This window comes from Rosa chinensis, chromosome 7 (assembly GCF_002994745.2).
Source record: "Rosa chinensis cultivar Old Blush chromosome 7, RchiOBHm-V2, whole genome shotgun sequence".
NCBI lineage: Eukaryota > Viridiplantae > Streptophyta > Magnoliopsida > Rosales > Rosaceae > Rosa > Rosa chinensis.
In genome coordinates this window covers 27,011,051-27,071,998 of record NC_037094.1, presented here as the reverse complement: position 1 = coordinate 27,071,998, position 60,948 = coordinate 27,011,051, and the positions used below count along the sequence as shown (strand labels likewise).

The 60,948-nt window shown below is 39.9% G+C and overlaps 6 protein-coding genes and 1 long non-coding RNA gene across 7 annotated transcripts; 2 read left to right on the top strand and 5 right to left on the bottom strand.

Moving 5' to 3' along the window:
• The first annotated feature begins 8,109 nt into the window (after window positions 1-8,109).
• On the top strand, window positions 8,110-9,634 carry LOC112180100. Its single transcript, XR_002928070.2, has 2 exons — window positions 8,110-8,265; window positions 9,495-9,634. It is a non-coding gene; the product is annotated as an uncharacterized LOC112180100 (long non-coding RNA).
• Window positions 9,635-13,785: 4,151 nt separating this feature from the next.
• LOC112179622 (glyceraldehyde-3-phosphate dehydrogenase, cytosolic) lies at window positions 13,786-16,499 on the top strand. Its single transcript, XM_024318078.2, has 12 exons — window positions 13,786-13,922; window positions 14,017-14,040; window positions 14,132-14,232; window positions 14,317-14,432; window positions 14,547-14,646; window positions 14,961-15,107; window positions 15,206-15,266; window positions 15,356-15,453; window positions 15,573-15,715; window positions 15,817-15,900; window positions 16,019-16,108; window positions 16,191-16,499. Exons 1-12 carry the CDS (start codon window positions 13,919-13,921, stop codon window positions 16,231-16,233), a joined length of 1,011 nt encoding a protein of 336 aa, XP_024173846.1. The 5' UTR covers window positions 13,786-13,918; the 3' UTR covers window positions 16,234-16,499.
• Window positions 16,500-17,030: 531 nt separating this feature from the next.
• On the bottom strand, window positions 17,031-17,666 carry LOC112177709. Its single transcript, XM_024315967.1, has one exon. It carries the CDS (start codon window positions 17,664-17,666, stop codon window positions 17,031-17,033), a length of 636 nt encoding a protein of 211 aa, XP_024171735.1.
• Window positions 17,667-20,654: 2,988 nt separating this feature from the next.
• On the bottom strand, window positions 20,655-21,290 carry LOC112177708. Its single transcript, XM_024315966.1, has one exon. The coding sequence runs from the start codon at window positions 21,288-21,290 to the stop codon at window positions 20,655-20,657; it is 636 nt and encodes a 211-aa protein (XP_024171734.1).
• A 3,593-nt stretch (window positions 21,291-24,883) lies between these two features.
• On the bottom strand, window positions 24,884-25,519 carry LOC112177707. Its single transcript, XM_024315965.1, has one exon. It carries the CDS (start codon window positions 25,517-25,519, stop codon window positions 24,884-24,886), a length of 636 nt encoding a protein of 211 aa, XP_024171733.1.
• Window positions 25,520-40,918: 15,399 nt separating this feature from the next.
• LOC112177705 lies at window positions 40,919-41,554 on the bottom strand. Its single transcript, XM_024315964.1, has one exon. The coding sequence runs from the start codon at window positions 41,552-41,554 to the stop codon at window positions 40,919-40,921; it is 636 nt and encodes a 211-aa protein (XP_024171732.1).
• Window positions 41,555-45,603: 4,049 nt separating this feature from the next.
• Window positions 45,604-55,151, bottom strand: LOC112178801. Its single transcript, XM_040510089.1, has 2 exons — window positions 54,434-55,151; window positions 45,604-45,835 (listed from the first exon to the last, which is right to left on the bottom strand). Exons 1-2 carry the CDS (start codon window positions 55,043-55,045, stop codon window positions 45,812-45,814), a joined length of 636 nt encoding a protein of 211 aa, XP_040366023.1. The 5' UTR covers window positions 55,046-55,151; the 3' UTR covers window positions 45,604-45,811.
• Window positions 55,152-60,948: the final 5,797 nt, after the last annotated feature.

The following is a 60,948-nucleotide window of genomic DNA, read 5'->3' as shown; positions in this document are numbered from 1 at the left end:
TGGGTTTCCAGTTTTGGAAGCCTACCACAGTAAAAATATCCCATTTATACCCAAATTCTACCATGAACAGTAACTTTTGTATTTTCCTCATAACTTTCACATACGAACTCCCATTTTTACGTACCACATACCCACGGACTCGGTTTAACGTCCCCTACCACTTTCATGAAGGAAAATTTCTCAAATTCAGACTCGAACAAAAATCAACTTCTAGTTTCCCCCCCTAAAAGGTAAAACCATAACCGCGAACGGTAAAACATACAGGAATTCTTGTAACATGGTAAAAAGGGTAAATCGGATATGGGGTGTAACAGCTAATGCCTCACCACTCACATCTCACTCCCGCTGGCCAGACCGTGGAGTCGGTGGAGGGTGGTGACTAGCAAGGGGCTGGTGGAAGGAGAAAGGTCCCTGCCGCTCTAGTGCAGCCGAAAGAGAGAGCGCTCGCCAATCGGCGTGGGCCCCCAGAAAGAGAGGGTGGTGTCCACAAAGGAACCAGTTTCTATTGTGGGGTTGGGGCCGCATGCAAAATCCAGGCCTGTCGCTGCTGGTACTACACAGGCGGTTCTTCAAAGGAAGCGACGGAAGAATAACGCCGATGAGGAAGATGAGGCCGTTGATGTGGAGACCATCGGGGCCGGCCAACAGAAGAAGGCCAGCAAGCCTCGCAGCCGGTGACTGTGGCTGTCGCTGAGGAGGTGCCACAGGGCGGCCTCGACTCATTCTTTGCCTATGCGGAGTTTCTGATAAATCTCGAGCAGGAATTCCTGTTTCATCTCTGTGAGCGGCTCAGGTTCGGCGGGCTGGACGAGACTGTTCTTCCGACAACAGTTCAATAGTCGCTGTTCAGCTCGGCGTTCGGACATCTCTCCGTTGGGCTGCACGAGTTGTTCCTAGCGGCATCGAGCCAGCCACGGATTGAGCGGCAACTAAGGGAGGAAATCAAAGGTCTCCAGAGGGAGTTGAAGGAGCAAGACAAGCTGGCGGAGACTAAGCGGCACCTCACTAAGGCAAAGTGCGACGCCCTGGATGTCGGCAGCAAGCTAAGTGTTGCCGTTGAGCGGGACCTAGAGCGGAACGATCATGTATCCCGCCTGTAGCAGGACATAGCTCTGTTGAAGGAGCAAGTGGCGGCCAAGGGTAAGAAGGTCGATATCCTGCAGCGGGAGTCTGTTGCCAAGACTGCGGAGCTGAAGAAGTTGGAGGGTGAGGTTGCCCAGTTGGGAAATGAGAAGGGCAGTGTAGAAGCTGCCGTAGTGGAATCCTTCAAGCAGTCTACGGCATACAAGCAAGCTCTGACTGAGGCAGCGAAAGCTGGTGTCGCCGATAACCTGGAGTTGTTGAACAAGAAAGGCGCCATTAACTGGGTCAAAGCGTCTCAGTTTGCCAGTTTGTCGAGTCAGCCGCCCGTGTCGGCGAGTGGGCCTGTTGCTGATTTGACGGAGGGTGTATGCTCTGGCAACGGCGAGAATGACCATGGTCCGGCGGATAATGGTCAGTGGACTCCCCTGCCTTCCTATTCTGAAGTCTCCCAGCCCACTTTATGGAGGCGCACACTCGGCCGGATGGCACCATTGTGACGTCGAGTCCTACCGCTCCTAGATCTGACCAGACAAGCCGCATGGGAGCCCAACAGCCGCCGGTGATCAATGAAGAAGTCACCACCGCTCCCAACAATCCCTAGCCTGAAGATTATTTGAGCCTTATGGTCCTGCTCATGTTGCTCTTTTTTTTTTGTAATGCCGCTAAGGCTTCTTGTTTTTGTAACTTGACAATATTTTTGGGCGGGGAGTCCCGACCCTGAATATATGAAGTATTTGCTATTTGCCTATGAAATGTTTCCAAGTGTGGAATTGTGTAATGATTGCATTGTTTGAATGTTGCTATACCACCAGAGCTTTGACTTGTGCTTTTGCCGATCAACGAAACATTAAAGGAATTAAAATTGTTCCAAGTGCACGATGTAGCGGACGTGGTCAGTCGAATATTGTTGGCGTTGCCAGTTAACTCTTGTGCTTGGACTTGGTGACAATGGTTTGAATAATTCCTCGTTTCATTGATAGCTGACAGATCAGCGTTTACAAAAGCGGGGTTGTACCTGTTGGGTAGCTTCCCTTAGCTAAATATTGAACAAAAATTTAGCTAAGTCAAGATGCTCTTGGGTAGCGAAATGAATATTTGTAATAGTACCGAAGGTGTTCTGTATTCCAAGGGTGGGTCATTGTGACGTCATCCTTGTCCATTAAGTAGAAGGTGCTGGGGCTAACGATTTCCACTATTTTGTATGGGCCTTCCCAAGTTGGGCGGAGTGTCGTTGGTGGTGGAATGACTTCCTTCATTACCTAGTCCCCTAGTTGGAGGTTTCGGGTTTTGACTCTGGTGTTGTAGAAACGTGATACCCGTTGCTTGTTTTGCAAGTTGTGCAAAAGGGCCTTGTGGCGTTTCTCCTCGAGGAGGTCTTTGTCGAGGTTGATGCCTTCGTCGTTGGTCTCAGAGCTGTAGCCCTGTACCCTAGTGGTAGGTTGGGTGACTTCAATGGGTAAGACGGCCTCAGTTTCAAACATCATGCAGAATGGTGTTTCATCGGTGGTGGAAGTTGGGGTAGTCCTGATGACCCACAGAACTTTCGGGAGCCTCTCCGCCCAAAAACCCTTGGCGTCGTCGAGCTTCTTTTTTAGTAGCTTCTTGATTATCTTGTTTGCTGCTTCGACTTGGCCGTTGGTTTGGGGGTGAGTGACAGATGCAAAACTCATCTTGATGCCCAAGTTACCGGTGAAAGATATAAGCTATTTATTGTTGAACTGCGTGCCATTGTCAGTGATGATGGTATGGGGGATGCCGTAGCGGCAGTAGATATTCTTCCAGAGGAAGTGAGTGACCTTGGCGGTAGTTATAGCCGTCAGCAGTTCTGCCTCTATCCACTTATTGTTGTAGTCGATGGCAACAATGATATATTTGAACTAGCCCTTGGCGGTTGGGAATTTGCCAAGCAAGTCCAGGCCCTAGGTGGAGTGGATCCATGGGTCAATGATGATGGACAGGGGTTCCGCCGAGGCATGGGGGAGGTCAGCGTATTGTTGGCATTTGTGGCAAGACCTTGACACCTTTCTGGCGTCGTCGCTGAGCGTGGGCCAGAAGTAGCCCTGTCGCATCATACGATTGGCCAGAGACCTGGCGCCGGAGTGGTTGCCGCATTCTCCAATGGGTGAATCCCTGGCGGTAGAGTTTGCCATTCTGGATATTATAGCGGGTTGCTTTCCGCTTGAGTTTCCTTGCTTCGACCTTGTCGGTTGGCAAGGCCATTACGCTTGTACTCAATTATTTCATCCATCCAGCTTCGGCTTACCTCAATGTTGAAGATTTCCGCTAGGGTTTTTGTGATGCTTGGCTTGTCAAGGCACTCCACTCTTGTGTCCGCTGGGCTTTGGTGTGGTTGAGCGGTTGCTAGTCTTGCCAGTGAATCAGCCTTGCTGTTCTTTTCCCTAGGGATCTGTGTGATGGTGTGAAATTTGATTTTTTTTATAAGCATTTTGATATATCCCAAGTATGCCGCCAACTATTGGTCTTTGGCCTGGAATGTGTCATTGACCTGATTGACGACTAACTTGGAACGCTGAATATGTTGACGCTGTCAGCACCGGAGTAGATGGCGAGGAGCAAGCCGGCAATGAGTGCTTCATACTCCGCCATGTTATTGACTTATTAGAGGCTGTGAAATTGAACTTTTACTCGTATTCCACGTTCAGTCCCCCTAGTCCCTTCAAGATAACTTCGGCGCCGCAGGCCTTGGCGTAGGCGGAGCCGTCGACATGGAGGTTCTAGTCTGACTGCTACTGGGGGGCTGGTTCCTTAGCGTTTACCGTTTCTATGTTGGACTATGTCCTCAGGTTGGGTTCATCCTGACGCTCGGTGAGCTTAGCGATCAAATCTGCCACCGCTTGGCCCTTCATGGCTATCCTTGGCTTGTAATTGATGTCAAACTCGCTGAGCTCGATGGCCCACTTGTTGAGGTGCCCGGAGTGTTCAGGGTTCTGCATCACCTGCCTTAGCGGCTGATTTGTTAAGACATGAATTGTGTGGGCCTGAAAGTATTGGCAGAGGAGTCTAGGGGCGACAATGAGTGCGAGAGCGAGCTGCTTCAGGGGGGTATACCTTGTCTCCGCCCAGTTCATGCCTCTGCAGGCGTAGAATACTGGGAGCTCTTCCTGGCCCTCTCGTAGTACCATGGCGCAGCTTACCGCTGATAGGGATATTGCCAAGTAGATGTACAATACCTTACCCTGTACAAGAATGGACAGAAGTGGGACTGACGCTAAGTATTCCTTCAAGCTCTGGAATGCCGCCTCACAATCTGGGGTCTAGTCAACTATTTTCTTGTGGGTCCTTTTAAACACCTTGAAAAATGGGAGACATATGTCGGTGAGTCTGGAGATGAATAGAGAAAGGGCGTTTAGTTTGCCTTGGAGGCTCTGCACGTGTACCTTCCATTCCAAGGACTTCATATTGAGGATGGCCTGTACCTTATCAGTGTTCGCCTCTATGCCTCGTTCACTGACGAGGTAGCCCAGAAATTTGCTAGTGGTGACGCCAAAGAAACATTTTTCTGGGTTGAGGCACATACCATAGGCCAAAAGAATGGCGAATATGATGCGTAGGTTTGCCACGTGTCCACTGGCCTTAATACTCTTGACCAGCATGTCGTCTACGTAGACCTCTATTATTTTTCCAAGGTGTTTTGCGAACATGGCATTCATCAACCTCTGGTAAGTTGCACCGGTGTTCTTCAAACCGAAAGGCATGACATTGTAACAGTATAGGCCCTTGTCGATGGTGAAGGTGGTGCATTCTTGGTCGCCGGTGTGCATCTTGATCTAATTATAGCCGGAGAAGGCGTCCATCATGCTGAGCAGCTCGTGTCTAGCGGTTGCATCGACCAGTTGATCAATGCAGGGTAGCGGGAAGCTATCCTTGGGACATACCTTGTTAAGACCTTTGAAGTTGACACACATCCTCCACTTTCCGCTAGGTTTCTTAACCACAACCAGGTTGGAAATCCACTGGGGATAATTGACCTGGCGGATGAACCCAATGCCCTGAAGCTTGGCAACCTCTTCCCCTATTGCACTATATCTCTCTTCATCGAAGGCCCTTCGCCGCTGCTTGACAAGATAGAAGGATGGTTTGATGCTCAACTTGTGTGTGATGATCTCAGGGGAGATGCCCGACATATTAGTGTAGGACCATGCAAAGATGGCGGAGTTGTCATGTAGAACCTGAGTGAGTTTAGCTGCTATCTCTAGGGCTAGCTGAGCGTCGATGCTAACTGTCCGCTCAGGGTGCTCGTCCGAGATGCTAATGACCTTCAAGGATGTCTCTGGATTGACAGGCTCCTTTTTCACATATTTCTCCTCGTCATCCCGAGGATCCTAAAAAATATTGGCCGTTGGTACATGGTTTCCTACCGTTAGGATCTCATGACGGCGCGTCGACCATGCCACCGTTGTTGAATAACATTCTCATGCTAGTTGTTGACTACCTTTCACACAGCCTGTCTCATTAGGTGTAGGGAACTTTATGAGAAGCATGTATCCGGCTATGATGCATTTTAGTTTGTTGAGCGCTGGTCGACTGATGATGGCATTATATAAACTGAAGCAGTCGACAACGAAGAACTCTGTATGTATCTCTGCCGTGTATGGGCTAGCGCCGATGACCAGGCGCATGTAATCAGAGCCTAGCGTTGTGTGACGTCACCAAAGAAACTGAGCAAGGGCTCGTGATCTTGGAGTAATTTCCTATTCCGCTGGAGTTGGTTGTAGCGGCCACTGAATATGACATTGATAGCGGATCCGCTGTCAACAAGGATCCTTCCCACTGACCATTTATTGAACATGGCGTCAATCAAGAATGGATCATCATGGGGTAGATGTACTCCGCGCTCCTCCTCCTCTGAGAAGGTAATGGGTTCCCAACCAGACTTTGGGAATTTAGTGGATCTCTAATAGCGGATGTTGCAAACTTCTTTGGGGTGGTTAGCGCGTGATTAGCGCTTTCTTGCTCTATGAGACATGTTGGTGATCGAGCACCGCCGTCGATGGTGTTGATGCAGTGCATGGGCTCGATGTTGGCGACCACATGTGGTTGCTGATGCACCTTGAATTGTTCCAGCTTACCATCACGATACAAAGTCTCAATTTTCGTTTTGAGAGCGTTGCAGTTGTTGGTATTGTGATCGCTGTCCTTGTGGTATTTACACCACTTGCCGGTGTTTCTTGGTTTTCCCACTCTGGGGTACTTTCTTGGGGGTAGAGGTGGGATCTAGTCTTTACACTGGTCATATATCTCTTCATACGAGGCGGTGAGGACTGTAAACACTGCTTACTGCTAGGAAAACTCCGTCTGTTTGCTGCGGTTATTCCCCTAGGATGAGCGGTTGCCCTTGTTGTAATACTGGTCCTTCTGCCGCTTGCTCTGGTAATTGCCATGTTGCCACTCTCTCTTCTTATCGGTTGGCGGTGTAGCAAAGGTTTTGTTAACGGTTTCTTGATGGCTGGAGGAGGGCTGAGTGGAGTTTGCCGATGTTGGCGGTGATGGTGGGGTTTCTCCATATGTGATGAATTCTGCCTGTGCATAGATGATGACCTCGCTCATGACATGGTCATACGTAGCTTTTGGATGGTTGTAGTTGAGATGATAGAGAAATGGTCCCTTTAGGAGTCCCTGCTTGAAGGCTGCTAATGCCATTGTTTTATCAAGATCGCGGCACTGAGATGTTGCCGCTCTCCACTGGGTGATGAATGCCTTTAATGTTTCCTCTGTGCCCTACTTGACGTTAAATAGTTGAGTTGTGTCGTGATGTCCGGTGGCCAACAGGATGAACCGAGAAAAGAAAGCGTTTGATAGTGCATGGAATGAGTCGATGGATCCTGGTGGGCATTCAAAGAACCAGTTCATTGCCTCACTATCTAACGTTTCGCTGAAGAAGTGGCATAGGGTGGCGTCATCAAATCCCTTGTTGTTAGTGACTTTTTTGAAGGTGTCCATGTGGACGAAGGGATCAATCATGCAGCCATAATGTGGCATTTTTGGTGTCTTTGCATGTGCTGGTCTGACGGCTTGCAGGATCCGGGCGGTGAATGGTCCTTGCTTGGACGCAAAGAGCTGATTTGGTATTGGCGCTGGGGCGCTCGCCTTAGCCCGGATTAGCCTTTGCTCTAATTATTGCATCCTTTCCAGGATTAGGGCGGTTGCGTGGCCAGAAGGCCCCTCCTGGAGATTCCGCTGGACTAGTTCCCACCTGGGGATAGGTGGATTACCTTCAGTTCTAGCCCTAGCTGCCGAGCGGTTGGTGTGCGGCTGTGACTCCACTTCCTGCTCCAACATTAGTCAAGGCAGGGGGTGGGCCCATTCCTAATAGTTCTGGTGGGTTCAGCGGTACCTGCATCTGTATGATTGGTACGGGTACCAATCTGCCAGTATTGGGTCGATTGCGTCTGGTGCTCCGCGATTGTTCACTCTGTGCTGGTTTAGCGTGTGATACCCTGAACCCAAAACAGTGGGGTTTTATTTTTTATTGTTGTTATTGTTTTGTTTTAGTATCACTTATCTAGTGCTACTTTAGTCTTTTCTTCTTTTATTATTACTTTGACATAAATGTTTCAGATATGTATACATATATATATATATATATATATATATTTGTGTGTGTGTGTTTTTCTATATTATATTTATATCTATATTTAGATATTGATTGGAGGAATTGGGATAAGTGTTTGGCTGGCTGACTAAGGAAAAAAAAAAGAATAGAGGGAACACGGGGGAGAGAAAAGAAAAGAAAGAAGGGAAGGGGAAACAGCGAACAGAGGAGGAGAAAGGGGGAGAGAAAAGAAGAAGGGATTTGAGAAAGGGGGAGAGAGAGATAAAAGAAGAGGGAATTTAGAAAAAAGAACGAAGACGGGGGAGAAGGAAGATTAAATGTTTAGGAAACAAGGGTGAGGGAAAGAGAGAGATTCGTAGCTGTGAGAAACCGAATAAGGATAAGAGCAAGTATTACCAGGAAGTTTGGGAAACGAATTTCGAGTTGGGGTGTTGTTGATGTCTTGCATTTTTGAGAGAGAGAGTAGGAGAGTCTAAGGGCTTTTGTCATAGACTGCAACCTGGGTACTTCCGGTTTTGAGGGAAGTAAAGCTAGAGGGTTTCGATTATTATTCAGAAGTGAAGGGCTTCCTTTTGGGTTGTCTACTGTCTTGATTGTTTTGCCTTACAGTGAGTGACTCTTTTGATTACAATTTTTCTGCAAATTTCTATTTCTCTATTGGTCTTGTTTGGATTGCTTGGATTTTTAATCATGGTCTTGTGAAATGGTTTCCGTTGTGTATTACTTTTCATAGTGAAGTAAATTATTTCCAGAAACTTGATGCTTTTGTTAAATTGTATAGTGGTCATGTGACTTCCTTATTTGATCTTATTTTTCTCTTGTTATCGATCGCTATCGAAATTAGGGAAGTTCCTATTGCGAAATTGTTCATATTGTTATCTTTGGTTGTTCTTGCCTTTTCTTTTACTTTGGCAAATGTTTTAGACCTATTGTCAAGTCCTCTGATTCCTAACATGGGATAAAGTTGGTTAGACTTTCATTTTGTTTAAATGTCAGTTTACCAAATGTGTGTGCTGTTTTATGGAGGGAAATTTATGTTCTGTTATAACTTGGTTGGTCATACTATTGATTTGATTATTTTGTCAATTGGTTTTGGGTAGTTCAATCGTGTTAGTTTTCCATCTTAGTCTTTGATTTCCTGTTATTGTGACTTCTATAGGTTTCTTTTTGAAATTGGTATCCTTGTTGTTATTATGTCTCTTGTTTCCACAATTCCTGACCTTTGGCCTTGGCTTTCCTACTTGATGGACTACCTACATTAGGTTGAGTTTTATCATTGGTGAAATTCGAGTTCTTAAGTGTGGTTTGATTCTAGTGTGCTTGTACGATACGAACTCTACCTTTTGATTTCCCTATTTGTGTGGTGGGAGCACGAAAACTATATATTATTTTAGAATCCTCCAGCCAGTAGGAGAGTGGTACTGGCAATGTGCACATTACTATTATGACGTGACCATGTTTGGCACGATCATTTGGGTTGTGGTAACCCATTTTAGCTAACGGGTTTGCAGTGGCATTCTCAATATTATTTTAGTTAACGGGTTTGCAGTGGCATTCCCATATGATAATGTAGTGGCATCTTGAATTGATTTATGAACTTGCAGTGGCAGCTTGGTTCCTTTCGGTGAATTGTTTTGATCATGCTTCAAGTGGGAGTGTTTGGTTACTAACCGATTATAGTTTGGTGTTAAGTTGTGGGATGGTTTTTCTTATAAAAGTGCGTACTTGGAAAGTGTGTGAATTTTGTTGCTGCATTTGACACTGAGATTATTTCTTTATCATTCGAGTCATTCACTGAGCGTGTTTTTGGTCACTACTCGTTTATTTGTGTTTGCAGGTCATATTAGATTTCTATTGAGAAGAGTTTGGGCTGAGTATAGTCGAGAGCAGGATTTCTTTATCATTTTCTTTTGTAAAAACAAAACCATATTGATTTGGATTGTAAGTACTATTTGGAGTACTTTTTTTTTGTGGTTTGATCAGAAATCTTGTTATAGTAAATCTCTTACTTTCTTTGGTTTAAATTTTGGGCCGGGTAGTTACATAGCGTTTGCCTCCAGCGCCTTTTTTAGTTCGTCGAATTTTGACATCAACGTTGCCACCTGCTTTTGGGCCTCGGCCTTCTCTCTGCGTTCCTGTTCACGCTCCCTGTTTTCCTTGTGGAGGTCCGTCAATGCCACCTCATACATATCGGCGAGATCCTGGCCTGGTGGGCGACTACTGCCTGGTCGGGCCTCTGCTGCAGTTTGGGTAAACAGGACTTGGGATGAGCCCTGGGGTTCCACGCTAGGGTTGACCGGAGTGTTAAATAGTGCTCGGTTAACGTTAACCGCTGGGTTAATGTTAGCCGTGAGGTTGGTGGCCGGGATGGGGGTTGGCAGATTGATCCGCTTGCTCCTCAGTGTTTCTCTCGCTACTGTTGGTCATGGTGATTGTTGTGGTGGGATGACCTTTTGTTCATTAGACGGCACTAATGTTAATGTCTAAGATTGAGTGGTGCCCAAGTCTTGGTTAACGTTGGTCTGGTGGGCAGATCGCTACTTGTGATATTCTCAGAGCTTTCGCTATCTGTCAAATAAAATACGAAGGGCGTTAGAGGGAGACTGCGCGGGGCGGTATTCTCTTCTCCGATGCCTAAGTTAGTCAATGTATTTATGTTGACAGAATAACAATAGGTAAGTAGTAAATGCGTAACTAATGAGGAGAGATGAGAGAACTTTTTATAGGTGGGGGAATGGGCTGAGCTCTTCCATGTTTTCAATGTGGGACTGATATGCTTCAGTTCCTAGCTTCTGGAGCCTCTGATGCTATCCTGGCGCGGCACGTCAGCGGTGATCTGGGGGTGAGCCGGGGCTCAAGCGGTAGCCTGCTTGGCTGTGTTTCCATAGGTCACTCCATTGGTGGGAGTTGGTACCGCTGGTGGTAACATGAGCGTGACTCATTATAACTAATTATGCTTGGCAAATGTTCATGTAAGTACAGTAAGGCTTTGAAATTGTTTGTTTTTCGATGTCATAGACACCAAAATCAGAAACAGGTTCGGAACCGTTGTCTACCCAATCATAATCTTGGTTGAAGTATATGCAATTTGATTTGCATCCCAAAAAATTTGAAGCCAACACTGATATTGACGAATTATCACCCACAAAGAGAGCAACATTATCTAGTGTTTCTTTCTCAATCCACTCACACTTGTCGGAACTCAATTTGAAAACTTTGAATTTCAATGGTTCATGTGAAAATCCTTTTCTCGAGCGGTCCTCATGCCTATGAACCATCAACAATTCTTTATCGATTGAATAAACCAAATACTTCTTGAATCTGAACTCCAATCTTGATAACGTTGTGTGTTCAACCAATTTTGGAGTTGATGAGTTCGCGGACCGAGAATCTATACCAAAAGAAAAAAGTACTCCTTACCTGCATGAATAGCATAGAAATTTTCCTGATCAACCTGAACAACTTCTTCAAAGCTGGTCCATTCTACATTGTCAGATTTAACATAATTCCATGTCGTGTCTTTCCCAAGCCTTAAAAAAGCCAAATTGCCACTCTCCCCGTATATGACTACAATGGCGCAATTTTTTGCATTTAATATTGGGTCCGATGTAATGGTGGCCTTGTAGACATAATAGTTACAATATTCCGCAAATTTGATCATGAACATAAAGAGGTGGAAGGCGAATAATTGAACTTTTTTCGTCTGACCCTTTAACCCTACGAAATGGGTTTATTAGCGTCACTCTGAAATCTCTTTCCACGGTTATTAGCCATCCCTTTGTAGATCCACAAAATCTCTTATTTGGGAGACTTACTTGATGAAGAAACGTATTATCCAATACGTTGTATAAATTCCAAGTGTACTTTTCTTCGCTGGGAATCAGTAGCAATGGATGTTGATGAACAGAACCACACATTTTGGGGGGTGTATTCAATTCAGATTTTAAAGATTTTGTTTGAGTTTCTATAATCCATGGATTTACTTAATCCACGGATTGTTTAAATTCTATATGGACTCTGATTGATTATAATGGATTGATTTACTAGTATTTGTTTAGATTTTACAAGTTCTTATGATGTTTTTGGTAGGTTAATTTTTTCTTTCTTTCTTCTTCTTTAAAAGCAATGGATGTATGGATCCAACTATAATGCTATATCAGTGACAAAAACGTATATATATGTGGCAATCTATCATTCTTTATGTTGTGTACTATATGAATAATAAGAGAAAACTAATCAACCAAAATGTTACACAAAAAATAATCTACAAAAGAAACATGTGTGTATGTAACAGCATATTCTGGCTTTAGATGAATATATGTATATATATCGGCACCTGGCTTCGGGTTTAATTCGAAAAAAGAAAAAAAAAAAACATGTATGTATGTATCATCTTAACAATACTATTGAAAGTGAGCTTAATTAACTAGAAGGATTAAGGTTTCCAAAGCTATAGTGATAAAATATATATATATATATATATATATATATATATATATATATTAGATAAGAGCATAGGCAGAGGCAGAGGAGGATAGTGGGAAGATGGGTCACCTATTGAGAGCTGCTTCATCTTGTTTTTTTTTTTTTTTGGTGAAGAGTTTCTTCATTTTTTGAGAATCCATCAAAATCTCTTGGGAAGTGGTTGAATTGTTTTTTAGTTTTGATATGTATAAAAAGCACTATAAAATCCTCCAAAATCCAGCATTTAATAAAATCCTTAAAAATCCATATACTTTTGAATATCTGCATATTTGAATAGATAATTTTAAATCTTAATTGAATACATCAAGATTTTAAATAATTGTTTAAAATCTCAATTGAATACCTATAGACTTTCAAAATACAAAAAAATCTTATAGACTCTTAAATGAATACACCCTCCTTTAGCACATGGGGAGCTCTTATTCTCCTTTGGTACACGATGCAATAGCCGCGACATACAAGAGTCTAATAGTGACACTAATCTCCTCAAACTCGAACATATAAAATACTTGAGCGGTTGTGCCAGATTTGAGAAAGCATGCACACCTGAATCCATTGTTTGCAAGTGAAACTTGAGAAGAAGAGAGATTGAAAGGTGGGCCTTGTTGAACTAATTGTTGTAGTTGACCCTTTTTATAACGTTACTACTATTCCATTAAGGACTAGGTTTCTACTATTCCTTTAGGGATTGGGTTTATACTATTCATTAATAGGTTATTAAGGCGATTGGGAAACATGCGTTAATGCTTCCAAAAATATATGTTATGTCGTATATATTGAGCAAGAAATAAGCTCCAATTAAGGTAAATAATGAAGATTAGTTATATTGTTTAGGAAACTAAGGGGGTCTGGGCCCTCCGAGGCTTGATTTTAAGTTTGCCCGACTAGAGGCGACGTCGTATTGTAGTATAAGAGACCATTTGACCATAGGATACGACAAAATCAGAGACTTAATTATTAGAATGCAGTTAAATACAAGTACATGAGAAAGAAACGAAACCTCATAGAAATGTGCAGGACGCAAGAACCAGCTCCCGCTAGAGATCAAGAAACAAGGCCAATAATGTAGGTTTATGTTTATAGTCTTTCATAGGGTGCTGCTTCTGTAATCATGATGGGGAAAAAATCCAACACTATTTTCAGTATTTTGTACAGAGAATTCGAGCTCAGTGTTAGTGATAGATACCAAGCCACCCCACACTTCACCGATTATAAAGACGTGGTTTTTTCATCTTTCATGAACTTGTTGATGCAAAATGCACATCACAAAAATGGTTTGTGGTGTCTCGTTTGAGTCCCAACTTCCACATGGTGTGGTAAGGTTGTTCGAGCAATTTAGCATGTTTGAGAGATTTTCGGCTTCGGTGCGCCTGCAGTAGGGGATTAGTATGGATTTGTTGAGATACTTTCATGGACCTCATTCCAAATATTAATTGAGTTGGTGCGTAACTAATATACTAACACAACCGAAGTGGCTTGATAGCTCACCTTTCATAAAAAATAAAATAAAATAAAAAATTCCGTTATTTTCGTTTAGTTGAACCATACATAAGCGAGCGACTTTCTTTTCGCTGAAGGAAAACTACCGGCACGTGATCTACACATAATTATGAAACCCTTTTGTCTTCTGTTCTATATAAACCCCCTCATCATCACTCGCTCTTTTGTATTTTTTGGTTACAATCATCACTCGCTCTTTCACAACAACAAACTCAAAACCGTCCCCTGCTCCTCCATTTCATCAAAAATCTCTGCTCTCTATCATTTAGATTCATAATGGGTAATCATAATAACTGTTTGCATTTTGTCTTCTCCATTTTCTGTTTTCGTTTTGTGTTACTGATCGTCCTCTTGTTCTTGTTGTTATCGAGCAGCCAAGATCAAGATCGGAATCAACGGTAATAATCAGAATCTTCTTCTTGAGTTGTTGTTTTGGTTGATCTAGGTTTCAGATTTGGCTTGTGGTAAATGATCTCTGAAATGGTTCAGGTTTCGGAAGGATTGGGCGTTTGGTCGCTAGGGTCGCTCTTCAGAGGGACGATGTTGAGCTCGTCGCTGTTAACGATCCATTCATCACCACCGACTACATGGTCAGTGTTATTAATCTGTGTTTTGCGTCATTGTTTTTGGAGTATTGCATTTTTTAATTACTGATTGGTTTCGTTTGTGTTTAGACGTACATGTTCAAGTATGACACTGTCCATGGACCATGGAAGCACCATGAGCTTAAGGTCAAGGACGAAAGGACCCTTCTCTTCGGTGAGAAGGCCGTCACTGTTTTCGGGATCAGGTAACTAGGTGATCACTGACTTGTTCAGTAGTACGTTTAAGTTGATCTGTAAGTTGGCGGCCAATAGGCTCTTATAAATGAAAGATTAAGCAATTAATGTTTGGTTTCGTACAGGAACCCAGAAGAGATCCCATGGGGTGAGGCTGGTGCCGATATTGTTGTTGAGTCTACTGGAGTGTTCACTGACAAGGACAAAGCCGCGACTCACTTGAAGGTTAACTCTCTTACAAGTTTCCTTTAAAAATATATCGGTTTGATTAGTCCCACTATTTTGGTGTATATATAAAACTGACAGTTTTGAGGAATTAGTATTTGGTTGTTGTTGCAACGGTTTTGATGTTTGATGGAGTTTTTTCATTTGAGTAATGGTTAAGCACCTGCTTCGTTGTTAAGTTTCCCTAGTACTGTTATTTGCTTACATGACAGTGAAGACGTGCATCCATCTTACGTCTTTGATAGTCATTTGGATAGTTCTATATCTACTTTGATGGTCATTCTGGATTTAACTTGTACTGTTTGTGCGACCAGGGTGGTGCCAAAAAGGTTGTCATTTCTGCCCCAAGTAAGGATGCCCCCATGTTTGTTGTGGGTGTCAATGAGAAGGAATATAAGTCAGACCTTACCATTGTGTCTAATGCCAGCTGCACGACCAACTGTCTTGCTCCCCTTGCCAAGGTGTGTGTCAATGTGCTACTGTTTGTGTTGATTTTGAATCGCAACCTCATGCAATGGTTGTTGCTTATTATGTATCGTATTGTTTGCTTGGTCTATAGGTTATCAATGATAGATTCGGAATTGTTGAGGGCCTTATGACCACTGTTCACTCCATCACAGGTGAGTTTTAGCTTCAGGCTTTTTTCGTTGTATGAATGTTGAGATTTATAATTTGAAACTAAGCAAAGAATTTTCTGTCTTTGATTCAGCCACACAGAAAACTGTTGATGGCCCATCAAGTAAGGACTGGAGAGGCGGACGTGCTGCTTCATTCAACATCATTCCTAGCAGCACTGGAGCTGCCAAGGTATTTCATAACTTATGTGACAATGCCCCTTTTAAATATCATTGTCTTTCTTTGTATTTGAATGACGCTTTTTTTTGGTAGCTTGATCAATTTGTCTGCCTGTTTTGTGTTTTGTTTAGGCTGTTGGAAAAGTTCTACCAGCTCTCAATGGCAAATTGACTGGAATGGCCTTCCGTGTTCCCACTGTTGATGTTTCAGTCGTTGACCTCACTGTCAGGCTTGAGAAGAAGGCCACATATGACCAGATTAAGGCTGCTATCAAGTAAGTTGCATCAAGTTTTCTCGTTTATCCCATTACAATATGGGACAGTCATCAACATTACCATGCATTTTTTTGGTTAACCTCTAACTCCATTATGACAGGGAGGAGTCCGAGGGAAAGCTCAAGGGTATCTTGGGTTACACCGAAGACGATGTTGTGTCAACTGACTTCATCGGTGACAACAGGTAAACGAATTGTTCTGCTTCCTTATTTGTTTTGACATGTGAATGATGTGATGACATTGTTGTTGCACTGGTTTGAATATGTTCTGTTTGTCTAAATCAATGTCCGGTTCTCTTGCAGATCAAGCATCTTCGATGCCAAGGCTGGAATTGCATTGAATGACAACTTTGTCAAACTTGTGTCCTGGTATGACAACGAGTGGGGTTACAGGTACTTGGTCTTTCTTTTCTTATTTGCATTTGATGAGCTTCAGCTGTATATAGTTCTTACTTATACCTACTCTATTTTGTAGTTCCCGAGTGATTGACTTGATTGTGCACATTGCAACTGCTTAAGCTTTGAAGCTGGACCCTTGAAGATATGGCTTTGCTTTTTATGCTTTGGTTAGAGTCTAGGAGTTTTAGTTATGGGTTCTGAATAAGAGTTATTGTGTTCTTCCTCTGCGAGTTGATTTCTCAAGGTTGTCTATTCTTGGTGTTGAACTTGGATTTGCAAATCCATCTCCCTTTTTGCTGATTCTGAAGGAAGAAATAGGGCATTGTACTTTTGCTTACTAGTTCTTGATATAAAGCAAAGTTTGGTTTATGAGTTGTTCTCTTCATTTAATTTTGTTTCTATTTCACTTTATACTCATTTTGTATATCATATCTGCCTACAGAAATCTGACCAGGTGCAAAAAATGGCCATTACCGAAGTCTATATAATGAAAAGTCATGTGAGAACATCTTGTATGGCTATCATTTCACTATATAAACAATATATCATTAGATGGGCAAGTGCTTAATCCTCAATGTTCAATTCTGAATTTCAATATACAAACTGTGAGAGTCCAAATTAATCTTCAGAGAATAGTGATAAAGACGATAGTAAACTCAGTGCAACCAATTAGGTGATTATTCTGGCATGATGATAGATAAAAAAGCTATTTAGTAGACAAAAAGATAAACAGTGGCCGCAGTGGTAAAGGAAATTCTTTATGCAACTCTTCAACCAATGAAAGCTTCCCACAAAGAACAAAGAAATATAGTGACTGTACAATCAAGAATTGGTCTTTGATCATCTCCCAATTCAAATGCTAGTTAAAGATGCAGCCTAACTCCACCTTCCTGCACTCACTTTTCGGATATTGTGATCATTTGCACAGTAAAGCTTTGACGGTCTTTGATGACAAATCAAATGTTATGGTGCATTCCATAGAAGCCTTCTTGGTTTTCTTCATGATGAGCATCAATTCGACTTTTCCTTTCAATTGAACCTGGCTGGTCAGTGTCAGCACCCCACTGTTCAATTCACTGCCGAGTGTAGAACTGCTCGGCGATGCATTAGTATTCACACTGACCTCTACATTAATCTTCTTGGTGGAACGCATTCCTGCCTTGCTCTTAGGAATCACAACCTGCCCAATAGTCACTCCTTGGTACAGAAATGTGGCACTACCTGCATCAAACTTGTATGGACCCCAATTTGTGTTCTTGATCCTAATCTGGGTTGTGAACATTGCATCGAATGAAGGTGTTGCAGGGACGGAGTTGAGAGTTTGGACACTGATTTCGCCCAATCTAGCCTTGGGAGTCTTGACTTTCATCACAGTGAGACCAAAAACGGTCATCACTATGATCTGAAACACAATGAAAATACCAATGTAGGTATACAACTTGATTCTCTTCTTGCGTTTCAGCTCATCTTCAGATACCAAAGATTCTCCATCACTTCTTGTGTAACCATTTGCTGGGGCTATAGGATAAGCCTGGTGAGTCTTCTCAGCCATCTTTCTCTGGTTTTTCTTTGCTTCGTGAGTCTGCTTTTCTATAATGAAACTTGGAAATGAGATAGTTATGATGGAAATGAAGTGCGATTGTATATGTATATAAGCCATTGGAGTTTGGCCAATTTCAATAAGTTATTGAGGGGAATAAGCTTCCGACTTGGGAGGAAGAATATTATTTGAGACACCCTACGCGTCCACAACCAAAGCTGGAAACCTTTGACTTCTGGAAGCTCAATGACTTTGTTGAGGACCTTTTGGGCATTTACTGAGAATTGATATGGACATTATACAAATATCAATAGAAGGTTCGATTCTGTGCACGTAGGAATGAGCAAACGGGGAATTCCCCCGCCCACGCGCCCCCCGCTCCCGCCTCCGAGCCCAAATTCCCCCGCGCCCCCGTTCCCTGTCTGGGGATATTATCATATGGGGGATTCCCTGTCTGGGGATATTATCATATGGGGGATTCCCCGCCCCGCCCCCGTGGGTAATGGGTTCCCCACCCCCGCCCCCGCCCCCCCCCCCCCCCCCCCCCCCCCCCGCATTGGTCTTTTTTTTTCTCTCTATTTTCTATCTCTTCAGTTTTTTTTCCTTTTCTTTTTGACAAAAAATAATTTTTTTTATTCTTTTTATTTTCATCATTGTTTTGGTCGATTGAATATTTCAAATGCTTGAGACAGTGTTTAAGAAAGAAACTGTTTGTTTAGTCACGAGGAAGCAATACATATAAAACAAATATTTATTTCTATAAAACAATTTTCACAACCTGGCGATTAAATGTAAAGTAATAAAATCCCGGCGTCTTCTCTCTTATTTCTATAAATCCCGCTGCGTCTTCTCTTTTTTTTTTGGCAAAAATCCTACTGCGTCTTCTCTAACAGCCAAAATCACAAATCACAATTATACGACAATCCAACGGTCTGATCCTCAAGGATCTCCTAGAGGATCATCTTTACCAATTTATACGATGATCTAACGGTCAGATCCTCATGGATCGCCCTTAGGATCATCCTCTCAAAACTATATGAAGATCCAACGGTTCGATCGTCCCGGATCACCCTTAGAATCATCCTCACAAAATTATACGACGATCCAACGGTTGGATCCTCAAGGATCACCTAGAGGATCGTCTTTTCACAATTATACTATGATCCAACGGTCAGATCCTCACGGATGGCCCTTAGGATCATCCTCTCAAAATTATACAAAGATCCAACGGTTGGATATTCCCGGATCACCCTTAGAATCATCCTCACAAAATTATACGACCATCCAACGGTTGGATCCTCAAGGATCACCTAGAGGATCGTCTTTTCACAATTATACTATGATCCAACAGTCAGATCCTCACGGATCGCCCTTAGGATCATCCTCACAAAATTATACAAAGATCCAATGGTTGGATCGTCCCAGATCGCCTTTAGAATCATCCTCACAAAATTATACGACAATCCAACAGTCGGATCCTCCCGAATCGCTTTGAAGGTGTATTCTGGATGGGAAAGATAAATACCCCGTATAAGTTTTCTGTTTTTTTTTTAGAATAAGAAAATTATAAAAATGCCCCATATGTTGGTTGAAAAATAATAGTTCTCAATTAAAAAAAAAAAAAAAAGATAAACGGAGACCCCGCATGGGTAATGGGAAACCCCGCCCCCACGCCCGCACCCCCGCAGGGGAAATAAGTGCCCCCGCCCCCTCCCCCGCACATGTGATGGGGAACCCCGCCCCCACTTGACAAATGCGGGGAAAACCCGCGGGTACCCTGCCCCCACCCCCGTTTGCTCATTCCTATGTACACGTCTACATATACACCATATAACGTGTAAATGTGAATCTATTTACATATTCTGATTTTTGATTCTACTGTAGTACTCTAAAAAAAGCAGCAAGAAATGTTTACTATTACAACTTGCAATGACAAAGAACCTATGCATTAGAAGACTGACCTTAGTTTTACCAAAATATAGAGTAAAAGAATATATGACGGCATACACGGTTACAATACAAACAAGGTAACTATAGTGAAGTATTTTATCCTCTTTCATTTAGTTTGGTTATGTGATTCATTCAACCATTTTCATTGTGTTTCAAATTATATTCATGACTCTATTTGATCTCAGTTTCATGAAAGTTCCATGGTCAGGTTGGGCGCCATCAAACTCCGAAACCTCAACTCTGCCCCTGCAACACTTTCATTTGACACTAGCTTCACAATTTAGGGTCCCTGTAAATTTGATGCAAGCATTGCATTGTTCATGCACCAAGGTGTGGCTGTGGAGCAAGTTGCTATCCGAAAGAGCAAGGCTGGAATAGGTTCCACCAAGATTGTCAATGTTGAGGTGAGTTTGACAAGCATTCTACTCTCGGAAATGAATTGAGTAGCGGGGTGTTGACACTGACCATCCAAGCTAATTGCCTGGTAAGGTTGAATTGATGCTCATATTGAAGAAAATGAATATACCAATATGGACGGCACCATTAAGTTCGATCTGTCCACAAAAATTGTTCGATTCAGTTCACATTAAGTTACTTCAGTATTGATGTAAACGGCAGTCGAGTTAGCTAGGCAGTCTCTAGGAAGTCGATTTGCTAGTAATCAAGAGTTCAATACTAGTTCTTGGAATTGTTAACTCGGAGAGACCGGTCAACTGTTGTCTTTCTCCTTATAGAATGCAAACGCATGCTCCATTAGTAACGATGTTCTGATTAAATTTAAGAGAATGATGATTGAAACCAGCTAGTATTTGTTATTACTCTGGCAAGGACTCATGGTATTATAGAACTGCTACTTAGCTTCCATATCTATATTCAATCCAATAAAATTGAAAAGAAGAACACCATGGCAAATAAATGGTAAAGAAAACAAATAAATCCCAATATAATTATGTAAGTCTTCAACAAATCCAATCTTCACACAAAGAACAAAGAATAACTAGCTGTACAATAACATATCAAGAACTAATCTATGATCATCTCCCAACGTGATCATTTGCAATGTAAAGTTTTGACAGTCTTTGAGGACAAATCAAATGCTATGGTGCAGTCCATTGCAGCATTCTTGTTCTTCTTCATTATGAGCATCAATTCGACTTTTCCTTTCAATTGAACCTGGCTGGTCAGTGTCAGCACCCCACTGTTCAATTCACTTCCAAGTGTAGAACTGCTTGGCAAAGCATTAGTATCCACACTGACTTCAACATTGATCTTCTTGGTGGAAAGCATTCCAGCCTTGCTCTTAGGTATAACAACCTGCCCGATAGTCACACCTTGGTACAGGAATGTGGCACTACCTGCATCAAACTTGTATGGACCCCAATTTGTGTTCTTGATCCTAATCTGGGTTGTGAACTTTGCATCAAATGAAGGTGTTGCAGGGACAGAGTTGATAGTTTGGACATTGATCTCACGCAATCTGGCCTTGGGAGTCTTGACTTTCATCACAGTAAGACCAAGAACTGTCATCACTATAATCTGAAACACAATGAAAATACCAATGTAGGTAAACAACTTGATTCTCTTCTTGCGTTTCAGCTCATCTTCAGATACCAAAGACTCTCCATCGCTTCTTGTGTAACCATTTGCAGGGGCAATGGGATAAGCCTGGTCGGTCTTCTCTGCCATCTCTCAATAAAACTGAAAAGAAAATCTCTCTGCTGTTCTGGGTTAGTTTGCTATGTATGATGTATCAAACTAAGAAGTGAAGGGAGCTTGTTTGCTGTTGATGAAATGGAAGGGTACAAATGTGTGTATATATAGTGTTTGGAGTTTGGACAATTTCAGTATGTTACCGAGTAGAATAAGCTTCCTGGAACATGGAAGTTGGACCTGCAGAAAGAATTGTATAACCACACCACACGCGTCCAAAGCCAGAGATGGGAATTATTGGACTTCTAGATGATCTATGACTTTGGTGACTGGGTTTCAGGATTTTTATATGTCGGATTTAGGCGTCAATATCATGTGTGCATCAAGTGGAGAATAAACAAGGATATCTGTATTGTCTACAACTATGACATTGTCCTACTCAAACACCCACATCTAGAAGACTTTGACCACAACGTTTCAGCATTGCCTGGTAGGCTGGAACCTTTTGTGCTCCTGTGAACTCAATAACCATTCATAGCTAATGATTTATTGAGTAATGAGCACCAATATTTGGGCGTCTTACTCTTAATTGATAATTACAGCTTCTTGCTAGCATTTTATAGTTTTGAAGAGACTTATGTATATTTCTATATATTTTTGTGCTGCAATGTTAAACATGTGAAACTGCGTAAGTGATGACTCTTTTTGTCGTGCCCCTGAAAGTTGGGTCATTATGCATATTTTTTTAGGCTAGCTTTTTGGGCCAAATGAGCCGAACCAACCGACTTTTGAACCGATCGGTACTGAGCTTAATATGGTCTACTAAAAAAAGTTCATTTTAAATATCCAAAAAATGTTTTATATTACTTGACCAAACCCACAAAGTAAAAATAATGTAGTGTACCAATCACATGATAGTTGCAGTTGTTGTGGTGGCAACATATTGGATGATGTTAATGTATGAAATAAAGTAAAGTACTTATCTGTTATATCAAATATAATATCATGTAAAAAGCTTCATAATGATAAAAATCCTAGGAGAGATTTTCTCTCTCACCCTAGCTCTCTACGGTGCCCTCGCCTCCTCATCCCCTAGTTTTCTTCTCTACATCTCTTACCCTCAACCCTCACTCAACCACATGGCCTCCATTGATGCTATCACCGCTAGTTGTGCTGACTCCCTTGCACTTGCAGAGGGAGGTAGGGCTCCTGATCTGGGGAGAATTAGTGGCGGCCCTGTTCGTCAGTCTTCCAAATCTTTTCTGATTAGGAAGCCTCTGGCCCGCCGACTGGTCAACCCTACGGCCTTCAAGGCTCACTTCCTTCATGTCTGGATGGATGTCACTCTGGTGATGTTGAAGAAGAAGTCGGGCAAGCTACTTGGGAGTAGGAACAAGAATCATCGCCATGGCAAGAAGCCGAATGTCGCTACTTTGCGACTCTCTTATCCTGCAGTTACTAGTACTGATCCCAGCCCTAGCAACAAGGGCAAGGGAAAGCTTTAGGCTTTTCCAGGTTTTCCTTGCCTAATACTAGAAGTTGAGTCTTCTACTACTTTCATCTTAGTTTCTCTAGTTGTACACCAATTGAGGTCTCTAAGTGGCTAGGTTACTACTTCATGGAAAGTTGGTAGGGAGGATTTTGTTTCTTGTTGTCAAGCCCAATAAGTGAGCGAATATGTTAGCAGTGAGAGTCACCTGTCCTTTGGTTGATTGCTTATACCATTTATGACCCTGGTGTAAAATAGCATTTGATGTATGTGCCTTCTAGCTATAGATAAATGAATGAAATTATCTATTTTCTTCAAAATAATAATAATAATAATAATAATATCATGTAGTTTAAAAGTAGAATATTAAAATGTGGGTTCTCCGAGCATTGTTCCAAGAGATGGTTCATCCAACTCAAACGCACATATTTACTAAATCGGTTACCCAATCGACCCAACCCATACAACTGAATTAACTGATTTAATTTAGACATCGTGCTATGATGAAATTCTATTGACCCATTAAGGTTAATTATATATATATATATATATATATATATATTTAGTTGAAGGAAGTTAGACATTTTATTCAATATGGAAGAAGCAATATTACATAGTGACCCGCCCCTGTGGGGCCGTCAGAAAGAGACACCGCTAAACGCAATATCACTCCACCTATTGAATGATGCTCAGGGGTGAGTAAACTAATAAGAAACTAATAATAAAAATTTTCTACAGAATCCATCAGTAGACTCACTGACAACCTCAGACCAATAATCCCGTCAGTTCCTCACGAGTACTGATCCCAATAAAAAGCTAGGTACCTAGACAAAAACCGTCCTGGAATGCACATATGTGGTTCTCCGAGCATTGTTCCTAGAGATGGTTAATCCAACTCAAACACACACATTTACTAAACAGGTTACCCGATCGACCCAACCCGTACAACTAAATTAACTTATTTAATTTAGACATCGTGCTATGATGAAATTCTATTGACCCATTAAGATTAATTATATGAATGTACAACGTATGACTTCACAGGAACATTATAATTTTTTTTTTCGCATGACTTGTACTAAAAGAAAAAAATAAGCACTTGAAATTTCTTAAATGTTTACGTGTTTGAAAAAAATTAATGAGTTAGGTGCATCATTCATGAGTAGGGTGGTGAATTTAAGACCAACATAAACTTTTAGCGTGTTGACCCATTAAGTACCTTTTATATTATTATTCATACAGGTTTAACCCATCTTATTGTGTTTGTTTTGAGTTCTGCTATCTCTGGTCTTGTCAAAATTCATAGCCCTAAATATAACATATGTATGCTGTACTATTAAAATTTAGATCAAAGAGTGGAAAACTATAAGACAATTAGGACGAGTTTATTTACCAGTATATTAGAACCAAAGACAGCTTGTTGGAGACTCAACTGTAAAAATGAAGCTGGTACTTATATGCTCTCACTTAACTTAGCATTCTTCTCCAATATGAACTGCCAATCATACTGGGCATATGAATGAACGCAAAAGAACAGAATTCAATTATTCTCAGACTGTTTCTAAGTTCGGTGACAAGTCATTTTTGTTGGGATAATTGAGAATCCATAAGGTTTCATCCAAAGTTGTTAGCCCGCCAACTTCGAGACGTACGTCTCGCTCGAGTGCTAGTGTTGGCCTGCTGTGGATTGGCTTGATACAACGGAAACAGACACTTTCCGTAAAAATCAACCCAACTTCGAAGCTTTCAGCTATTGAATCCATTATTGTCCAACTTGAAGAGCTATAGAAGAGTGTTTTCAACTAATACACCAATCATTTCAATCGTCTCCGGCCCTCCATTTTTACGTTTTTGTTGTATTAGTCGGTATTGACTGATATTAAAAACTGATTCAATCCATTTATCAGTCTTCATGTTAAACTATAGCAGATTTCTTCGAAGTTAATGTGCTAGTGGCCTCTCAGTGGTAAGAAAATTAATAAATAGCGATATATTCATATAACTCTTCAACAAATCCATGCTTCACAAAGAATAAAGAATGTACAATAACAAATCAGCTACTAGTCTTTTATCTTCTCCTAATCCAATTATATGATCTGAAGATGCAGCCTAGCTCCACATTCCTTCCCTACGTATGTGATCATTTGCATTGTAAAGTTTTGACAGTCTTTGAGGACAAATCAAATGCTATGGTGCAGTCCATTGCTGCATTCTTGTTTTTCTTCATGATGAGCATCAATTCAACTTTTCCTTTCAATTGAACTTTGCTGGTCAGCGTCAACACCCCACTGTTCAATTCGCTCCCAAGGGTAGAACTGCTTGGCAAAGCATTAGTATTCACACTGACTTCGACATTCATCTTCTTGGTTGAACGCATTCCAGCCTTGCTCTTAGGAATCACAACCTGCCCAATAGACACTCCTTGGTACAGGAATGTGGCACTACCTGCATCAAACTTGTATGGACCCCAATTTGTGTTCTTGATCCTAATCTGAGTTGTGAACATTGCATCGAATGAAGGTGTTGCAGGGACAGAGTTGAGAGTTTGGACATTGATTTCACCTAATCTGGCCTTGGGGGTCTTCACTTTCATCACAGTAAGACCAAAAACTGTCATCACTATGATCTGAAAGACAACGAAAATACCAATGTAGGTAAACAACTTGATTCTCTTCTTGCGTTTCAGCTCATCTTCAGATACCAAAGACTCTCCGTCGCTTCTTGTGTAACCATTTGCATGGGCAATAGGATAAGCCTGGTGGGTCTTCTCTGCCATCCTTCAATAAAACTGAAAAGAAAATCTCTCTGCTGTTCTGGGTTAGTTTGCTATGTATGATGTATCAAACTATGAAGTGAAGAGGGCTTGTTTGTTTATGCAGTTGGAGTAGAAATGTGTGTATATATAGTGTTTGAGTCTGGACAATTTCAATATGTGACCGAGTAGAATAAGCTTCCAGGAACATGTAAGTTGGACTTGAAGAAAGAAATTAATTGTATTCCAAGACCAAACGCGTCCAAAGCAAGAGACGTGAATTATTGACTTCTAGATGATCTATGACTCTGGTGACTGGGTTTCAGGATTTTTATATGTCGCGTATTTAGGCGTCAATATCAAGTTTGCATCAAGTGGAGGATAAACAACGATCTCTATATTGTCTATAAGACTATAACAATGACTTCGTCCTTCCCAAACACCCACATCTAGAAGACTTTGACTACAACGTTTCAGCCTTGCCCGGTGAGCTGGAGCCTTTTCAGCTTCTGTGAACTTAATAATCATTCATAGCTAATGATTTATTGAGTAATGAGCACCAATATTTGGGGGTCTCAAGTGATAATTACAGCTTCTTGCTAGCATTATCTAGGGTTAAAGAAACTTATGTATAATTCTATATATTTGGGGGTCTTAAGTAATAATTACAGGTTCTTGCTAGCATTATCTAGGGTTGAAGAAACTTATGTATAATTCTATATATTTTTGTGTTGCAATGTAGAATATGTGTAACTACTTAAGTGATGACTCTTTTTGTCATATCCTTGAGAGGTGGTTCATTATGTATAATTTTTTGTCTCATTAATACGGTCTACCAAAAAAATGTTCATTTAAAAAAAATATTAATTCAAACCTACTTATTTAGTGTCAAGTTATGGGTCATTTAAAAAGATTGTTCACAGATCCTATTGAGCAATACAAAAATTTAAAAGAAAAACAAATGTCTCATATTCATGTTCATATCGAGAAAAGAAATAATGTAGAGTACCACCTTTTGGTAAATCACATGATAGTTGCAATTGATGTGGTGGCAACATATTGGACGATGTTAGTATACCAAATAAATTAAACCAATGGTTAACTGTTACATCTAATTCCAATTTAATATCATGTAGTTTAGAGGTGGAATACTAATAACTAAAAATGTGGTTCGCTGAAAATTATTTCAAGAGAAGGTTAATCCAACTTAAACTCACTCATTAATTTATTAATTAAATGGTTTGCACAACCCAACTGGGACAACTGATTTAGTTTAGAATCGTGCCACAATGAACTATTATGGTTATATGAATGTACAACGTATCACTTCACAAGAACACTATAATTTTTTTTTTTTTGTGTGACTTGTGCTAAAAGTAGAAATTAAACACTTGAATGTTTACCCGTTTGATAAAATAAATGGATTCAGCGCATCATTTATGTATTGACTGGTTGATTGAAAAACTATCCATTTATTAATTGTGTTGACCTACTACTTGTCTTTTTTTTCTTTTCTTTTTTTTCCCCATTCATGCAATTTTTTTTTTCTGGTAGCCAATTATTCATGCATTTTAATCTAGGGTGGGTTCTAGTTTAACCTCAAAATTTGATATTTGATCTCCAATTTTTCTCAATTATTAATCCACTTTGTCTAGTCATATGAAAAGACAAATAAGGACAAAGAGAGAGAGAGACAAAAAATACTCTTCTTACCTCCCCAAATATAACATTCAATTAATTTTTCTTTTCAAAATTTCCTTATATTGCCCATGTAGTTTTATAATTTACCTAAAATAATTAAACAAAAATAATAATAATTATTATTTACTACAAAAGTAAATCCAAAATAATTTGATTTTGAATTTTTTTAAACTAAATTAATTGAATATTATGATATAGTTATTACACGATATTCCAACCCAAAACCCTTTAAATCTTTCTTTTAGCAAATTTAAAGGGATTCCAACAACATATCAAGATCGAGAACCAGCCCTCTGATTAATTTTGATGGAGGAGAGACCTACTCATAAGAGAGCAATATCATGTGTTTTTGATTCATTATTATTCGAGTTAAATATTATTTACTCCCTATACTTAGGGTTTCATCATTTCAGTCTCTGATCTTCGAATTTCACCAAAAAAGTCCCTGAACTCTCAATTTTCTTCCAATTAGTCCCTACCGTCAAGCATCCGTCAAAAACTCTGTTATCTTGCTGACGTGGCGGTCGTTTCCCCCCTAAAATGTCTATTATACCCTCACTCACTCTTTTTTTTTAAAATTAATTTTATTCTTTTTTTTTCTGTTCTTTTTTTTTTTTGCTTTTCACCTCTTCTTCTTCCACATCTCTCCTCTCCTTTGTTTATCTCCGTCTGGTTAAAGACCCTCTATTATCTGGAAGCTCTCATCCTCCAGCATCTTCTCGCTGGATCGAGAATATGCATAGTTGCATGCCCATGACCAGCATCTTCTCATCTAATTCAATTCAATTTTTTCGATTCATTCACAACATAGTGAGCTCAATTGAGTACAGTCCCATCACTTTCTTCATTCCAAACCACACCGGACCCAATTCCAATTAAAATGTGTGCCCCAAAACTAACATAAACCCAAAAATTCGATCTTGATAGAAAACCTCACAAAAACTCAAATACCCAAATGAGATTTTGAATCAAAACACTTCACCCAGCAAAACCTTACCAAAAACTCAAATACCCAGAACAGATACGCGGGTTTCGGCGGGCGCTGGGCAGCTTGGGCGGCGTTGGTGTTGGGCTGGGCGAGGTACCCAGATTGCATATGTTCTCCTTTTGCCTCTCTCTCCTTGATGGCTTCAACGTGCTCAAGATTGAAATGAGTACTTCATGAATTGAATTCAATCTCAAGAGAAGAACTCGACCCATTTCGAAGAGGGACTGGATTTGAAAGGAAATAGGACATGTAAATACGAATTGGAGTCGATTCATCATTTCATCTCAAAACAGAATTTTGTATGAACAGTCATTGGTTTTACCTTGATTTTGGAAGATTCAACCGTTGGATTTTCATGAAATTTGAATACAGTTTAGAAGACTCGATTTTGAACAACTTTTATGAAGAAGTCGTAACTATCTGAGCAACAGAAGATGGAGAATTTAGCCGCCGAAGTTAGCTGACGAGCAGAGTTTCGTAAGAATGAAAGAGTTGTTCATTCTCCACTATGTATTTCCAGATCAGGCCTAGTAAATCTAAAGAGATGAAGTGGGTTTCCTGAGAATGTAAAGGGTAATTTCATGAAGATATGAAGGCATTTAGGCTTGGTGTTGATTGCAATGGGATTGGTAGTTGGGTATGGAGAGAGAGCTCAGTGGTGGTTATGGTGATTAATTTGGGTGTGAAGAAGAAGAAGGTAGAGAGAAAAGGGGCATCTTCGTCGTTTTGGGGCTCTTCTTCTTCTTCTTGTAGTTGTTCAAGGTTGGAGTTTGGGGTTTTTGTTCAATTTCAATTGTTCAGCGTCGTCGAAGGTCTAGAGGGTTTATTTTGGGTTTATTTTTGGAAGAAGAAGAAGACGCTCTATGTGGAAAAAGAAGAGGTACAAAAAAAAAAAAAAAAAGAGATAGAGAGGGAATAAAATTAATAATAAAAAAATTAAAAAATATGTGAGGGTATAATAGACTTTTTAGGGGAAAAACGACCGCCATGTCAGCAAAATAACGGAGTCTTTGACGGCAGGGACTAATTGGGAGGAAATTGAGAGTTCATGGACTTTTTAGGTGAAATTTGAAGGTCAGGGACTGAAACGATGAAATCCTATAAGTATAGGGAGTAAACAGTATTTAACTTTTATTATTCTCATGGTTGAAGATACAGATAAACATTAAGTAGAATAACATATTATTGTATCTCATGTTCAAGGGTGTTTTGGTAAACATAAGGAGGTCTACTTAGCTTTTCAAGTATTCTAAAAAGTAAATTAGAGGTGTACAAAGTATGAGATGTCTAGATAACAAATTTAGAGGTCCAACTAGAACCACCCTGTACAATTGATGGCCCTAAATGAAACATATGTGTCATGTACTCAATTATGCTCAACTATCTTAAAATTTAGATCAAAGAGTGCAAAACAATGAAACAGTTAATGAATTTAATTGCCTCATTATTCTCTACCATTATATTTAGAAGTCAGAACCAAAGATAATTGTGCAATCTGTTTCAAAAAATAAAATAAAAAGATAGTTGTGTTTAAGGACACCTAGTTGTGTGTGTCTGGCCCAAACTCTAGTTATTTGTCTGAGTTGTAATAGGTTTAGTCTTACAGATATTCTCGGAGATATCTTCGTAGATATCCAAATCATTGTACAATTATATTTCCTTGTAAAACTCTGATTCTATGCATGTAATCTTCTATATAAAGATGTCTCTATTATCAATGAAAAATAGAGCTTATTCTCCCCCAATTCGCTCTACAATTCTCTCTGCATCTCTTTTCCTAAAGCACATTATCAGTATAAAGCTCTAACCCTAAAATAAATAACCAAACCCTAAAACAAAAGGCCAAAACCTAAATCCGAATACAAAACCTTGAAACCCTTTCTGCCTCCACCACACACCTTAAAGCCTTAGACCCCAAGAGTCCAGAACAGGCGACAGACCCGCTAGAACAGGCCTTCGGAAGCTCCAAACCCTCTGCCGTAAATCCTCCCCCGGTTCGACGCCTTCCAGGCTGTCTACGGCCTCCAAACTCAGTCACCAGCAGTGCCTCAATGCAAGGATTCAGGAACCGGAAGCAGAGCCTCAAGAACCGGTCTAAAATGATTGAACTGGCAGCCTAAGTCACTGAACTGCAGGCAGAAAAACAGGACATAAGCTATTTAGGGTAGTTCTGGCCACCACCCGCCAACCGCCGACCAGAAGCATCTTTTTTCCCCAAAAGTTCCCACAACCCCGGTTTGTCCTTTTCAAGGAAATTTTTTATTTAAGTTCCTGCTTTTGTGTACTTTTCTTTAAGATTTCAATTCTTTTCTTTTCTTTTCTTTGGGGACTTGCAACCCCCCTTTCTTCTTTCATGGGGAGACTTAAGCCAAATTGTGAGAGTTTGTGTTATCTCCAAGCTTGGAGCTTGTTGAGACCACCAAACTTAGAGTTTGTTGAGAATATACGATCGACCACACACATCATTGTTTCGATCTAATCCAATACCTCTTGGAATCGAATTTCTTGGGAGCGACTACACTAAAAAATTCCTTATTTCTTGGGAGCGATTACGTTTAGAAATTTATTTTGTTTCGTGGTAGCCTTTTTGCTCCGAAACTACCCCTTTTTCTTATTCTTTTTCAGGATGAGTAACCTGAACAAACTGAACTTTACTCCATAATTGGGAACAACTGGCTATGGATATTACAAGTGGGTTCGTGATGTCTGCCAGCATCTCAAGGCCCAAGGAATCCTAGATACGATTCTTAAGCCTAGCCAGGACATGCTAACTCTTAAGCAAGCTCAAGCTTTAGAAGCAAATAGAGCAACCTTGGAGGCAAATAAGGCGAAAGCCATCATCCTAATGTATTTGAAACGCTTTGGCAATGTTCGTGACTCCTTGCTCTTGACCTAGAAGTGAGATGGCATAATCTCCGCTTCTGTGATTTCAAGTCAGTTCTTGACTATAACTCGGAAGCACTTCACATTAAATCCTTCATGGAATTCTGTGGAAAAAGTATCATAGATGCGATGTTGATTGAGAGGACTCTCTCTACCTTCCTTGTCTATGCTTTGATGGTTGCTAAGAACTATCGAATCGATGTTACTACAGGACGGATCACAAGGTTTCATGAGCTCATTGGAGCCATGAATGTCACTGAAAAGCATGACAACATCCTTGTGAAGAACTATAATTCAAGACCTGTGGGAACATAGCATATTCCGGAATCCAATTATAGTCGCGCCCCTAAGAGAGGGTGCCAAGAGCGAAACCCTAAATCTATGGATAATTCTGGACGTTCTGGTCCATATTTTTGCTCTATTGAGGAAGGTAATCACCAAAATAGGTAGACACGGAACCAAAAAGGTGTACGTGGAAAGAGAAATTGAGGCAACGCCTCTGGCCATGTTGTTGGCGCCACCAACACTAAGAGTCATCCTAATAACACTTTTAAAGGGCCTCAATCAAAGGGAGTGTGAACACAGATGACAGGACCCGCCCCGACTTTCACCCTGAAATCCGAGGTGGCCCTGTGGGGCCCACGTTAGGGATAACTCTACCAAAAATTTGGCAGAGTCACCTCTAAAATGGACTACCCAAAAACCTGTAAAACACACTAAACACTTCAAGCAAATCAACCTTATACTCCTGGAGCCACCCTGCTCCCAATTACCAACAACTCCACTTTCACAAAACACAAACTCAAAAATACTAATCCCAAGGTTATGCAGAGCAATACTACTATACACAGGGATATAAAAGAAGAGTAAAGGATCAAGCGATCCTACACTGCGGAAGTAGTGACAACTATGCCTCAAATGTCATGTACGCCCGACCTCCACTAATTTGCCTGCAAACTGGGCATTAGAAACCGAAAGGCCCAGGGGAAAGTAGACAAAAAAAACGTTAGCGTGAGTGGACAAAAATAAACAATTTAAAGGAAAAAGGATTTCATACTTTCCCACATTTATTCTCTTTAACAACCGATGCACGCAACAATTAGAAAAAAATACATTTAGCTTTAAATCCAAGAATTCCAAAACGATAAATCGACCAGCCTCGCTAGTCACCACATTCGAAAACTATATCGTAAAACCGAAATCTCATTTCTCAAGAAAATACGACCAGCCCCGCTGGCTACAGTGAAAATCGGACTAGCCCCGCTAGTCAAGCAACGATAATATATGGGGAAGAAGTTTCACCATACAAAAGAAGGGAGCCTTATTGGCTCGGGTCGGAGTGTCCCACACTCTAGAGCATCCCATGCTCTCCTCTACTCGCCTACGAACACATAGTAAGTAGGGAGGAGTACTAATAGGCTAGCCAGTAATATAATATATATATAACGACCCTGGGTATGGTGGTTAAAAACCGATAAATCAATAAAGCTTCCCCATGTCCACGTATAAAGACAACACGGGTACGATTCCCAACCGCACCCGGAAATTCTCGTAAAGTCGTATAAATTAACAGCGTGTCCCACACGCTAAAGAAATAAGTAGATTGTCAATGAGGCATTCCCAATGCCAAAAATCGAATAAATAAACAAGAATTTATTCCATCGAAATCCCATTTCGAAAATCTTTCAGAAATCTCAAATCGACGATTATAAAGATAATATAAACAGTATAAATCTCGAAAATCACATCGAAAATCAATTCGTCGAAAATCAACATCATTTATAAATTCGGATCCGAGCATAACATCTTCATAACCAAAACTCACAACCGGTATAAATCATACTTATTCATGAGAATTATTATTTAAAAGCAAATCCATAAGATCATTTGCAATCAACTTTATATGCTCGGAAAATAATATGTTGATAAAATAAAACATGCTTTAATAAATAAATGCATGCATCACTTATTTAAAAACAAACGTCCACTCACAGTACTATTGGGTAACCACGCAGACGAGTTCCTTCATCTAACCGTAGCTCGCGACATTGCCCTGTACACAATTATATTTCCATAAACGGCAATCCGATAAAATAATTACGAACTTAAACGAAATCCGAAAATCCCTATCTCCAATACTTCTCAAATTCAACCCAAATCTCTTCCACAATTCTAATTCCTCAATTTACATATTCCATAATGAAAACGAGGGAAATCCGACGGCCGGATTTCCCATAATTCCACCACAAAACTCCAAACTTCGAAAATTCACAAACAATTCCAAACTCCTCCAAAATTCACCAAACTTCATATATAAGCTCTATGATAATTATAGAATTTAACTAGCTAAAAATTAAAATTTATAAACTACCCTAGCCGCCGCTACCGCCGCCCACAGTGGCGGCGCCGCCGCCACCATCTCCGATGGCCACCAAAATTTGACAGTAGCACCTTCTCAACACACTGATTCAACTTCTCAACTACAACATTCCCAAATAACAATTAAAAACGGCCGAAATCGATCAATGAACAAAAACCCAGAAATCCTCAAGAACCCTAGAATTTCAATTCGTCGATTCGGCATCTACACAACAAATCGTGATATAAGGCCATAGGGGAAATGATCAGTGATGAAAACCGAACCTTCGACGCCGGAATGAGGACCGGAGGTGGCCGGAATCGCCGGAAATCGGCAAAAGCACCCAACTGCCACCGTAGCTTCCTCTGCTCCAAATCGAGGTTTTCCGGGCAAATCGTCGTGAAATACCTCCACAGACGTGACAAGGGGAAGAAACCGAGCTTGGGGGTGGCCGGATTGTGTCCTGGGTCGGCCGGAGGAGGAAGAAACAGGAGGGGGAAAGAAACCGGCCGAGAGGGGAGAAAGAGTCGGGGAGAGAGAAAGAGGGAACTTACCCGGTTGGGTAGGTTTCCAAATATAGAAATCTACCAACAGTAAATTTCCATATATATATACAACTTACCATGAACAGTAATTTTCACATTTTCGCTTATAACTTTTGCATACGAGCTCCGATTTTTACGTACCACATATGCACGCGCTTGGTTTAACGTCCTCTACAACTTCCATGAAGAACATTTTCTCAAATTTTGACCCGAACAAAAAGTCAACTTTTAGGGCCACTAAAAGTATCGAAACAGAATAAAAAGTGAAAGTAATTGTCGTTTACCGTCCAAATGACTAGTAAACAGGTGAATTTAGGTTCGGGACGTTACAATCTCCCCTCCTTATAACAATTTCGTCCTCGAAATTCATACTGTTAAAGTAGAGGTAGCACACATGTACTAATCTGCAATGCAACATCCTCAACGAAGGTAGTACTCAGATCATAACAAAGTGGGGATGATATCGCACGATCGATATGCAAGTCTGCTCAACTCATGCAGAAACTAACTTTAGATCTAGTCCAAGAGGTGGCCAAATAAAATAAGGGAATCGACATATAAAAAGGAACAGTCCTCAAGCAGAAATATGACCAGTCACTGTAATCTTGAATACTGCATAAGGAATAATCGTCTCGCCCGTCAAGAAAACCAAGATATGGAAATAACGATATAACCCACAACCAGAATGAACTTCTTTTCATAGTCCCCAAAAGACTAACCAAAACAATATCTCATCCAATGTTTCCAAAACCTTGAAGCTTGTCGACTTATCCTTGGTCAAATTTTTTTCTCTTACAATCACAAGTCAACTACTTTGACAACCCCAAAGATTTTTCCTATAATCCCAACTACACAAGCAAATCAAAACATGATTATAATTCAGATAGCACGAGGTATTGACGTCACAAGCCACTTGACTGGAATAAACGTATTCATAATCTTGCATATAACTCATACGGTAAAGAACCAAACCGTTCACCAACAACATTGTTATAAGTCATTGACCCCACACACAATACCTTTTTCAAATTACACAGGTGTTAATGGGAAGCCAACACGATTAAGACATCACAACATGGTTACAGAAACCCAAAAGTCTAAAACAAGTAATCTTCGTAACTACCACACACAACAACACTTCCTTCCATTTATTTATATAAAAATTTATGATCGAATGTCGTTCACGTAAAGGTCCCACAATTGTCAAGCATAACAAAGGGTAGCCTCGGACAAACCCATAAGTTCTTAAGCAGGTAGGTTATGGAACCACTACACTTCCTCTTTGTTACCCAGACAACTGATTGGAACATTGATCACGCCTTGAAATGACATTCCCAGTCACAAGAAAACTCATTTAATAGTTATCCCGCTGGCCACACTTATAGTTCTCAAACGGGCAAATTAGCATTGTCCCTCGAAAGCTGCTTATAACTATAATGTGGGGATAAAATTCTTCTAAATCACATGCATTCCAAGAAGTCTACCAATTACCAATGTCTAAAATCGAAACTGCTCACATTATGTACTACATCTTCCGAAACCTGATGCAAAGCAAAATCCATAAATATTCACTCAATTCCAGCCCAAATATTCAAATCTAAGAGGAGATACATCACACCAAAGTTGTTCTTAGCTGAGGCTACACTTCTTAGTCATAGGTCAAAATTTAGTTGAATCCATGTCAATTTCGCTGGCCTCTACGCCACAAATGATAATTCTACTTCGTATGCCAATATAATTCTCACCACCGAAAACAATACTTGATTGGAATTCCGATCAAATTCAAATAAAATAGCATCCCTTGCTGACTCAACAGTTTTAAAGTATAGATATGCCCTCAAGCATTACCAATAACTCTTAGCCACTGCTAAGCAAAAATTCGTAAAAACTCTTTTGCTCAAAATAACCTGGAGAGAAAGTCGAATAAGAGCCCAAATAGAAAAACTTAAAGTCACTTAATTAAACAAATAACACGTGTGTACCACAGAAACGGAGTCCACTTCCCAAGATAGGAAAATATGATATCGAAGAGGTTCATTGTCTGATGTTACAAGAATCAATGGAAATCAGTTATGTCAAACCACGTTGAACTTGCAAGTACTAGAATATAGCCAACTCCTTTTATTTAACTTAAGGCCAAAACTGATAAACAACAATTGCCTTTACCAAAAAGAGGATAAGATAACCACAAATCCACTCCTCAATCGACACTTGACTTCTAAAATTTTAGTTACAACAAGGATCTCAATGACTTTCCTGTGCTAACCAAAATTGCACCAAAAACTTTCCAAATCTTCTCACTAAGAATTATTCCAATAACATAACTCAATCATAGTAGCTCAACAAGTAGTACTTAAATATATATTGAACCCATGATAGAGCATAAGCCCAATCAATTCATTCCAACTCAACTCCTACTTCCTCTTCAAGTCATCTTACCTTTAGACAAGTGGTGACCGGATTTCACTCGTACCAACTTCCTATACATTTTCAATTAAGGGTCACCAAGATGGCAAAACTCGCTTAATCCCTCCAAAGGAATCCATTAAATATATTTAATTCAAGCAATAACTAATTCCTCAAGGTAGCTAACACAATTCACAAGCTCTTTCCCGAACAATCCTTAATATAAGACAAAGGACACCCGTCCAACAGCTTGGGCCACACCAATCGATATCCGGATCCGAACGTGGTCCCACCACAATAATGATCCAATTTGCTCAAATAATCATCACTGAAGTACATCACTTAAAACAGACTACAATACCTTCCACCCAAGATAACAAGAGTCTTGGTCAAGCCTTAATTCCACCATCCACTAATATAATATCACAACCCATTCGTCCGGCAAACTTCCACTAAGAGTCTATCACAATTCAACCTTCAAGGCTCCGCGATTTAAAACTCAAATCAGATTCCGTATCACAAAGTAATTTCGTTTGAACTTCTAAGAACACCCAACTATATCACTATCACTATTCCCCAAATTTACGTACAACCGTTTCACTCATAAATGGATAAACAAAAGAATCCATTTGCATAATACCACATACGAAGAGTTGATTCCAACTCTCCCAATTATTTACCGACCAAAGTCATAACTCTATTATAAAACCTTAAACATTCTTCCGATTCTCGAACTTCAAGCACATAACTGCAAAAGCCCATTCTTGTTAATCTCCCTGTTCGTTATCATCCAATACTCGGGAAGACAAAACTATAAGTTGTGGTATCAAAAATCAATCTCTTTTATTTCGAGCAAAACTATGCTCATACACCTTGATTAGGTCAACGACCCAAAATGACAATTTCTAAAAATCTCATCCTACTTATATCTCTCAATTACTGTCATCACCTCTCACTTGCCATCATCAGTGACCAAAGTCACTTGAAAACAAAGACTCTAGCCATAACAACCCAGAATAATTATTCAATTTTCTCTGTAAATGGTTTCCAACACTGAGGTTCCCAAAGAACCACCAAAAATTTCCTATAATATTTCAAATGTTACTTAACAACCAATCACATCACAAAATATCTTTCCCGAAACTTGGTTCAAAGTCAAAACCACCATTATTACCAAGTCCATTTCCACCCACAATCCTGATTTCCGAAGCAATCATATCATCTAGAGACAGCCTAAAGCTATTGTCGCTCGTCTCAGACACTCAAACACAACTCGAACTCTGGTTTCCGCACCTTAATCCCTACCCCAACAAACTTGTTGGCATCAAAGAAAAGACAACCACAACATTTTCCTCGAATCACATTTCGTAGCACAACTCGAAACTGTAGAGTAGTTTTACTCTACCATCACCAGGGATAGGCGCAAGACAGTTAACCAATGGAATACGCAAAGAAAACCCTAGGAGGTCGGCGTACAAGAGGCATAGCACCAGAAGAAAACCAACTGACTTTGTACCTTACACACTTGATGAATACCACAGCACCGAAGAGCACACGATGGGGAACCGCTGCAGTCGGGCCATCACTCGAGAGGTACTGGGCAACACCAAGTATATAAGGTAACAGAATAGAAACGAGTCTACAGAACCTAACAACCTAATGCTCTGATACCAAATTGACAGGACCCGCCCCGACTTTCACCCTGAAATCCGAGGTGGCCCTGTGGGGCCCACGTTAGGGATAACTCTACCAAAAATTTGGCAGAGTCACCTCTAAAATGGACTACCCAAAAACCTGTAAAACACACTAAACACTTCAAGCAAATCAACCTTATACTCCTGGAGCCACCCTGCTCCCAATTACCAACAACTCCACTTTCACAAAACACAAACTCAAAAATACTAATCCCAAGGTTATGCAGAGCAATACTACTATACACAGGGATATAAAAGAAGAGTAAAGGATCAAGCGATCCTACACTGCGGAAGTAGTGACAACTATGCCTCAAATGTCATGTACGCCCGACCTCCACTAATTTGCCTGCAAACTGGGCATTAGAAACCGAAAGGCCCAGGGGAAAGTAGACAAAAAAAACGTTAGCGTGAGTGGACAAAAATAAACAATTTAAAGGAAAAAGGATTTCATACTTTCCCACATTTATTCTCTTTAACAACCGATGCACGCAACAATTAGAAAAAAATACATTTAGCTTTAAATCCAAGAATTCCAAAACGATAAATCGACCAGCCTCGCTAGTCACCACATTCGAAAACTATATCGTAAAACCGAAATCTCATTTCTCAAGAAAATACGACCAGCCCCGCTGGCTACAGTGAAAATCGGACTAGCCCCGCTAGTCAAGCAACGATAATATATGGGGAAGAAGTTTCACCATACAAAAGAAGGGAGCCTTATTGGCTCGGGTCGGAGTGTCCCACACTCTAGAGCATCCCATGCTCTCCTCTACTCGCCTACGAACACATAGTAAGTAGGGAGGAGTACTAATAGGCTAGCCAGTAATATAATATATATATAACGACCCTGGGTATGGTGGTTAAAAACCGATAAATCAATAAAGCTTCCCCATGTCCACGTATAAAGACAACACGGGTACGATTCCCAACCGCACCCGGAAATTCTCGTAAAGTCGTATAAATTAACAGCGTGTCCCACACGCTAAAGAAATAAGTAGATTGTCAATGAGGCATTCCCAATGCCAAAAATCGAATAAATAAACAAGAATTTATTCCATCGAAATCCCATTTCGAAAATCTTTCAGAAATCTCAAATCGACGATTATAAAGATAATATAAACAGTATAAATCTCGAAAATCACATCGAAAATCAATTCGTCGAAAATCAACATCATTTATAAATTCGGATCCGAGCATAACATCTTCATAACCAAAACTCACAACCGGTATAAATCATACTTATTCATGAGAATTATTATTTAAAAGCAAATCCATAAGATCATTTGCAATCAACTTTATATGCTCGGAAAATAATATGTTGATAAAATAAAACATGCTTTAATAAATAAATGCATGCATCACTTATTTAAAAACAAACGTCCACTCACAGTACTATTGGGTAACCACGCAGACGAGTTCCTTCATCTAACCGTAGCTCGCGACATTGCCCTGTACACAATTATATTTCCATAAACGGCAATCCGATAAAATAATTACGAACTTAAACGAAATCCGAAAATCCCTATCTCCAATACTTCTCAAATTCAACCCAAATCTCTTCCACAATTCTAATTCCTCAATTTACATATTCCATAATGAAAACGAGGGAAATCCGACGGCCGGATTTCCCATAATTCCACCACAAAACTCCAAACTTCGAAAATTCACAAACAATTCCAAACTCCTCCAAAATTCACCAAACTTCATATATAAGCTCTATGATAATTATAGAATTTAACTAGCTAAAAATTAAAATTTATAAACTACCCTAGCCGCCGCTACCGCCGCCCACAGTGGCGGCGCCGCCGCCACCATCTCCGATGGCCACCAAAATTTGACAGTAGCACCTTCTCAACACACTGATTCAACTTCTCAACTACAACATTCCCAAATAACAATTAAAAACGGCCGAAATCGATCAATGAACAAAAACCCAGAAATCCTCAAGAACCCTAGAATTTCAATTCGTCGATTCGGCATCTACACAACAAATCGTGATATAAGGCCATAGGGGAAATGATCAGTGATGAAAACCGAACCTTCGACGCCGGAATGAGGACCGGAGGTGGCCGGAATCGCCGGAAATCGGCAAAAGCACCCAACTGCCACCGTAGCTTCCTCTGCTCCAAATCGAGGTTTTCCGGGCAAATCGTCGTGAAATACCTCCACAGACGTGACAAGGGGAAGAAACCGAGCTTGGGGGTGGCCGGATTGTGTCCTGGGTCGGCCGGAGGAGGAAGAAACAGGAGGGGGAAAGAAACCGGCCGAGAGGGGAGAAAGAGTCGGGGAGAGAGAAAGAGGGAACTTACCCGGTTGGGTAGGTTTCCAAATATAGAAATCTACCAACAGTAAATTTCCATATATATATACAACTTACCATGAACAGTAATTTTCACATTTTCGCTTATAACTTTTGCATACGAGCTCCGATTTTTACGTACCACATATGCACGCGCTTGGTTTAACGTCCTCTACAACTTCCATGAAGAACATTTTCTCAAATTTTGACCCGAACAAAAGTCAACTTTTAGGGCCACTAAAAGTATCGAAACAGAATAAAAAGTGAAAGTAATTGTCGTTTACCGTCCAAATGACTAGTAAACAGGTGAATTTAGGTTCGGGACGTTACAACAGAGATATATGTTCTCAATATAGAGCATCCGATCATTGGGCACACATTTGTAGAGCTCGTGAAAGTATTGCCATTACCTACAAAGCATATTGTGAAGTAAGAGAAGCTCACTGAGTGGAACAAGAAGATCAAGAATTGATCATCTCCCAATTCAAATGCTAGTTAAAGATTCAACCTAGCTCCACCTTCGTGCACTCACTTTTCAGATATTGTGATCATTTGCACTGTACAGCTTTGACGGTCTTTGATGAAAAATCAAATGTTATGGTGCATTCCATAGAAGCCTTCTTGGTTTTCTTCATGATGAGCATCAATTCGACTTTTCCTTTCAATTGAACCTGGCTGGTCAGTGTCAGCACCCCACTGTTCAATTCACTGCTGAGTGTAGAACTGCTCGGCAATGCATTAGTATTCACACTGACCTCTACATTAATCGTCTTGGTGGAACGCATTCCTGCCTTGCTCTTAGGAATCACAACCTGCCCAATAGTCACTCCTTGGTACAGAAATGTGGCACTACCTGCATCAAACTTGTATGGACCACAATTTGTGTTCTTGATCCTAATTTGGGTTGTGAACATTGCATCGAATGAAGGTGTTGCAAGGACGGAGTTGAGAGTTTGGACATTGATTTCGCCCAATCTAGCCTTGGGAGTCTTGACTTTCATCACAGTGAGACCAAAAACGGTCATCACTATGATCTGAAACACAATGAAAATACCTATGTAGGTAAAAAACTCGATTCTCTTCTTGCGCTTCAGCTCATCTTCAGATACCAAAGATTCTCCATCACTTCTTGTGTAACCATTTGCTGGGGCTGTAGGATAAACCTGGTGAGTCTTCTCAGCCATCTTTCTCTGGTTTTTCTTTGCTTCGTGAGTTTGCTTTTCTAGGATGAAACTTGGAAATGAGGTAGTTATGATGGAAATGTAGTGCGATTGTGTGTGTGTGTGTGTATATATATATATATAGAGTTAATTACTGGTTACTCCCTATACTTATAGGGTTTCGTCGTTTCAGTCCCTGACCTTCGAATTTCACCTAAAAAGTCCCTGAACTCTCAATTTCCTCCCATTTCGTCCCTACCGTCAAGCTCCGTCCAAATTAACCATTAAATTGCTGACGTGGCATCCATTTCAGGCTGAAATGTCTATTTTACCCTCAATTACCTTTTTTTTTTTTTTGCCCTTTTTCCTTTTTTACCTCGTCTTCTTCCAGGCTCTCTCTTTCTCCTCTATTCTCTCTCTCTCTTTCTCTCTCTCTCTCTCTCTCTCTCTCTCTCTCTCTCTCTCTCTCTCTCTCTCTCTCTCTCTCTCTCTCTCTCTCTCTCTCTCTCTCTCTCTCTCTCTCTCTCTCTTCCCTAAACTAATGTTAACGACCTCCCATGTGGGTAGTCCTCGGCGGCGGCGTGACGCCGTTTTGGTGGATCTGAAGTGCTTTGGGTGCGTCATTTGGGCCTCACTGGCCATCATTTCGGAAAGGGTCGGGCTAGACTACAGCGGCAGCGATACCGTGAGCATACTATTGAACCTAGTGAAGCTCGAGTTATACGAATCGTGGGAGTGAAGTCCATGACTGGGGATAAGATCCCCGGAGAGAATCGGATCTTGAACGATGACGACGGCGAAGAATTCGAGATGGGTAGTCCTCAACCTGATCGAGCTCGCGAGTCAGGTCAATGGGTAGTCCACCGCGGCGGGAATGGGTCGAGATTGGTTTTGAGGCAGGACAACACCAAGAGTTCGGCAAGTCAAGCTTTAGGGTCAGGTTGTTTTTTTTTTTTTGGAACTACTCCTCTCCTTTCAAGCCCCACCCCCGAACTCGGTTGGAGACTTGGAGCACTCCCTAGTCCATTTCACAGAACGCGGCAACCTGCAAGGCTGCAACCAGCAAACCATCTCCGGTCTCTAAGCTCCGCCTCCAGGTATCTCACTATCTTTGTTTCCATCTCCGTCTTCTTCTCCTCCTCGGCTTCTCCAGTCCTCCTCTTCTTCTCTTCTGAGTTTCTGATGGGTTCAATTTCAAATGGCTTTGATTTCCTTTTGATCTTGATCTTGATTTTAATTAAGCTGATGATACTGATTGAGTGATTGGGTAGTTAGAAATGGGTTCAATTTCCTTTTGAATTTTTGATCTTGATCACTTGATGTTGATTTTAATTAAGTTGAGGTAATGATACTGATTGGGTAGTTAGATATGGGTTTGATAACTTGATTTCCATTTAATGTTGATTTCTTCTTCAATTGCAGTTTGTAGCTTTGTATGATTCATGACTGTATCTTTTCACAAATTATGGTTTTGTGCATGAGATAGGGTGTGTTGAAGTAGTTGGATGTGTTAGACGCGAAGAGTTAGCTGGTTGGGAGATGGTACTTGAAGGGGTGGGTATACTTATTTAGTTAAGCCATTAAATTTCTTAATGTAGTAAGTGAATGATTTCAGGGGTGCCAAAACTGTGCTGACTAACCTTGGACTGTTTGGTTACATATACAGGTGCGGCTAGAAGCACAAACCGATATGTGTTGGCTTTGCGAGCAGCCACAGGTGTGTAACTTGAAGGATAAACTATATGGCTACTGTTTGATTTGAAGGATAAACTGTGTGTGCGTGTTGGTTTTGGTAAATGCAGAAATTGTTAATGTCATTCGAGATACGTGGCTACCAAGGTGTCTATAACTTGGAAAAGAAGGAGCATATTGTGTGCAAAATTTGCTCCCACTCTGTTTCTGGGTGCTTATTTTGTACTGGACCTAACTTATTTACATGTTTCAGATATATGAAGCTGCTATTAGAGGTCTCAGCCCGGTTGAAGTTTCTATTTCCACTTCCAAATCCACAAGATCCATTTTCCTTGAAGCCGGGGTCTATATCTACAAAAGACAGTGAGAGCAATGACTGGTAATTTCATTGAGAGCAATGACCGGTAAGAAATCCAAGCCCCACCGAACTTAGAATCCTGGATCCCCTGGAGGAAAGAGAGAGCTGGGTTTGGGTTTGTTTTTAGAAGAAGAAGATGGAGATAAACAGCAGAGGAAAGACAGCCTGGAGGAAGAAGAATAGGTAAAAAGGAAAAAGGAAAAAGGAAAAAAAGAGAGAGTTTAAAAAAGAAAAAAAGAAAAAGTAATTGAGGGTAAAATTGACATTTTGAAGTGAAATGGATGCCACGTCAGCAATTTAACGGTTAATTTGGACGGAGCTTGACGGCAGGGACGAAATGGAAGGAAATTGAGAGTTTAGGGACTTTTAAGGTGAAATTCGAAGGTCAGGGACTGAAACGACGAAATCCTATAAGTATAGGGAGTAACTAGTAATTAATCCATATATATATATATATATAGATCCTATCCAGAGCGAGGTTAGGGTTTAGGGTCACTTTTCAGTCGCATATCCACATCACAACCGTTCAGTTTCTAGGTATTAAAGTATAGATCTTCCCGGCAAAATTTTAGCCAAATTGATGGTTGTTAAGGCATTGATAACTGCCTTAAAGCTAGTACGGTTCAGGTTTGACAGATTCAGTTCGTACATTTGTTTAAGCTCGTTAGATACCTTAAAGACCATCAATTTGGCTGAAATTTTGCAGGGATGATCAATACATTAGTACCTAGAAACTAAACGGTTGAGATGTGGATATGCGACCGAAAAGTGACCCTAAACCCTAATCTCGCTCTGAAATTTTAAAGCGAGGCCTCGCTTTTGATAGGATCTGTGTGTGTGTGTGTGTGTGTGTATATATATATATATATATATATATATATAAAAGCCATTGGAGTTTGGCCAATTTCAATAAGTTATTAAGGGGAATAAGCTTATGACTTGGGAGGAAGAATATTATTTGAGACACCCTACGCGTCCTGAACTAAAGCTGGAAACCTTTGACTTCTGGAAGCTCAATGACTTTGTTGAGGACGTTTTGGGCGTTTGCTGAGAATTGAGATGGACCTTATACAAATATCAATAGAAGCTTCGATTCTGTACACGTCTACATATAGACCATGTAACGTGTAAATTTGAATCTATTTAAATATTCTGATTTTAGATTTTACTGTAGTACTTTCAAAAGAGCAGCAAGAAATGTTTACTATTACAACTTCACAAGGACAAAGAGCCTGCAATACTTGGTAAAACTAAGGTCAGTCTTCTAATATTCTTTTACTCTACATATAGAGTAAAAGAATATATGATGGCATACACAGTTACAATACAAACAAGGTAACTGTTGAAAAGTATTTATCCTCTTTCATTTAGGTTAGTTATGTGATCATTCAACCATTTTCATTGTGTTTCAAATCATAGTCATGACTCTATTTGATCTCACTTTCATGAAATTCCATGATCAGGTTGCGCGCCATCAAACTCCGAAACCTCAACTATGCCCCTCTCTGACACTAGCTGCGGGGGGGGGGGGGGGGGGGGGGGGGGTGTGTGTTGACGCTGAGCATCCAAATTAATTGCCTGGTAAGGTTGAATTGATGCTCAAAATGAAGAAAAAGAAGTATACCATTAATGGACCGCACCATTAAGTTCGATCTGTCCACAAAAACAGTTCAATCTTTTGAGTGCAACTGTGCAAGTGAAAAAGAACTGGAAGGTCACTTCACAATCAGTTGCTTCAGTATTAATGTAAATGACAGTCGAGTTAGCTAGGCGGTCTCTAGGATATGGATTTGCTAGTAATCAAGAATTCAATACTAATTCTTGGAATTGTTAACTCTGAGAGACCGGCCAACTGTTGTCTTGAACTCTTGCTCCTTATAGAATGCAAACGCGCGTATGCTCCACTAGTGACGATGTTCCGATTAAAAACAATTCTCATTCTTTGCAACTAATTAAATTTAAGAGTATGATGATTGAAACCAGCTGGTATTTGTTATTGCTCTGGCATGGACGCATGATATTATAGACCTGCGACTAAGCTTCCACATCTATATTCAATCCAATAAAACTGAAAAGAAGAACACCATGGCAAATCAATGGTAAAGAAAACAAATAAATCCCAATATAATTTTCTAACTCTTCAACAAATCCAAGCTCCACACAAAGAACAAAGAATAACTAGCTGTACAATAACAGATCAAGAACTAATCTTTGATCATCTCCCAACGTGATCATTTGCAATGTAAAGTTTTGACCATCTTTGAGGACAAATCAAATGCTATGGTGCAGTCCATTGCAGCATTCTTGTTCTTCTTCATTATGAGCATCAATTCGACTTTTCCTTTCAATTGAACCTGGCTGGTCAGTGTCAGCACCCCACTGTTCAATTCACTTCCAAGTGTAGAACTGCTTGGCAAAGCATTAGTATCCACACTGACTTCAACATTGATCTTCTTGGTGGAAAGCATTCCAGCCTTGCTCTTAGGAATAGCAACCTGCCCGATAGTCACACCTTGGTACAGGAATGTTGCACTACCTGCATCAAACTTGTATGGACCCCAATTTGTGTTCTTGATCCTAATCTGGGTTGTGAACTTTGCATCAAATGAAGGTGTTGCAGAGACAGAGTTGAGAGTTTGGACATTGATTTCACCCAATCTGGCCTTGGGAGTCTTGACTTTCATCACAGTAAGACCAAGAACTGTCATCACTATGATCTGAAACACAATGAAAATACCAATGTAGGTAAACAACTTGATTCTCTTCTTGCGTTTCAGCTCATCCTCTGATACCAAAGACTCTCCATCGCTTCTTGTGTAACCATTTGCAGGGGCAATAGGATAAGCCTGGTCGGTTTTCTCTGCCATCTCTCAATAAAACTGAAAAGAAAATCTCTCTGCTGTTGTGGGTTAGTTTGCTATGTATGATTTATCAAACTATGAAGTGAAGGGAGCTTGTTTTCTGTTGGTGAAATGGAAGAGTAGAAATGTACGTGTGTATATATAGTGTTTGGAGTTTGGACAATTTCAATATGTTACCGAGTAGAACAAGCTTCCTGGAACATGGAAGTTGTACTTGTGGAAAGAATTGTATTCCAACACCACACGCGTCCAAAGCCAGATAGGGGAATTATTGGACTTCTAGATGATCTATGACTTCGGTGATTGGGTTTCAGGACTTTTATATGTCGTATTTAGGCGTCAATATCATGCGTGCATCAAGTGGAGAATAAACAAGGATCTCAGTATTGTCTATAACAATGACTTTGTCCTACCAAAACACCTTTATCTAGAAGACTTTGACTACAACGTTTCAGCATTGCCTGGTAGGCTTGAACCTTTTCAGCTCCCGTGAAATTAGGATTTATTGAGTAATGAGCACCAATATTTGGGCGTCTTAAGTGATAATTACAGCTTCTTGTTAGCATTCTCTACGTTTGAAGAGACTTGTGTATATTTCTATATATTTTTGTGCTGCAATGTTAAACATGTGAAACTGTTTAAGTGATGACTCTTTTTATCGTACTCCTTGAAAGTTGGGTCATTATGCATAATTTTTAGGGCTGACATTTTAGGCCGAATGAGTCGAACCAACCTACTTTTGAACCGGTCTGTACTGCATTGGGCCATAATATCGGCCAACGATCTTGTCGGCTGACTAGGCAAAAATGTCTCGATTTAGTACCGAGGCCAGCCTGCCTCATTGATATTGTCTACTAAAAAAGTTCATTTCAAATTTTTTTAAAATGTTTTATATTACTTTACCAAACCCACTAAGTAAAAATAATGTAGTGTACCAATCACATAATAGTTGCAATTGTTGTGGTGGCTGGATAATGTAAATGTATGAAATAAAGTAGAGTACTCATCTAACATATCAAATCTTAAAGGTAGAATGTCAAAATTTGGTTATCCGAGCATTGCCCCAAGAGATGGTTAATTCAACCCCACCTATTTACTAAATGGGTTACCCGATCGACCCAACCAGTACAACTAAACTGATTTAATTTAGACCTCGTGCTGTGGTGAAATTCTATTGACCCATTAAGGTTATATAAATGTACAACGTATGACTTCACAAGAACATTCTAAAAATAAACAATAAGCACTTGAAATTTCTTGAATATTTACCCGTTTGAAAAAATAAATGAGTTATGTGCATCATTTATGAGTTGGCTGGTTAATTTAAGACCAACTTATTTAGGGCAAATTACTGTTTAGTACCTTGTGGTTTGAGTTCAACATCGATTCAGTCCCTCGACTTTCAATTTCATCAAAAACACCCCTACATTATCAAATCTCATCTAATAGGTCATTCCGTCAATAATCTGTTAATTGGAGCCGTTAACTCGCTGATGAGGCATGCCATGTCAGATCATGTGGGCCCCACCTATAGGCAAAATTCTAAAATTGACCCTGCCTCTCTCCCAGCTCCAAATGAACTCTGCTTGTCCCTGCCCCTGCCCAGGCCCAGGACATAGAGAGAACCACCACCTCTTCTGCAATGGCCGCCCCTCGGTCTCCGGCTATCCCAAGACACCGGACGTTCTCTACGCCTCCACCTCCAGTCTCACACTATCAAACCCAGCTCACCAATAACATTAAACTCCAAAATAAACAAAAAAAGACAAAAAAATTTAACCAGAATTGACCACCAAGAATCAAATTGACAAAAAATCTTCTTCTTCCTTCCAAATAAACCAGTCCTTGATTGCTTCTTTGCTCTGTTTCTTCGTCCCCTCTTGCTTCACGACTCCTTTCCAATTCCATCAAAACCCGATCATCTTCAACTCCCAAAACCTGAGCCCAGTACACTTGGAAACCCCGCCTATGGTTCGATTTTAGGCAAAATAGCAATGCTTCTGGACGAGATCGTGCAATCGCTGGAGCTCAGGTTGAAGCTGATCAAGAAGCCCCAACCTTACGTTGACTCGAATCTCGACCCGGTTCTGCTGGTGCCCGGCATCGCCTGCTCAGTCTTGAACGCTGGCTCAACGGTCAACTTACTCTCCCCGACGCCGCCCTCGTCCTCCTCTTCCTGCCGCACCAGATCTCACCCCTCCAACTGCACCACCAGCCTCACCTCGTACTTCCTCATATTCAGAGGCGGCCACGGCCGCCACTTCATCATCTTCACCACCATTCCGATTCAATTGAATCAAATCAGAAAAAGCCAACCCAAATTTTGTCTGAAGATTTGGTTTTGATTTGAGAAGAAGGCCGTTATTTGGGTATTAGAGAGAGAGAGAGAGAGAGAGAGATAGGGTGTGGGTGTGGGAGTTAGGAGAGAGATAGCGTGTGGGTGTGGGAGCTGGGAGAGAGGAAGGGGCAATTTTGGAATTTTGCCTGATAGGTGGGGCTCACATGATCTGACATGGCATGCCTCATCAGTGAGTTAACGGCTCCAATTGACGAATTATTGACGGAATGACCTATTAGATGGGATTTGATAATGCAGGGGTGTTTTTGATGAAATTGAAAGTCGAGGGACTGAATCGATGTTGGACTCAAACCACAGGGTACTACAACAGTAATTAGCCCACTTATTTATTAATCGTATTTTAGAGTGTTGACCCATTAAGTACCTTCTATTTTTTTATTAATTATAAATATCAAGGGTTAAGATCATCTTATAAGTGTTGGGTCATTTGCACCGTCGGTGCATAGAATAATTTCTAACAGGGGTTTAACCCATCTTATTTTGTGTTTGTTTTGAGTTCTGCTATCTCTGATCCTATCAAAATTTGTAGGCCTAAATATAACATATGTATTCTGTCCTCTTAAAAGTTAGATAAAAAAGTGGAAAATTATATGACAGTTAGAACGAGTTTATTTACCAATACATTAGAACCAAAGACAGCTTCTTGGAGACTCAACTGTAAGAATGAAGCTGGTACTTATAGTCTTATATGCTCTCACTTAACTCAGCATTCTTCTCCAATATGAACTGCCAACCATACTGGCCATATGAATGAACGCAAATTAAAGAACAAAATTCAATTATTCTTAGACTGTTTCTAAGCTTCAGATAAAAAATAATAATAAAAGACTGTTTCTAAGTGCGGTGACAAGTCATCTTGGTTAATTGGGATAGATGGGAATCCATAAGGTTTCATCCAAAGTTGTTAGCCCGCCAAATTCGAGACATCTTGGTCGAGTGCTAGTGTTCGCCTGCTGTGGAATTGCTTGATACAACGGAAACGGGCACTTCCCCTTAAAAATCAACCTAACTTCGAAGCTTTTAGCTATTGAATGATTTGAATCCATTATTGTCCAACTTGAAGAGCTATAGAAGAGGGTGTTTTCAACTAATACACCAATCATTTCAATCGTCTCCTCCATTTCTCCATCTGTAAAGGTTTTGTTATCTTTTCTACTATGGTTGTCTATATATATACAGATCCTATCTAGAGTGAGGACTCACTCTAAAATTAACGTATGAGGTTGGAGTTTAGGGTCACTTTGCGGTCTCATATCCACATCTTGACCGTTTAGTTTTTAGGTACTACTGTATAGATCTTCTCTGCAAAATTTCAGCTAAATTGATTTTGTTAAGGCATTGACAGATTCAGTTCATCCATTGGTTTAAGTGAGTTAGATACCTTAAAGATCATCAAATTTGCTGAAAATTTGCAGAGATAATCTATACATTAGTACCTAAAAACTAAACGGTCGAGATGTGGATATGAGACTGAAAAGTAACCCTAAACTCCAATCTCACATGTTAATTTCAGAGTAAGGCCTCACTCTGGATAGGCTGTGTATATGTACACACACACACACACACACACACACACACACACACACACACACATATACGGAGCAGTTCCAAAGAGGACGCCCGCACTTTCGCTAAAGTATGACGTCAACGCTGTAGCCCCGCTCAGGCCACGACGGAGTGGCGCCGCTTGCCGGATGGAGGCCAGGGGTCTGATGGACTGATTTGCAATCGGGTGGAGTCGCCGGAGACGTGGTTGCAGCGCTGCCCAGAACCTGCAGTTGCAGGTGAGGTCGCTGCCCAGAAACCTGCAACCTTGATCTCTTCCGACCTCGATTGCTGCCCAGAAGAGGTCTCGGATGCCTTCGGCCTCAGTCTGGCCTGATTTGCGTCTCCATCGCAGCCTGAGAGGGGCTGCTGCGTCGACGTCAGCACTTTAGCGAAGTGCGAACGTCCGCTTCAGATCATTCTTGTGTGTGTGTGTGTGTATCCTATTCAAAGCGGATCTCTACTTTGAAATTAAAATTCGGATTTAGAGTTTATGGTCACTTTTCGATTGCATATCCACATCTTGACCGTTCAGTTTTTAAGTGCTAATGTATAGATCATCTCTGCAAATTTTCAGCCAAATTGATTATCATTTAGGCATTGATAACTGCTTTAAAGCTAGTATGGTTTAGGTTGGATAGATTCAGTTCGTCCATTGATTTAAGCGAGTTAGATACCTTAAATATCATACCCCAAGCCAATACCTTTTAAGATCTTCTTGCAAGCATAATATGATTTCGAAATATTATTTGGCTTCAGACACATCTTCTTTATCATTTGTAACAAGGTATCAACAGACTTGTTGGTCCAGAGATTGTCAACTTTGCAGTGAATCAACTCCACAACAAATGTTAAAACTGAATATTCTGTGCAACCAGGGTAGAGTTCTCATTTAGCTTCTTTGTAGTAACTTATCGTAGTTATCCTTATCTTCATTATGAACACCGATAGTATTGTAAGCCCCTTGGGTATCCTAATTTCCTGATGTATCGTCTATATCGTCCTCTTCATCCTCTCCTATATCATCTCCATCACCCGTTACATGTGCATTACCCATTGGGAAAAGATTGTTCATCATATCAAAAATACTTGTATTGTGTTCAGATGCATCAACTGGGCTATTCGAAATAGTTTGACTCTGCACATCATTCTGTTCTCCGTGATATATCCATGGGTTATATGTTGTTACCATGCCATTTTTCAATAAATGGATCTTGATCACGGTTAAAGGGTGTGAATTTGTGTTATTCCACTTCATGCACGGACATGAGATCTGATTATTCGCATTCACATGATGCTTCGCAACCACAAGAAAAGAGTTAACTCCTTCTTTAAACGCATTAGCAAACTTATAATTTGGATCTAAATCTCACTGAATACACGCCCTATCCATTCTCGTCGGATCAAATTATTGACAAGCTTTGGCTGCTCCTCACTGAATGTTTGATAGATCGAAGAGGTTGATTGAGATATAGGACTGGCCATGAGAAGAAACAAACAATCAAATTCAAGCTCAATGTTTATTGCTTTTTCTTCTTCTTCTTGTTTCTGTTATTTATATTTATTTCTTTTTCTTTCTCAGTGTGAAGCTGGAGAATTCCAAGTCGGGCCAACATACCTTTTCCTTTGTGAAATAGGTTTTATGCAAAACCTAATCCTAGAGCTAATCTAAATCTGGGCATTATAATTTTTTTATTTTTTTTTTTGTAATTGATGGGATTCCAGTGGTAGATTGTGTATGTAGGTGAAGGAGGAATATTGGAGGATAGCAATATGAATTTGGTTTCTTTTCCACTGTTCTTTCTCTTCAATCTGGAATGAAGGAGCATTTTGCCTAGATAATACGTACTAATGTACACCACTTGGAAAAAAAGAAAAAAGAAAAGAAAAGGAAATTACTATTTCATGAACCTTTATACCAAAATGATTGAATCTAAGCGAACTCCAGATCGTCTTAATTACTTTCCATCTTTTGTTAAAGAATTTCTTCCTTTGTAATCGTTATTGAGGGTCAATATGATTGGTTGTTCTGCTAGCTGCTAGCTAGTTCAATAATCAGACTAATTGAGATTGGAGAGCATAGCTTTGAATTAAGGTGGACTAAACAATTAGTAACAGAGACACAAAGCTGTATCTGCCAATGTGTGTATTTATGGGGAAGAGGTGGATGATGAATGGAATTAACCAATCTGTTTGACTTGGCGTCACACTAATCAATTTTTTTCTTCTTTGAATTAATGCATAAATCATTTTCTTTTATCAAGAATAACAATATCATTTTATACATATCTATTCGAAGTTTAAAAAATGGAGATAACGGGAATATTAGGCGTATTATCGAAGATATTTTGGAAAAGAATTTTCTTTTAAAATATTCACATTGAGAGGATTTCTTCGTATAAGTCGCCGCCTAACTGGTTTTCAGAGAGAAAGTTCAACTTGTCACATAATCACTAAGCAACAACTAGTAAAAGTCGTCGTCTAATTATTTTTTTATGAGAAAATTAAAGTTGTCACATAAACATTAACCGACAACTCGTACAGGCCGTCGTCTAATTGGTTTTCAGCGAGAAAGTTCAAGTTATCATACAAACATTAAGTGACAACCTTACAAGTCCTCACATAATTGGTCGTTTGCAAGAAAATTAAAGTTGTCACATAAACATTAATTGACCACTGATAGAAGTCGTCACCTAATTAGTTTTTAGCGATGAATTTTAAGTTGTCACATAAATATTAAGCGACAACCCGTTGAGTTCGTTACCTAATTGGCCTTTTACAAGAAAATTAAAGTTGTCACATTAACATTAATCGACAACTCGTAAAAGTTGTCGCCTAATTGATTTTCAGCGTGGAAGTTCAGGTTGTCACATAATCATCAAGCGACAACCTGTAAAAGACATCACCTTATAGGTCTTTTGTGAGAAAATTAAAGTTGTCACATAAACATTAACCAACAACTAGTAGAAGTCATCGGCTAATTAATTTTTAGTGAGGAAATTCAAATTGTCTCATAAACATTAAGCGACAACACATTAAAATTGTCGCCAAATTGATTTTCAGCTTAGTGGCCACTTTTGTGAGCTGTCACATAATCATTAACCGACAACTCACAGAAGTGGTCACTAAATCAGTATTCAGTGACAGAAATCTAGTTGTCACATAAACATTAAGTGACAATCCACATCAGTCGTCACCTAATTAATCTTTTGTGAGGAAGTTAAAGTTGTCACAAATATATTAACCGACAATTAGTAAAAATTGTTGCCTAATTGACATTTTGCGAGGAATTGGGTGTCGCAAAATGTCATATGGGTGACAACTATCAATTTCTTGTAAATACCTACTTTATGCGACAAATCGGTTGTCACCGATGGAATCATGCGCGACAACTGAAATTTCCTCGTATTTGCCAAGTTTTTGCCACGATTTTTGGGTTGTCACAGTGAGATTCCTCGCTTTTGCTATTTTCTCTTATAGTGCAAGGAGATCAAGGTCGAAGATTCTGGGCAGCGACCTCACCTAAAACTTCAAGCTCGATCAAGGTCGACTACAAACTGGTATCCGATGGGTCCACCGGCAAGAAGAAGCTCAAGATCGGCGTCTAGCCTCCGTCCGGCAAGATCCGCACCGCCAAATCGCAGCAGAAGCATGAACGTCGCACTTTTGCAGCACTGCGAACGTCGGCTTCTGATCCTCTCTCTTCTTATATATATATAGTCACACACACACACACACATATATATATATATTCTTAATTTCTACGTTTCTGTTGTATTAGTTGGTATTGACCGATTAAAAACTTATTCAGTCCATTTATCGTCTTCATGTTAAACTATAGCAGATTTCTTGGAAATTACGACTGTGCTATTGGCCTCTCAGTGGTAAGAAAATCAATAAACAGCTATATATTCATATAACTATTCAACAAATCCATGCTTCACAAAAGAATAAAGAATGTACAAACAAATCAAGAAATAGTCTTTTGTCATCCCCCAATCCAAATATTGCTAGTTGTAGATGCAGCCTAGCTCCACCTTCCTGCACTCACTTGGATTATATGATCACTTGCATTGTAAAGTTTTGACAGTCTTTGAGGACAAATCAAATGCTATGGTGCAGTCCATTGCAGCATTCTTGTTCTTCTTCATTATGAGCATCAATTCGACTTTTCCTTTCAATTGAACCTGGCTGGTCAGTGTCAGCACCCCACTGTTCAATTCACTTCCAAGTGTAGAACTGCTTGGCAAAGCATTAGTATCCACACTGACTTCGACATTGATCTTCTTGGTGGAACGCATTCCAGCCTTGCTCTTAGGAATAGCAACCTGCCCAATAGTCACACCTTGGTACAAGAATGTCGCAGTACCTGCATCAAACTTATATGGACCCCAATTTGTGTTCTTGATCCTAATCTGGGTTGTGAACTTTGCATCAAATGAAGGTGTTGCAGGGACAGAGTTCAGTGTTTGGACACTGATTTCGCCCAATCTAGCCTTGGGGGTCTTGACTTTCATCACGGTAAGACCAAATACAGTCATCACTATGATCTGAAACACAATGAAAATACCAATGTAGGTAAACAACTTGATTCTCTTCTTGCGTTTCAGCTCATCTTCGGAGACCAAAGATTCTCCATCACTTCTTGTGTATCCATTTGCTGGGGCTGCAGGATAAGTCTGTTGGGTCTTCTCTGCCATCTCTCAATAAAACTGAAAACAAAATCTCTATCTCTCTGCTGTTGTGGGTTAGTTTGCTATGTATGATTTATCAAACTGTGAAGTGAAGGGAGTTTGTTTGTTTATGGTGTTGATGAAATGGAAGAGAAGGAATGTTTATATATATAGTGTTTGGAGTTTGGACAATTTCGATATGTTACCGAGTAGAATAAGCTTCCTGGAACATGTAAGTTGGACTTGGAGGAAAGAATTGTATTCCACCAGCATACGCGTCCAAAGCCAAAGGTGGGAATTGTATAGCCTTCTCGATGGTCTATGACTTTTGTGATCGAGGTTCTTTTGTCTTCCTTCAATCAGTCTGAAAAGTACAAGAAGTAGAGAATAAACAAGGATCTCGATCTCTACAAAGACTTTAGGACACCGCAAAGCTTCTCATCATCCATAAAACTTTGACTATATTTCTACATTTCCTGGAAGGCAGGATGGTTTCAACCCAAGGCTCATCTATCTCGTGTGAACTCATTAATCATTCATGGGATGATGATGATTTTTTTCGATGAAGTTCTTGGGACAATGATTTATTGGTAATCGATACCAATATTTGGACGTCTTTAAGTGATTTCTTAGGTCATGTCAAAAAAAAAAAAAAAAAAGGTGAATTCTTAGGTGATCATTGAGAATTCCTGCTAGCAATGAAAATACTAATGCAAAATTACGGCTCTGTTTTGTAAATAATCGTTTTTTTGAAGCAAAAAAAAGATTGTATTAAAACTTGGTACGATTAAGATCGTACATGAGGGCATCCAGTATACTATCTGGAGCAGTTACAAACCATTCAACTTGTATCTCAGATTCAAAACTAAGAGCAGCCAGCCTATGAGCTACCAAATTAGCCTATCTAGGAGCAAAAGTAACAGATAAATTATTACTAGAGCTGAGAAGACTTCGAACATCAGCAACTAAGGCTCTCAATGGTGACAAATCACAATCCAAGGCATTGATGACTTGAACCGCAAGGAGACAATCACTCTCCATTACTGCGTTTGTGATTTGCATGGCTAGCAGCAAGTCTAGACCCTTTTTCATAGCCAAAAGTTCAACATGTAATGGCGAGCTAACAAAAGACACACGCATAGAGAAGGCAGCAATGAATTGACCCTGAGCATTACGAAGCACCCCTCCGAAGATATACAGTACATTCTAAAGAAAAGAAGTGAGGATGAAAATTCATGTGGTGTTTGTGTTCTTTAATGTGACTTGTGTAATTAATTTATAATTTTTTTGTATTTGTTAACCTGTTAATCTATTTATACTCTAAACTAAAAGCTTTAGAACTAAAGCTTTCTCAGAATTACATATAGAGATAGGCTTTGGATATTTTTTAGGGGCTGTGACCACTTACCCAATTTCAACTTAAAAATTGCTCACTTACTCCACTAAGAGTTATTTAACCTCATTTACCCAATCTAACATCTATTAACATTTTAGCCCCTATTAATTAAATTGAAACTCATCCTTCTCTCTCTCTCTCTCTCTCTCTCTCTCTCTCTCTCTCTCTCTCTCTCTCTCTCTCTCTCTCTCTCTCTATCTCCACCTCCGGCCAACTGCATTGCCCCGCCGGTTTAGCCAGACCGCCTTCATCATCCTTTTGCCACCGCCGCGCTATGGATCACCACCCCGGCCAAACAACGCGTTCTCCAGATCAGATCCAAGAAACCAACCCAGATCGGCTTCGTCCAAGCAGAGCCCGACCACGCATCCACGACCATGGCACCCCCGAGCCGCCTTCGACCGCACAACCCCAGACCCTTGAAGGTGTTGTCTGATAAGAGCATATTTATGCGATGTTAATAGCGTTAATCTCCATACTTTCTTTGTTAGTTTAGTGTATTTTATGGTTATTTACTTTGTTTATTTGTTTTATAGGTATCTTGGAGTAAAGAAGAAGAAAAGAAGTAAAAGAGGGATTGAAAAGCAAAATCGGGAAATCTGCCTGTGCAGATCAGTTAACTTCGACAGAGCACTGAGACCAGCTCAGAACGATCTAGAGAATGATATTTATATTGATGGATAGCCTCAGATGTCTAGTTTCTGAATATTTTTACGGCTCATCAATATCATTTTTCTAGAGAAAGTTATGGCCGATTTAGTACAAGAGGTCAGGCTGCGGGTGAATCTGAGGTTGGACGGGAATTTATGTTTCGAGGCCCAAATCATACCAAGAAGCCCGAGGACAAGTTTGTGCTTCATATTTCGACTCATGATGGACAAATGGCACGATGTGAATGGTTAGAATAAGTCATCAAGTTCAAGAGCCAATAGGAAAACTCCACCTAAGCACGTGAACCCTAATTCTTTTAGGTTTTGGATTTCCTAACCTCTAAGCATATAAAAGGAGATCAATCTGCAGCAGCTCTCTCTCTCTCTTCTTCTTCCTCCCTTTTTCATTATTTTGTGTTTTTGATTTCCAGTAGTTAGGGGGCAGTTGAATCCCCTAGACATGATCCATAACATACTTTGACATTCAATTTGTTTTCTAATTAATAAAGTTGAGGTTTTGTTTACCGTATTTCTCATTGATGAATTCTATGTTTGTATGCTTTGGAGGCCTACTTAGTATGCATGCTAGGGTTCTAATACTTTGATTGTTTGATGCCTGGATCAATAGTTGGATTCCTCAAATAGTCTACAGAAGTAATTGGTAGTTTTCACTAGCAAGTAAACAAAACCCTAGGTTTAGCAAGGCTCTAAGTTATTTGCGATGCCTAGTGATTGCTCAAACTCTTTTCAAACTTAATGATCTCTGCATTTTTAATCTAATAAGTGTACCTTTAGGTTGCATTGCTTGGGAATAGTCTAGGTGTAGAGCACTTCCTGCCTAGTGTACAAAGTAAGAAAGGGTAATAGGTTGTGTTCAAGCGTACCGAGCCAATCTGAGCATCTTCAACTAAGTTAATTGGAAGTAAGTTGGACAAATTGTGTTATGTGTGATTGTTGGAGGTGGATACTTCCTTCCTAGCTAGTTTCATCATCTTGATATCAACCAATCTCAAATCTGTCTCAGTTTCGTTTTTCTTTCTGTTCTCTGTTTTGACGTATTTTATTCTCACAGTAAACGAACTCCAAAAATTCCCAAATTTTGTATGCTGGACGCTTTGTGTGTCTAGTACATCTCTGTAAATTTTCATATTTTTCTGGGTTGTTTTGGTTAGGTTTTTAGTTTGTTTTTTGAATTCTGTTCAGTAGGAACTGCAGTCGCGTTTTCTGACTTTTGTTGAAACATTTAGTTTAACTTAATCCTCTGCGGGAGACCCTTATTTCCCTATATTACAATTGACAAATTTGCAGGAGAATAAGGAAAATCAATAGCTTTAAATTTAGCTATCATTGTCGTACTTGGGAGGAACTATTTCTGATGCAAGAGACCAGTGAAGATGGTGATTGGGTGCCCAGAGCTTTACTGGGTGCCCAAATCAATTTCTAGTGTTTTTTTTTTTTTTGCTACCCACAGCATTTTCTTGGTGGTCAAATTTTATTTTTTGTGGTAAACTGTGAACTCTGAGAATGGAAGGAAATTTTGCCAGTAGTGATTGCTTTTTTATCATGATTTGGTTGGCAATAATAAGATTATTGGAAGGCAATAATAAGATTATTGAGGGGCAATAAAATGTTTATTGGGGCAATAATAAGATTATTTATTTGGATAAACCTCCGAAAGCTTTCAAAATTCAAACCATCTTCATTTTTCATTAATTATTGATCCCCAATAAACTTGTTATTGGGGAGCAATAATATGTTTATTGGGGGGGCAATAATACGATTATTGGGGGGCAATAATATGATTACTGGGTATTATTGGGGGGTAATAAAATCTAACGCCAGAATCAGGTAGCTAGATTCGGGATTCCGGGCACCGGTCGCAGGAGTCCGCAGCCGGCCATTGGTCATGGGAGTCCGGCAAGGTCTTCGATCACTTCTCTCTCTAAGTGATAAAGGAGGAGAGGGCTAAATTGTCCCAAAAATAAATAAAAAAGAATAAAAAAAATACATAATTGGGTATTAGGGAAATGATCTCTTAGAGTGTTTGGGTAAGTGGGCAATTTTTAAGCTAAAATTGGGAAAATGATCATTTTCCCTATTTTTTATTTGAGTTTTTCTGTTAGAACCTCTAAATTTACTCACTTGACCTCTTGTACTTTTTACACCTCCTATTAAATTTTCAAATACTAAATTTACTCACTAAACCTCACTTAAGTTCCTCAAATAACCTTACTCATATAATTTGCAAGCAAACTATTACCTTTAAAATAAAAAACTTAGAAATTTCAATGATTTAATGAATCTTAATTACATGTCTATTCCTTAATCAGACAACATAAATATCTTATCCAATATAAGAAATCAAACACAAGGTATTGAGTTTCAAAAGTTAATTTCTAATCAACAAGAAAATATTTTAACATGAACTAATGAACTATTCTATATATTTTTTAAAAAACTTTTTTTTTCTTTTAGTTGTGCAAAAAAGAAATGAAGAGTGATCATTGTTTTAATGTTTATTTTCTCTTCTTCTTTTTTTGTACCTCATAATTAATTATTTCAATAGTATTTTAGTTTTTTTTTTAATTGCTAGCTCACTGTTTTTTTGTGTGTTGCAAATTTAATGGATAGACTTAGATTTAAGTCATAATATGATTTCTTTTCTTGTCCCTCATCAATATGCGTTCAACATATATATCTTACATTTTTATAACACATGATCTTAATCAGAGTTTTAGTTCTTATTAAATATAATAGCATTTCCTCATACATGCTCTGCATGTGCAAGTTATTATTATTTTTTTCAGAAAATAAAAAAGAAAAGAGTTAGTTATTGCAGAGAAAAGATAATGGAGAGAGAAAAGTGGATTGTGAATACTTTTTTTGTTTTTTTTTTAATAAAAATATATTTTTTAAATGTCTTAATTATCCTTTTGAAAATTATTTATTTTATGTTTTATATGATTTTTAATTTTACCATTTACCATACTACCACTCAATTATTAAAAATTATTTAAAATTAATATAAGGTATAAGGGTTTTATTGTCTTTTCACACCCATTTTGGCTAACAAAGCCTCTTATCTTAATAATAGTATAGATATAGATATTTTAATGAGCATGTAGTGAAATTAGATAAGGAAAATAATAAAAAATATAATTTAATATTATTGAATCGGAAAGTCTAGAGAACATAATTATAATATTTTTTTTTGATACAATTATTGTCCTTAATAGTAGGGCTGGGATCTGGAACCGTAAAACTGGCTAAACCGCACCGAACCGGACCGAAAAATCCGATTCGGTTCGGTTCTTCAAAATATTAACATGCATGTTTTTCGGTTCGGTTCTTTATATGGTAATAACGGTTCGGTTCCGGTTTTCATTTTTTAAACTTGTGCGGAACCGAACTACTAGATATCAAATAATAGGTATATATTATTATCCACCATACCACCACTCAATATGCTATCTTTTATCCACTCAAGACCTTCTTTTTTGTCTGCTCCACTCAGCCTTGTCCCCTCCAAATGATCTATTAAAAATATGAATCCTAAAAAACTCACTCTCTCTCTCTCTCTCAATGAAAACCCACAAATTCACCTAGCTATTGCTTATTAATCTCTTCTTTTCTTCTCCTCTTTTGGAGAAAACTATTATTTTTCTTTCTTTCTTTTCTTCGTTCTTCTCTACAAAGAAAACATTAAAGCAGATTGGTTTCATCGGTGGGTGGACAAAAGGTGCAGTAGCTGGCAGATTATATGTGGAAGAGGTTTGGGCGGCAGCTTCTTCTTCAACTCTCTGCTTCAAATCCGATGGCGCCGCCGGTGGTTCTCCTTGGCAACAGGCAGTCCGGCGTCTGAGGTCCGAGCTGCAGTGGTTCCA

Bases quoted from the DNA above. Each gene is read 5' to 3' on its own strand.
- LOC112177709 (XM_024315967.1), bottom strand. From the start codon at position 17,666: ATGGCTGAGAAGACTCACCAGGCTTATCCTATAGCCCCAGCAAATGGT.
- LOC112177707 (XM_024315965.1), bottom strand. From the start codon at position 25,519: ATGGCAGAGAAGACCCACCAGGCTTATCCTATTGCCCATGCAAATGGT.
- LOC112177708 (XM_024315966.1), bottom strand. From the start codon at position 21,290: ATGGCAGAGAAGACCGACCAGGCTTATCCCATTGCCCCTGCAAATGGT.
- LOC112177705 (XM_024315964.1), bottom strand. From the start codon at position 41,554: ATGGCTGAGAAGACTCACCAGGTTTATCCTACAGCCCCAGCAAATGGT.
- LOC112178801 (XM_040510089.1), bottom strand. From the start codon at position 55,045: ATGGCAGAGAAGACCCAACAGACTTATCCTGCAGCCCCAGCAAATGGA. The intron at 45,836-54,433 runs GTCAAAACTTTA...TCCTCAAAGATG, and splicing joins TTGATTTGTCCTCAAAGACT to GTCAAAACTTTACATTGCAA.
- LOC112179622 (XM_024318078.2), top strand. The intron at 15,108-15,205 runs GTGTGTGTCAAT...CTTGGTCTATAG, and splicing joins GTCTTGCTCCCCTTGCCAAG to GTTATCAATGATAGATTCGG. The intron at 15,267-15,355 runs GTGAGTTTTAGC...TCTTTGATTCAG, and splicing joins CACTGTTCACTCCATCACAG to CCACACAGAAAACTGTTGAT.